The following is a 72,089-nucleotide window of genomic DNA, read 5'->3' as shown; positions in this document are numbered from 1 at the left end:
TATAGGATAGCTAAAATCGTCCAAAGGCTTATCTATGGAAAGGATTTGGATAGCCTTAAGAGAAGATTATCTAATAGGGAGTAATCTGTAATCCTTAAGGAGTCTACAAGTATAAATAGACCCTATGGCTGATGGAATTCGATACTTCACCTAAAGTAGAGAACCTCTGGTCGAATTCCATCCCCTCTCCTCTCTCCCAAATCATCCTCCTTGCTTTGGTGTTTGTAAGCCATTAAAGGAGTGACATTTGTGACTCTAGAAGCTCCAAGACAACAAGGTCAACAAGGAACTCAAAGGTATGGTTCTAGATATGTTTCAATGTTGTTATTTAGCCTAAATAGTTATTAGAAGTCTTGGATTAATAGCATGTTTAATTAGAAAGCCTAGATCCGAGCATTAGGGTTTTGCATGCGCACATAGGAAAGTTCTTATGGCTAAAACCCATCACATACCACATACAACACAAACATACTGTCAGGCATATCTGGGTGCCCAACCTACCATGCCGAGTATATCTGGGTGCTCGACCTACCCTATTGAGCATATATGGGTGCTCGACCTACCCTGTCAGGCATATCTGGGTGCCCGACCTACCCTGCCAGGCATATCTAGGTGCCCAACCTACCCTCCGGTCTATTTCAACCGATTATGGGGTATATTTCACCCCTACCACTACCACATAATAACATACATAGATCACATGATCATCAAGTAATACGGGAGCAATTATAATTATCACACAAACAACCATCATACTATGCAATAAATAAAGGGACGGCCTTGGTACCTTCGACCCGTAACATTCACGATGGGAGACTCACCTCGAATGCAGAAGCTCACTGAAAGAAATCCCTAGCTGCTGCCCTGACGACCTCCCAAACAATCAATGCCAAAATAACACCCAATTAGCAATTAGGTTCCAAACTATGCTCCATAATCCATACTTGGGGTAAAATGACCATTTCACCCCTAGCTAAACTAGACTCACAACTAAGGCCCAAGCCCAAAACCAAACGAGCCCAAAACTACAAGATCTATAAAATCCCACTAATAGCCCAATTTACCAAATTGGACCCAATCCATATGGACCTTATCCTAAAGCCCAATAATTCCTTGTCTAATGATAAATCTCAGATGGCCCAAAGGCCCCAAACAACAAGTCCAATAAAGTGGCCCAAAGGAAAGCAAAGCCCAAAACGCAACAACCCAAAAGCCATTAGACCGACTAACGCAGGGTGTATGCTCAGCTACACTGGTCGTACTCGAGGAGTTCCAGATTGCGACCCAATGAAGTTACACTGGGCGTACCTTTAGTTACGCAGGGCGTAACTGCTATTTGTCCAAAACATATTTCACGACGTAATCCGTTAAGTCCTTCCATTAAAACCTTAGAAGACCTTCCAACTAAGCTCTTAATGCATAAAGTCAGCACCTTTATGCATTTGCATGACTTAATGGGACCCAACAACCAACTTAATCCATTAAGACCCAACATAATCCACCTAGAACATGCATGGATGATTTTTAACCTTAAAGGTGGCAACTTTACGAACTTGTAACCTCAGAAATGCTAAGAGTAGCAACTCAAAGCTCCTGTAATGGTGTCCAACCACTAGATCTCACCCATGAGGTCAAAATAGGACTAAAATTCATATAATCTTAGATCTTAACTTCTAATGAGCAAGGTTAGAATTTTTTTTTACCTTTTATAAGCTGGAAATGAAGCCAAAAGTCTGGATCTAAACGTCCTCCCTTGAACCACAAGCTAGCACTAAGCACCCTTTTCTTGAAAATGAGGAAGAATACACCAAGAACACACTTAGATCTTACAATAACTCAAAATGAGGTTAGGGTTTTCGAAATGAAGCTTAGAAGGCGAATGAGGCTGAGAATGAAAGAGCCTTGAGCTCATAAAGATGTTTAAATAGTGACCAAACCCTAAAAATTAGGGTTTGACACTCTGACCATTATGTTGGGTGTACCCAGGCAGGCACGCGTATCTTTCCTCACCTGCATTCGACTGCTTTGCCAACTATTTTCAATAGGGGCCAATTCTACCAATTTCTTCAAAATACCATAACTTCCTCATCTTAGGTCCGTTTCCAACGAACCTTATATCCACGGAAAGGTGGTGAGAAGTCCTACGCTCTAACAACACACACAATCCTTAAAACCTCCTAAACAAAACCCGAAATCCATAAAAGACCTAAATATCAAATTATGATTATACCCTTGGCCTCCAAAGACACAATCGAACACTTAGATCACTTATACCATAACACCCACACCCAAGATGGGCCAAATTCTTCATTTCTCAAGGCCCTAAGCCTCATGACCACTGAAGATTGGGCCGCATCCCCGAAAAAAGAAGCAAATATGAAACCGAGTGTTACAACTCAGTCTAAAATGTAATACATTTCTCTTTTATTTTATATAAATAATATATGATATTTATATAGTGAAATACTCTTCCGAAATTAATAACTTCCTCATATGAAGTCAGATTTTGTCGTTCTTTATACTCACCGGTTCATATTTTTTGTCTACTATAACTTTCGTATGGATTACTTCAACTAAAAGTAATTATATCTCTACTTTGAGTTTCATAAACAAATGTTTATATTTCATCATATTGTAAAGTGAAAACTGGGTTTTACATAATAATTAGTACATCCAAATAGCCCATTTATAATAACTTTTGAAAATGTCATGCATCAACACTCAGAGTAACCAATTTGATCGCTAATAAAAAAACCCCATTATTGATTGTATGTGTTATTATAATTTGATCAATTATGCAATGAATTCAGCTTTGATTCTTGATTCGGTGATATCACATAATGGGTCATCGTGTAAAACTTGGAGGGTCTCATGTAATGGATATCGTGCAATATGATTTGAGAATTGATGACCTGAATGGATGTCGACCCGCACAAGTAAAAGTGTAAAAACCTGAAATCAAAATGGAGCCTCAAGCGGTATGGACCTTTATTGGAAGTTAGTTTGAGCAAGTGTGCTCGACTTAATATTAGTTAGGGGTTTCTACAATCGTTCCTATGTATATAATTCTATTGATAGTTAGGATTTCAATTCTACTTTCATTGTGTATGTTTGTGTGTGTGTGTTTGTATGTATTTGTGTGTGTGTGTGTGTATATATATATATATATATATATATATATATATATATATATATGAGCTAGGTTCTAATGTTTATAGCAACTATTGTGTTCCTAAATGCACCAATCACAAAATTAGCAAATAATTAAATCAAAAAGGGTATTTCTGGTTTTTGCACTTGCAATTAAGGAAACAAAATAAATATATGTTGACCTAATATCTCTTTTTTATATCCAAAGAGCCGGCTGCTTCATAGTTTCACCCGATCACCAAACACACCAACACACCACCACCAGATTCTTTGTTCTTCAAAGAATCAAAGGGATTTAAGAAATCAAATGGATTCAAGAAATTATACAAGTAATTATAAATTTCGTTATAGATTATTCGTTCTCTCATTTTTTTTCTTCACCCTCCACAAATAAAAATCAAGAACAAAATTGATCTGTCGACACTGAATAGTACACAGGCTCCAGTCGACAACCAAACACGACTTGATTTTCGATTTCACTAGTTAATCTTTCTTCTACTTGATTTCTAACCCTAAACACGACTTTGGGGATGAAGGAAAAAAGAAACTAGATTATGAGAGATAATTTCTAACCCTATAGTCTGGTTGGAACTTTCTTTTTTTTGTTTATGTTTTTAGTTTTCTCTCTAACAAGAAACTTGAAGGCTTTTGCTCCAACAAGAAATTCGAAAAATTAGAAGTATAATTTTTATGTACAGAGAAGTTGTCTTGATTGGATAATTACCACAAATTTTTGATTATGTGTGTATCTGACAGCAATTCTGCCGGAATGGAAAATGAAGTTCTAATGTTGTCAGAATGGAATCTCGATTTTATGGCATGAAATCTCAAATTACTCGTTAGTATTTGAAGGTATACACTATTTTATTGTAAATTTAGTCACATTCATGTATTTATTAATTACATATGTTGTATGTTTCATCAAATGGAGTATAAATATCTGAGCATAAGATTTTGCCCGCCAATTGTTTGCTAAAATGATTGAATCAAATATTTCAGCCAATTTTTTTGTAATCTTTGAAATTTCATATCTCTCTCATACTAGCTTGGAATGATTTGAAAAAAAAAAAATCTACATGTTCTCCCTTGTGTTAGCTACAAGTTAGGTTCTGAAGTCATTTTAATTGGATTCATATTGGTTGAGTTACAGTCCTTCGAACATTGGATGTTACAACTATATTTTAAGCACTTTTACTTTTTAAGGAAAATTTTTGTTATCTTTAAACAATCATATTTCCCACATTCGTGCTTGTAATAATATGACATTTTTCCAATGTATTGTCCTCTGTATTAGCTACAATGTAGGCTCTAAAATCATTCTAATTAAATTAAGTCGATTATTGGATCAAGTGACTCGGGGAATAATTGATCAAGTGACTCAAGTATTACATTTTGTTAGAATAAATTAAAAGTCTTTAATGTCTAACACATTCTATTAGAATTTATAGTTTTGTTCTTTTAGAATATACTAAAAGTTTTAATATTTTAAAGTTGATTATGTTTTCTTTGTGGATATAGATTTTGAAGAGACTGTCATTGATGTGGAAAAAGAAGAAAACATGGAGAACGAGAGTATTCTAACCGAATATATTCTGCCAGAATATATAAAGTGTTTCTTAACAAAAATATTCTTTCAGAATAGATTAGTGTTTTTGTTAGATTTTAATGTTTTTATTTTTATTTTTTTAACCATACTTAGTTTTAATTTTTAAGAATGAATGTAATTCTTAAACCATTATTAATCATTTTTTTCAGAGTGAATGTAATAATTGTTTAATCTTATTCTTTACGAATTAATGTAATTAGTGGTTCTTAAAAAATAAAGTTTGTATTCTTTAGAAAATGTTATTCTTAATAATATGTTGTATAATTCTTTAAGCATGTTAATTATAAAAAATATATTGATGAACCATATTCTGCAAAATAAAATCGAAAATATATTTACTAGTTTATGTTTGACTCTCTCTCATTATGACAGAATAACATCGGTTAGTATTAGAAATTATAATAGAATTAAATTTGAATTAATTTAAAAAATTCAGATTTAAAAAAAAAAAGAAATTAATTATCCCTTAAAATTCGTAAATTTCCTTTTTTATTAGGTTAATTGACCAAAACACCATTTTGCTGAAATTTGTGTGATTATATAGTACATGTTATCTTACTGTAATATCGTAGACACTCAGATCATGACCATTGATTTTATTCATCTATTGGCCTATAATTGTGTCTATAAGCACACAATAGATGTAAGAAACAAAATAACCTACCACACACACACACACACACACACACACATATATATATATATATATATATATATATATATATATATATATATATATATATATATCCAACTTCAAAAATAATATTACCATTAATATATTTTATCATATGGTTCCGTATTATGGTAATAATTTATATCAACCTTTTGATTTGATATAGAAAAATAGTTAAATTACCTCCTACTTTTTATGCCTACAATTATTACTACCCACTAAAATTATGACAAATCATCATTAAATTTAATTTTATTTGATATATTCCTAACATAGCGTTAATGAGTTAGCTAAAAAAATATGGAATAATGATTTGTCATAATTTTATTGGATAAGAACATTTGTAAGCATAAAAAATAGGAAACAATTTAATTTTTCGGAAAGAGAAATTAAATTACCTCCTACTTTTTATGCCTACAATTAGGGGTGAGCGCGGTGCGATTCGGTGCGGTTATTAGCTAAAACCTCACCACTAACCGCAAATGCGGTTAATCCATTTTCAAAACCGCATGGTGCGGTTATTTTTGCGGTGCGGTTAGGCGGTTATTTTTGCGGTGCGGTTTTGTTTTTTTTTTTTTTTGTGTTGCGGTTATTAACCGCATAAATTTGGTGTCATTATTTTGTCTGGTTTTTAACCATAGTTTAGAGCTTAGACGGTTTTAAGAGTTCAAACATATTACTTGTAATAATATAAAAAACCTTAAGGTATAAGAAAATTAACATAAATCACAAACAACTAATAACTTAAAAACATCAAACCAATAGTAAGTAAAAATAAATATCTTAAAATTGTCTAATTTCACCATTTTTTAAAGTTAAACATAAAATACTTTTGTCTTCTAGTATTTATCCATCTTTCATCCATGAAATCTGTCGTCTTTTTAATATTTAATATGTTAATAATTAATAAAAAAATTGTATATAATATACACGGTGCGGTGCGGTTTTTTTTGCGGTTTTTGAAAACCAATAACCGCACCGCACCGCAAGTTTGCGGTTTTTGGAAAAAAGAAAACCTCACCATCGGTTTTTATGGCGGTTGCGGTTTATGCGGTTTTTGCGGTTAATTTTTGTTGTGGTGCGGTTTTTGCTCACCCCTACCTACAATTATTACTACCCACTAAAATTATGACAAATTATCATTAAATTTAATTTTATTTGATATTCCTAATATAGCCTTAATGAGTTAATTAAAAAAATATGGAATGATGACACTTGTCATAATTTTATTAGATAAGAATATTTATAGGCATAAAAAATAAAAAACAATTTAATTTCTCTGATAAAAATGACATAGATATTTTAAGGAAATATATTTGTTATCATTATAACTAGATAATTATATCCACACGAAAAGCATTGGACTCGCCTAGTAATTTGATATCGGAAGGGCTTGATTTCACGGATAAATTCGGTTTTTTACAAAACACAAAATGAAGAAATTTAAAGAATAAATCGGCTCTTTGACGAAGTATATAAACTTATAGAAAATGAGAGAAACGATCCAAAAATAAGAAATAATATTTAATTCCACTCACAAGTAGGCATAGATGATGCCTACAGATAGTTCGCACGCCAGATACAGAAGAATTGAAATATAAATGATTTAATAGGATAAGATATTTTTTTGAAATGTACATATTTAGTTTTTTTTTTTTTTTTTTGTAAAATAAACTCTTATAATTTATTTTCTGTAACAATGCAATCCTTGTGACCGGCTATACCCGGTATACCGGTCATATACGGATTTTCTTTTAGGAAAAATGACTTGACAGGGTAAGATACTTTTTGAATTGTACATATTTAGTTCTTATTCTTTTTTTTTTTGTAAAATAAACCCTTATACTTTATTAATATGTACACATTAGGTCATTTTCACCGGATTCTACAGGTTTTGCTGATGTGGAAGCACAAGTGGCACTAAATAGCAATTAATTAGCTTAGTCACCGAAGGTGGGTGATCCTCCAGCAACAAGAAAAAGGCGGCGACCCTTCTCTTTCTCATCTCTCTTCCTTCCGGTCGAACAACAACAGTCAAACACCCTTTACATATTGTGTTTCTCCGATCTATCTCTCTTTGGCTCCATCTTTGAGATATGTTGCCAGAAAAAGAAGAAAGAATCGACAAAGGGGCTACCAGAGCAACTCCTCGCCGCCAACTACCGTCTCTACTTCCTCCTGCCTCCCCATTCGGCCTTGTTGTTTTTGCCATCATTCCTCCTTACTACTAGTGATGTGTAGGAACACATAAAGGAGTCGTCGGAGATCGGGGTTCTCCCTCTTTTTCATGATGAATAAAAGTTGGAAAAATCTCGTTGTAGATATGTTAATGCCACCTGGGTATTTCATTTCAACAAAATGAAAGAAAGGGAAAATGACTTGATAGGGTAAAATACTTTTTGAAATGTACACATTTAGTCATTATTCTTTTTTTTTGTAAAATAAACCCTTCCACGTCAACAAAACCTGTAGAATCCGGTGAAAATGACCTAATGTATAGATATTAATAAAATATAAAAGTTTATTTTAAAAAAATAATAATAATAAGAACTAAATGTATATATTTCAAAAAATATCTTACCCTATCAAGTCATTATCCTGGAAGTACTAAATTTGTAGGCCAATATGTTTGTTGTCCACAAGCTTGAAAAGAAACATTAAATATGGCTTTATTAGAAGAAATAAATCTATTCGAATCTAAATACTTATTGTCTAACTCACTAGTCCACACATATCGAGTTGTATACTTTTTTTTAAAATCATATTGAGAAAAGATTGTGTTATAGTGTCATATTGTCATATTATATATCCACATTTTTACCAACAAGTCTAACTTAAACCATTCTATGTCTTAATATCAAGTAAATACATTGTACAATACAAAGAGATGATCATAATGGCCTAAATGAGAATGTATATAATATAGGCATAAGGTGCATTAAGCTAATGCACTAATAATTAAGAAAATTACTTAAGAGAGTAACAAAGTTTCAAATTTGTACAAACAAACAAACATCATTCAACTTTCATTAGTACAAAAAATACCAACTCTTACTATGTATGCCCTGTATACCTATAATAAAAACCTACTATCCAATCACAATATTTTTTTTTAAATAACAATATAAATAATTAACCTTACACTACACTCCTTGGGTCAAAAGCCTCATAGCTCCATCTCTTGAAAACTTTCGAGCAAACAAAAAACAAGGGACTAATATTGCATTACTATGACACCACTCTGTTCTATGTTCAGTTTCATAATACACATGGTCAATATCCTGCAATATTAAAATCAGTCAATTTTAGTTATATTTATTTAACTTGGGTCTAAAAAAAAAAAAAAAAAAAAAAAAAAAAGTCACCTTGATAGTTTTTATTTGTTGAGGGTTAGAAGTTGCATAATTATAAGTTACGGGGTGCCAACTTTTTGTTTCCATGTTTGTGGCGGATTGGATCCATAAAGTGTATGTTACTGTTCTTCGTTCAAGCTCACCCTCCAGATCATTCATCTTGAAATTTGACAAAAATGAAAATGTCAAATAAAAATTTATTTCAATTTAAAAAAATAAAATAAAGATTTATAACAAAAATAAAATATGTTTATTTACCGCTAGTAATGTTTGCACGTAATGCTCATCGGGAATGCAATTGTGCTGCTTCTGAAGTTTCTACACAAGAAACAAGAATCTTAAGATTGGTTTTTCTTTTTTTTTACTTAATATAGAAAGAACAGGGTGTAAAGTGTAACTTACAAGATTTTGCTTTCCTTTACTTGAATCTAAGGGGGGACGTCGCTGCAAGTTATTAAATAAATTAGTAAAAATTAAAAATAGATAGAGCAAAATAAAATTTTGGTTTTCTTGGCTTTTATAATTTATATCATACAATAAGAATTAAGATAATAATTAACATTAAAATTAAAAGCATTGTAATATAAAAGATGTATTATTACCTTACATAACTTCTTGAAAACTGGAAATATGACGTCATCATATGCAACAACTTTTGCATGGCTTCGAATTAAAGCAGTCCACTGAAAAATTCATTTTAAAAAACCAATAAAAGTGTAAAAATATGTACATTTGCATACAGTTTTATAATAATATTAAAAATGAAATTATAATTAACCTGTGAGCCTTTTCTCCATTTCCTCATTGGTATAACAGAAGACATCCTAGGATTATAACGACCTTCTTTCATATCAAGAAAGCTTAATTAAACACAAGAACATAAACCCAAGATCAATACACATACCAGAGTAAAATTACTTATATACCCTTTATAGAATGAAAAAAAAAAAAAAAAGAGAGGTTTAGTTTAAATTTTAAAATAAGGGATTATTACAAGAGATGGTTGCCCACTTACCTGTCCACGAAACTTTTAGAAGAGCCCATGAGGTAGTTGTAAATATAGGTAAAATTGTACAAGGGAACACAGCTGCAGGAAAAGGGTAAAATGGTCATTTATTCTGATTTGCTGTATAACAAGTTTAAAACAGTCTTTTAAGGATATAGTTACCTGTCTGATAAGAGAATAAATCTCTGGTTTGCTGGATTTTCAAGAGCTGCTTGAAGAAGCAATCTTTCGGCTTCAATCATGGTTGATTCACCCCAATCTACCTGCAACATCACCACTGAAATCATTTCACAAGATAAGAGACAATTTGAATGCTATTGATTTGATGATTATAAAGATAAAGAATTTATAGAACATTTAGAAAGAAATACAAAGAGGAATCTTTGATTACCTTAATGCTGTTGCTTAACTGTCGATTGTAGAAGAAGCTGGACCTTGTGGTGGTTTCATCGAATATGAAACCAGGCTCTGAATGAACATAAATTGAGTAATTCGCTGCATCAGCATTCTGCACATATGTTATTACTCTATGGATTTATGGACAAAAGAACAAAACCCAGCAATTTAAGATCTGTGTATGATCCATGGAAGTTTTCGAACTTAAATTACTAGTTATCAATGAAGTTTTGGGTGTTCAGATGAAACACATTCTTCAATTTGCTATAATCGCTTTCAAAGAGTGTATCTAAACACCCCTGATTCGTTTACATTTTTAGTAATTAAATGTTGATTAAATCGAGCTATGTATTCATCTGATTAACCATATTTAAATCCAATCAAATGATACAGACACGAAGAATGAGATGGGATGATGATGACAACTGATTAATGGATGATTTAATACTAAAGAAATGTTTTTAGCACTAACCTCGAAGAAGCTTTGCCAGAGGAAATCAAGGGGCAGATCGCGACGGACTAGAAACAAGTAAGCAATTCTAGGGTTTCCTTCAAAACCCTCATCATCGATCATCGGAAGCTGAGATCGCCGATAAACTCGACCCGAAGAAGACTGTGGGGAAGTATCATAATAAAACTGAATCCGCGCAAGTGTCATGACTAAAAAAATGATGCTCAGAAGAATCAAAAGCTTCCAAATAAGCCACAAATTCTGGGATTTTGAAAACAATGAAGATGAAACAGGTGGTGCTCTTTTCATCATAGTTTCTTCTGGTATCTCCACTTCTTAGGGTAAATTCATGGTGATGTGCATATAGACCATAGACGTAGCTTCCTGAAGAATTGGGGAAAACTTAATGGGCACTTCAATGGAGATGGGAAAACTTTATGGGCACTTCAATGGAGATGTGAGAACGTGTGTACTGCGTGAATCTCTAAAAATGATTTCAGGCGTCTTTATGGTGAAATACAAAGTACAAACCGCCCACCAAAGAATCAGCTGATCGATAATCACGCTTGAAACGGGTTTTAAAAGAATTTGAGGTTTTAGATTTGCATAGAATAACTCAAATGTTGTTTGGACTTTGGAATCACACTGTTTAACAAGAACATTTTTAACTACTTTTTAATATTACAATATTAAACTAATTAAAAATAATAGGACATTTACTATAAAATAAAAATACTTACGTTAAATTGATATACAATTTTGTAATTACTTTGAATTATATTATAAAGTAAATATATATTAGAATCATATCATTCAGCAAGATTCATACGCAGTATACATTTAAATAAAACTAAGTAAGATTTTTGATTTAGTATTAAAGTTATGATGGATTAGTTAATAAATTACTTAATTGTAATGTAACTTTTTATATTAATTAATTAAAAACCATTTATTTTGAAAAAATTAAATTATAATAAAAAAATCCTTTTGATATTTTTTTATTTGACTTGTTCTACATTTAGAATATTTAAGCATTTTTTATTATTTTGAAAAATGATATTTAAATATATTTTTTAAGTTTGTTTTATATTTTAGTTTATGCTTTTGGATTTAACATAATATTTGAACTAGAAAATAAATGTATTAAAATAATCATTTTAAAGTATATCAATAGTAAAATAATATTCTGCATTTAATAACATATTTTAAATTAATAAATTGTATATATTAAGTTGGAAATTAAAAAATCATATAGATTTCAATGCATATGATGATAGGAAAAATTATTTTTTATGATATAGTATTATATAATATAATATGATAAAAAAAAACATACAGTATATTGAATTATGTTAAATCACATCGTTATTATATAATGATTCTTAATTAAAGAGAGATTTCTTAAAACTGTATAAGATTTATAGATTGACTTGGTTAAAGAACAAGATCTAGAGATTGATTTGAGTGGGTTAAGATATTCAATTGGTTTAATTAAATTAATCAACCCACCTATATTTTTAATATAATAGATAGGTTTTGGTTGAAATTTTTGACATAATATTAACATGGAGAAATCAAATATACTCCTACTTTTTTAATTATTCATCTTTCTACGATCAAAACAAATGTCAAAATCAAGATAGATGATTAAAAAAAAAAAAGAATTAATAGATTTCACATGTCATGGTTTTATATTAATAAAAAGATAAATATAAACAAAAGGGAAAAAACAAATTAATTTTTCCATTGACATGTCAGTTTGTTAAAGTATTTATATTTATTTTATTTTATTTCATCTTATAACATTAAGAATATAAACAAAACCTTAAAGTCTCAAACCTATTACAATTTTGAGTGCAAAACACAGATATAAACGCAAAATGAAAGTAAAAGTTAGAGATGGCATTGTTGAAAGTGGAATTAAGGTTTTATCACAGGTTAGAAATTTAGAATGTTATTAGGATAATTAAAGAAAAAATATCATAAATGGTCCCTGTGGATTCCTAAAATCTTGAGTTTAGTCCACGTGGTTTAAAAACGTCATAGATGGTCCCTATGGTTTCAAAACTTTTGACGATTGGTTCTTATTGCTAACTCCGTTAACTGAAGGGCATTTTCGTCATTTCACCACAGGGACCATTTATGATGTTTTTTCTTATTTTTATTAAAAAGAAAAATTAAATATGATTATTTAATATATAAAATCTCCCTCTCTCTCTCTCTCTCTCTCTCTCTCTCTCTCTCTCTCTCTCTCTATCGTGCACATAAACACACTCCCTGAAGTTGTCGCGTGTGGGATGATGTGAAGATCACAAAAAATATTAGAAGTTATCAAATCTGTCTCACGAATATTACTCATAGATCTCTAGATCGAGATTGTGCTACTACTCTCGGCTCGTTCTAGAAAAGAAGAACTGTCTCGGATATGGAGCCTTCATCACATCTATTACTGTAATCTGGAAAGTCACTAATAAAGGTGCTAGTTATTGGAGTCAAGTGAGCCTCCTTCTATACAGAGCATCAAATTTGGTTTAAACATTCCTTTGGTTTTTTGATTTACAACATCTCATTGTCTGAGTTTTTTGATTTGCACCAATTACAACATCTCATCTTCTAGGTTTTCGTCCATCTCTACCCTCCTTCTACATAAAGCATCGATTGCAATGGTGTAAGTGTAATTATTTCGATTGATTACAAAATTTTTAATCTCATGGAATACCATTTCACTACCCATGGACTAAAACTGATGTACACGGCAACATCTGATTCAAATGAATCTGAAATCAAATTTGGCATATCTAGCTTCAACCTAAGAGTGGATCGGTTTGAAAAAGGTTTAATATTATAAAAGCCCTAAATTTTTAACGCATAATTGGAAAAAGCCCTGATATTTTTTTTTATTATTGCTGTGGCCACAACTTTCTCACAGAATTATCACTCTAGCCCACTTAACGAGTTTCATGGTTAAGTTGGTTAACTTTTTTGCAAAATTAGTCCTAAAAAAGTTCAAATTTAGTCCCTCAGGTTTGAAAAAAATTACACCACATGGTTTTTTAACTTTATTTTTCATTTTTTGTATACTTTATTTATTTTCGTTTTTTTATAAGTATATGTACATTTTTTATTTTCTTTTTATATATACTTTATTTATTTTCATTTTTTAACTTTATTTTTCAACAATTTTTTTAAACTTTTTTACCTTTTGTTTTCTATTTTTTAGTGTATATATAGAGTATATTAGAGTTTTTTTTAGGTTTCTTCATATTTCTTTTCGTATTATATTTTATTTTTTTCATCTTTTTATTTTTTTATTTTTTTTCTTATTTGTTTTCCAATTATTTGTTTTTTTTTTGTATTTTTATCTTTTTATTGACATTTTTCAAAAAATATAAAATGTATTAATATATTAGAGTATATTACAATTTTGATAATTTATAGTTTTTGTAATTGTTTTTTTATTTTTATTCAAGTAAATAAAGTAGTTATGTTTATATTTGTAATTTCGGTCCAACTTATTTTCTTTTTTTTCTTTAGTGCTATTATATTTATGTTACGAAAAAATGAAAAAAAAAATAGTTTGTTTACTAAGAATTAGTGTTTCAATGTGTTATATAACTGGAAAATTTAATCATATTTCTATATGTGATATCAATAGATTAAATTCAAGATAATATTTTTCAATTTGATAATAGACTAAAAAAACAAAAAAAAAAATAATAATAGTCGTTCTTTATAAAAAAAAACTTGTTATAGTAATTTATATTGAATTGAAGTTCGTTTACTTGAATCAAAGTAAATAAAAACATTAGAAAAATCATAAATAACTAAAATAGGGAAAAAAAAATAGAAAAGATATTAGAAAAACCATAAATAACAAAAAATATAAAAAATAAAAAAGGTGAAAAAAATAAAATATAATACGAAAAGAAATATGAAAAAACCTAAAAAAAACTCTAATATACTCTATATATACATTAAAAAATAGAAAACAAAAGGTAAAAAGGTTAAAAAATTGTTGAAAAATAAAGTTAAAAAATGAAAATAAATAAAGTATATATATAAAAAATAAAATAAAAAATGTACATACATTTATAAAAAAACCAAAAATAAATAAAGTATACAAAAAACGAAAAATAAAGTTAAAAACAATGTGGTGTAATTTTTTTCAAACCTCAAGGACTAAATTTGAAAATTTTTGGACTAATTTTGCAAAAAAGTTATCCAACTTAACCATGAAACTCGTTAAGTGAGCTATAGTGATAATTCTGCGAGAAAGTTGTGGCCATAGTAATAATAAAAAATATATCAGGGTTTTTTCCAATTACGCATTAAAAATTTAGGGATTTTATAATATTAATCCTTTGAAAAAATAGTTCTTGGAAATCTTGAAAAAGAATTGATTTTGTCATATCTATCATGTGGCGTCTGTTTTTCAATTGACAAGACTACAAGCGTCTAGTACAATGAGCAAAGGAACAACAATGGTGAATTGATGGTCGGAGGCTCATGTTTTTCGGACCAGATTCAAGAACTCATAAATAATCTATGGTGTTGCTTTAATTTCGACGATCTGATGGTGATTCTTGATGATGGCTCTCAGATTGTTGTATTGGAGATGAAGGTCTTGACAGTGTACATCGATGGGAAATCGAGAGATGATGAAATCAACATTTAAGGGAAGGAGATAACACACCTGAAACACCAGATCTTGAAATGAGAGATGATGAAATTAATTCCAAGAAATCGACATGTGGGGTGGGGATTGTACATCTACGGGAAATCAAATGAATTTAGGTTTTGTTGGGGTTTGCTGCATCTTCATCTTGTAGAGAGATATGAGTGATTTCATATTTTGAGAGAGAGAGAGAGAGAGAGAAAAAAAAAAAAAAAAAAAGAGGGGTGGGAACCTTTTCATATTAAATTTTATTTTTTTCAAAAAAGAAAATAAGGAAAACCTCATAAATAGTCCATGTGGAAGTGAAATGACGAAAATGCCCTTCAGTTAATGGATAAAAGTTAACGGAGTTAGCAATAAGGACCAATCATCAAAAGTTTTGAAAGCATAGGGACCATCTATGATGTTTTTAAACCACGAGGACTAAACTTCAGATTTGAGGAAACCACAGAGACCATTTATGATGTTTTTTCATAATTAAACTGTATATGCCTTTCTTCTTGTGTTTCGTTTAACTTTCAACAAATGACCATCTTTTAACAAAAGTAAATTATGGTTTATCAATCTACCACTATCTACTAATTTGACCCAAATAGAAAAAGTCGTGTGGCAAGAAATCAAAAGATTGTCGATCATCTCATTTTGGTCATCCCAAATCGGACAACAAATGGAGTCCACGTCTATCCCTTTCGATTTCACTTTTTTAAACAGAAAAGGAGATCTTTATTAAAATTAAAATAAATAAATAAATAACTAAATATCAAGAAGCTAGACTAAAAGCAACTACAAAAAACACTTTATGAAGTCAAAAGAATAATTGAGTCATAGTTTTATCAAAAGATCAACTATTTTCAACTTTCTCTTACCGAACAAAAGGTGATTCCTCAAGAATTGGAGTGGAAAAGAGTTGTTTGGCAGTCTCTTAGGCCATCTGCTATACTCTCCACAACAACGGTCGTGGAGAGCTTCCAGATCGATCACCACCACCCACCACAAAGCCATGGAGTACCCTCCACGACCACGAACAGAAGAACGGAGAGAGAGACAGAGGGAGAAGAAGAAGAGCTGAGAGAAGAAGAATCCATGATTGGGCGTTGTCGTTCGTCTTCCCCACCACGAAAACGCCCGGACACGGTAGGCCGGGGTGGTGTGCAGTCTGTGCACGAACAACGCCCGTGGCCACGTAGACCACGAGCCTCTTCGTCGTTGGTATACCAGAAGGTTTTATGCGACTTTTCGTTAAGATTGATTGCAAATTATTCTAATGGGTGATTTCACTGTTGCCAGAGTTGTTTCGGAGATATTTGGTTATATAGTTAATGATTTAAAGGCTTGGGTATTTAATCAATTTATTTTCGATTCGGTGTTAGTAGATGTTCCTTTTGGTAGTCCTTCATTTACTTCGTCTAACAAATGGGGTACCAACATGAGCAAATTAGATCATTTTCTTATGCTAAAAAGTTCGTATGACTTTTTTCCAAATCTTTATGTGTTGATTTTATCTAAGCGTATTCCTGATCACAACGACATTTTGCTTTTTGAGCAAATTTTGGATTATGGGCCTTCTCATTTTCGATCGTTTCACTAGTGGCAGATCCATCCAGAACAGAAGTTCAAGGTAGCACAACTTTTTATTGCGTAATATATAATATGATTTTTTTTTCGGGTTTGGGTTAAATGGTTTCAGGTTAAACGGGTTAGGGATTTTTGTCTTTTTTATGGATTTAAACTAAGGGGTTGTTTGATTTCCCTCTGACTGGTCCAGTCAGAGCTTTTATCTGACTCGGTCCGAGTCGGCCTGTTTGATAAAAAAATATTTGCTCTTACTCGGTCAGTGGATGGCTGATCGATGGCTTACCGAGTCCGTGAAAAAATAATGGCTGACCGAGACATAACCCTTCTTTCCTTTTATTGCCCTTCTCACTTGCGAACGCTTTCTTCCTTCAACCTCACACCCCATTCCTTCTGGCCTTCCACATCGATCCTCTTTCAACAATTGTTTATTCTGGTTTGACCTAATTTACAGGTTTACGATTCTCATCTCTACAGAATTGATTTTTTAAGTTGTATTGAAATCGATTTTTAAGTTGTGTTAAAATCGATTTTTTATGATTCAATGGCCAGTTCTGACGATCACTCCCGTAAAACTCTGCTCCAGAGATGATATCTTGGATTGAGAAATTACCAGTTCGTAAAACAGAAAGAAGGATTGAGAAAAGATCAGGGTCTCTGTGGGGATTTGATCGTAAGAAGTGAAGAGATTGGAGAAGAGAGGGCCTGATTGTGAAAAAGGAGGCATATTTCTGAATAATTGAGAAAAAAAATATGTGATTCTTCTTGAAGAATTGAAATGGGGTTTGGTGATGATGCTGATGAAATAGGATTGTTGGGGACGGGTTTGATTTTGTAAAGGTGTTTTGGGGGATGAAGGAGCTCTAGAAGGGGTACTTTATGTTTGATATATGTTTTAAATTGTTGATATACCATGAATCTTCTGATTATGATTTATATTTTCACTTCAATGACACATTACATGCATTTATGCTTACAGATTCATTCTGCTGTAACCCTTCTGCTTGTAATCAGATTGGGAGAAAGACAAAAAAGATAGAAACATCATTAGAGGAGATGGGGATTATTGCATCTTCTTAACTGAGAAAGCAAAAAAAAGACTAAACTACCATTATTATTTTCAGATTACTCCAACATCGTCATCATAGAGAACTCCTTGTTATGGATAAATTCAGTTGTCGTGTTATCTTTTTGGTTTTTAAATCCACCCAACAAAAGGTGTTAATGCAGCAGTTTTGGTTTTAAAAAAATAAAGTTTAATTAAATTTAAAAGTAGACTAGACATGGTTGATATGTTTTTGGAGGAAAGTATAACAAAAGAAGTATTAAAATAATAGAGCATTACATTCGTAAAAACTATAAAGGCATGGTGATAGTGGTATAGCTAAGAAATAGGTACATATAAAATGGTTTGTTTGATTATTAAATACAAAACATCACGGTAATTTTAAGTGTTGCACATTTGACAAAAAACAATAGCATTATGTCTTCATAGTTTGTAATTATAATTATACAATGTTTATTGCTTTTTATGTAAAATGTGAAACACTACTCAATGCGTTATGCAAAATGGGGGAAAATGTTGTAAAATGGAAGTTGATGATGTATATTGCAAGACCATTTGTAAATTAAATAGTGAATCATAAAAGAATCATTATAACAAAAGTTGTTTTGAGGGTAATATAGTCATTTTGTATAGTCAGTCAGATATAAAATCAAACAACAAATTTCAGTCAGAAGGTAACCTAGTCAGAACTTCTAACTCAATCAGCTTCTAACCCAGTCAGCTCTAACTCAGTTAGTAACTATCAAACGACCCCTAAGAATGTTCCTTTTAATAGAATAACTTCAACTAGTTAGCATTTATATTGCAATTTAGAGTGACTACCATATTAGCTTTGACCAAGCTACATATATTTAAATTGCAAACACATAAACTAAACTAATTAGCAAATATCCTATATAGCTCAAAAAATCAAACTAGTAGATTTGATAAGCAGAAACAATATGTGATTGAACACCATCAAACGATTGCTCACTACTAACCGCTTATTCAATCACAACAAATAGCCAATTAGCCAAAAGTCTACAAATAATTATATATTGGCATCGTATAAGGGTGGTTGGCTTATAATCTTTTATATACTTAGGATCTTGAATTTTAGGAAGGAGAGAAAACAAAACAACAAATTACACCCTTTACCATTTTTACAACATCCTCTTCAAGAATGTCAAATACTTTTAAAGAATGCAAAAGGGTACCCATCAAGAGCTGACATTTCTCGTTCCCGTAATCCCACATTGTTTATTAGTTTCCAATCTTGTGAACATATCTTTAATAAAATAAATATAATATAGTTTATATCTTTTAAATAATTTAGAATGTTGTGATGGACGAACCCATATATATATATCACATTTTTTTCAGCAAAATAATAAAGAACTCATTTTTTATGCATTTAAGATCAATAGCCTACTATCCATCGATCTCACGAATAGCAACTTGTCTTCTTTTCCAATTAATGACTCCGTGAAAAAAAATTGAGAGTTTTTGTCACCTTCAATTCACTATCAAACCTTAATTGGCCTATAAATCCAAAGATTCAAAGCATTCAGTATAACCCAAATGTTTGATATATTTAATACGGATTGAGACTCAAAACTCATTCTTACTCTTCAAACAAAACATCGTATCGATAAAATCAGCTTGGCCTTGGACTAATTACGATAGTATATAAATCAATTTTTAAACTTGTCATTAATATCAAAGATTTTGATAGATGGATGTTTAGATGTGCACAAGCCCATTTGCCATGTTTGGTACATTTATTCTAAATTTTCTTATTTCTTATGATCAAAATAATCAAAAGATCAAAAACATACATACAAAGAAAAGCATGCAACGAGTTATTTCTCATGGCCAGAATAATCAAATTAGTAAGACTGTTCATCAAAGTGTGACACATAACAAAAGAGTAAATCTAAATTCTAATACCCCAATACTCTATATTTGTTATAGCAAAACACAAATGGCTCCATGAACATTGAAGTATATAATCATGTTCCAACGCATTCTAAAACACTACATGTTAGTTTGTCTGGTGTGTATGCATCAATTCCTCAAAATCAGTAAGAGCTTGCTGCATAGCATGCACGATCATTTTCTTTATCTGCTTCACAGAAAAGATACAATCTTGTTCAATTTACTAGAAAGTATGATAAAAAAGTTAGTGTTGTAATGGGTTAAAAATTATGTCTCACCTCTAGTTTGTCTTCTTTGGCCTTGTGACCTCTTGGAAGCTTACGGAACTCGTGCGTTAATCGGATGCATTCTTGTATGTTTTCTGGAGAAACAAAGTCAACTGCAACTTTTGTACACGACTGCAAGAACATAAATGTAAAGCTAATGTGATTTAAATAAATGTTTATCTTATCATATTGTTCAAAATAGTAGCAATTTTATATCAATTTAGTGTAAAAATTATTATTTCATAGTTGATTTCAATAACGGTAGGGAAATCTACTCTAATAAATAAATATTCATTTTGCCGTATGTCAATCTTTTATTATTTTTGACACTTGTCATTTTGTGATATCTTTGAAATAAATAATATTCACACGTCAATTTCTGGTTTTTTCAATTTTTGAAACTAATAAGTCACATAAAACTTATACTTATATATGTAAAGTATTAAATATAATAATAAATGTGATAGTAAATTGCAATGATTATGTTCCTTACTAGTTGTGAGACTCGTGTATTATATATATATATATATATATATATATATATATATATATATATATATATATATATATATATATATATATATATATATATATATATATAAAGGTCTAAATATTTGAGAACTTTGAATTTATAAGAAAATAAGAAAAATAATGAATTATTATAATAGAAATGTTTTTTATCTTTTAAATGTAAACAAATAATTTAAATAAATAAACTAATGAGCTTAAATTTTGAGAATTTTGAAATTAAAAGGTAAGTTCATTAATGACATTGATAATCATTTATTACTATATTTATTGCAATTATTACATTAAAATATTATATGGAATTTAAAAAAAAAAATAGAAAAAGTTATAAAATGACATGTGGAAAAATCAATTCAAAATAACCATAAAATGACATTTAGCAAACTAAATAAGAATGTGACAAATGGCAGAAAAACATTCATTTATTAGAGAGGATTTTGAAAAGAGAAATTAAATATCCTCCTACTTTTTGTTCCTACTAATCCTTCTACGCATTTAAATGATGACATGTGTCACATTAATATACTAGAATATCATTAAATGAGCATTAAATATTACACATATCACCATTTAATTTGGTAGGATGATTTGTAGGAACAAATAATAGGAGACAATTTAATTTCTCTTTCGAAAAATTTACTTTAAAAAATATGTAATGTTTACCCTTTTGATATTTAGTCTTTTTTTAATCAACCTATGTAATATACGGGTCTCACACCTATTTCAACAAAATAAGTTAAAAAAACTTGAGATAGATGATAAACGAACTTCGGTAAAACACACGAAATAAAACTTATGAAAAACTTGAAACGGAAAACTGTAAAATCGTAGCATAGTATTTAATGTGGTTCAGTGAATCCGACTACGTCCACAGGCGAACAAAAGAAAGAAATGATTTTATTAACTTCCAAAAACAATTACAATTACTTACAAATGTTTCACCTCACTTGAGCTCTAAAAACAAAAGGATATTGATTGCTTACAAACTCCTCAAAAGGATATGCTCTCAACCTTACAATGATTGTTGTTCTTGAATCTATGTACTCACACACATGTATATACGCAAAGCATAATGAAGGAGGTATGTTCTTATATGTGCATATTTATAGGCAAGTATTAGAAACCTTAATTATGGTGGGCAGACCTATCCATAATTAGCCCATGAAAGGGACACCATAATTGTCAATCAATCGTGGGACGTCATGCAACTGCTTTTAGAACCTTCGTTCTTGAAGGATGTACATGGTGACCTCACATTCACATAGGAGCACATCATGCATGCCTCGTCGCTCATCATAGGAGAGCATTCTCCTTGAGCCCTCGACAAATCGAGTATGGTAAAAAGGTAAACTTTCTTCAATCATGAACTTTTCCATCTTCCCATTCTAGGCGAAATTTCATCGACTAACAATACAATTTACATGGTTTTAAAATGTCGTATTTTCACCTTCCTTTAAGAAGAGGCCACATTTCTTCGAAATGCTCAACATTTCACATAAGCCATATTGTTGCCAAATCGACAACCTTCTTTTTGTAGCTAAAACTTTGACAACCGTCAGATTGTTTGTCGAAACTCCAACACCAACGGAAGATTGTGATTGACCACATTCGTATGCCATTGCTAGCAAGAAGTTAATAAAGCAAGTGAGCAATGAGAAAGATTGTGTTTTGAGATATTAGAGAGCGTTTTTGAGTGGTGTAAGAAAGCTAACATCCAATACCTATTTATACTAGAAAATGAGGTGTAAAAGGGTCATTTTTGGAAGAAAAAAAACAACTATAAAATGATTATATGCAGGGGTGATTCTATGTGGGTGTTGGTAGTGGCACCGACAACACCTTTTTTATGTACGTAGTGCAAAAAGTTTTGAATTTTTTTTTCTACTATTATGTCACTACTTTAAAAAAATGTTCAACTACATAAAAGAAAATGTTTCACACCTCGTAGGAGATCCCATGTCGTGTACGCCCCCGGCTATATGACTGTTTGGCACAAAAAAAAAATCTCTATCCCCCAAATCATATTCAAAGCCGGTTCCATATCAGTTTAACGACTATAACCCTCAACCGGTATAAATTCTCAGCTCGGCACTAAAACACTAAACCGGAGCGTATTCCATCAAACCAGTTTCGATTTCCAAATCGAATTTTTTGTACATCTCTAGTTACTTATGGGTTTCAACATCCTGGGTTATATAGGTTCATGTCTAGGCTTGACCAGACCCGAATTTAAGCTACATTGATCAAACCAAAAACCTGGTCCATGCCAAATTACTAACTGTTTTTTTACACATCTACTATGAACATCACGACGTCTTTTATTGCCGAAAAAACTTTGTTTAAACTACATTTAGATACGTCACGACGTATTTTATTGCCGAAAAAACTTTGTTTAAACTACATTTAGATATAAGGGGTGATCGCATCGTGCCTAAATTCTAATAAGACAAAAGAATGGAGTTTAAAAGATTTGAAAAAGAATCCATCATTTAGACATCCGCAAAAAGACCTTTGATGACTTTATTCAAATTACAATTGGAATTTTAGAAATAGAACAAGAAAAATATATATTATTTTTATTAGAATTAGAACAAGAAAAAAAAAAATATATATATATATATATATATATATATATATATATATATATATATATATATATATATATATATATATATATATATATATATTGGTTTTTCAAGAGCTTTTATTAGGTTTAATATTTTTATCTTGTAAATAAAAAATTATTAATTATAAATAAATAATTTATAAAGTAGGTTTATAATATATATTGATTCAATGTATAATATAAACAAATTCATTTCATGTTTTCCATTTCAACCAACATGTCACCGAATTGAATGCTTTCCCCCATTGCGATTATATAGCTCATTCTATTCTATCCAATATTCAATCCAACCGAACACACTCGCTCCAAACTTCTATGCTCAGTATAAAATTATAATTATATTCTTAAAGCGTTACATATTCCATTTGGGAAATATTAATGAAAGGAAAGAAAGCAATTAGGTGCACTTTTTGGCTAGTTATGACCAAAATATTTTATTTTTCCAAGAACTGAGAATCAAGAACAAAAGAATACCCTCGTTTTGATTTTTTTTTTTCAGCTTCATTCTAGTTTTGGTCAAGCGGTTTCAATGTTCGGACCAATTTGTGAAACTTGCAATGTGCACCCGCTACAAGGTTGCTAAAATTCTAACAAGTTTTTTCCCCTTACGGGTATGGAACCTTCAACTAGATATAATCCATTCATCACAAAAATAGGAACTTAACGCATTATTGCATACATTATAAAGTTTGTTTCCTTGTTATGCCACTAAACCTCCCCTCTTATTATTGCATCATTGCAATACATTAGAAACGAGTGTTGCAATGGAAGCATTAATCTTGGAAGTTTGAAAGAGAAAGAAAGGTGTAAAAGTAAAAGGACATCAAGATGTGATTCGATAGGAGTGTGAAAGAAAATTGAACCAGTCAGAGAAAACACAAATGAGGGGAATTTTTGGAAGAAAACTAAAAACACACATTTTTAGAGGATGGCATTATTGGACATAGGGTTTTTTTTGGCATAGAAACTCAAATTTCCCATGCTTATGAGAAGTTACAAGACTTAAACGAATGGCACAAATAAAGCCTATTTTTTATATTATTTATTGTTTTTAAGTAGCAATGGATGTCTATTGGCCAACCATTTAGCATATTATTTACACCATATTCCTTGTTTCCAAATTTCCATAACTAGAATGGATATTAATGTGTTTAACCATTAAATTTTTTTAATTTCGTACTCCTTAAAACTGAAATATGTTTAACCTATGCATGAACTACAATTAGGCATGTGCTAATGAGCGATCAAGAAGGAGCAAATAAAATAAAAAGGGGAAAACAAGAAAATGGAAAAAAAATAATACAAAAGGAAAAAGGAACTTACTTTGAGATTTCGGACTTGGTGTGGACATCCAGCAGGAATAAAAACTGCCTCTCCCACCCGTTGTTCAAAACTCCATGGTTCTACACCTAAACATATAATTTTATATGAATTAAAGTCCTATTAAATGATTAAGGGTAATTTCGTAAATACTAACCATATTCCTCTTTTAGCTTCCTTTTATGCTCCAAGGTCAAGTAAAAAGCTTGATCATGAATAGGATGATAAACCTACATAAACCATTAATTATTAACTAATTACCCCATAACCACAAATTACAGAAGGTCAAGAAATTAAAAAATACCTTATTAACAGGACAACAATATGTGTGTCTAAATTCTTTCGAGTGTTTCAATAAATACTCTTCTAAAATCTTCACATCTTCCCTTCTAAATATGTCCCAAAGAGCACCACCTTTGTCTCCCCAATCCTCTTGTGGATGACAATCATATAATTCACATTGAACAATATTTTTGTTCTTCTCTCTTTCATCTTGAATTTTGTGTCTTCTTTTTAATTTTTGAATTGCTAATTGTTGTTCATCACTAATCGATACTTTCGTGGCGTGTGTCAATATATTCACCTGAATGCAGAAAATAGAAATGTACTTTCATTAATTTTGTGTATTAAAGCATCCTACTTATATTTCTTTCTATCACAATACTGTATTCTGAAAAATCTATCCCATTATATCATTCTACTTCCAATTTTATTATTATTAGACCATTCTATTTTGAAAACTCTACCCATAAAAATCGTTATTTATTTGGATGGTAAATATAACGTGTATTTTTTAAAGTACTATGGGGTGACATAAAGACATGAACAAATGCAAGAAAGAACACCATACTTTCATCTATTTGTGCATTATAGTCCTACTTTCTTTTCTTTCTGTTACAACCTTGTACTTTTGATCTTTTTTTTTTCTTATTAAGTCGATACGCTTTGAAAAATCTATCAAATTAGACCATTATACATCGAATTTGTTCTTACATAGTCAATTATATTTTGAAAAAATCTACCGAGTTATAGCACTAAAAGAAAGAAATGAAAGTAGGATGATATAATAATACCGCATCCGACATATCACAATGAAGCTTGGTGACAGAATCCCCTCTTCCAAGTTCTTGGGCCATTCCATAAGCAATATATGTTTTGGGGCCCAAATCTGGTTTTAAAACATCAGGTGGCAACTTCACAGCAAGATTTAGAAAACCCGTTTTTGGATCAGTGTAGTCTCGAAAAGGCAATGCACTTATGAACTCATCACAATGACGTGGCAAAAGGTCCTCAAATTTATCAGATGGAGGCCAATCCTTTAGCTTCAGCATCTCTGGCCATGAATTTAAATATTGTCTTCCTTCTGTGTAACCTTTGAAAAATTTCTTCGTACTAATTTCAACCTGCATATTATTTGGAAGAAAAAAAAACAGAGCTTTTAAAGGTGATGCACTTTCATTGTTAATCGTTATGTGAAATATTTAAAAAAAAAAATCAAAATGTGATGTTAAAATACACGAAAGCACACACAATTTCACCTTTTAGAAACATCGTTGATTTTGTTACCCTGTATTTGATATCAAGACAACATACATGATAGCACACACAATTTCTTCATTTTATCGATTTAGCCACTGAACTATTACTTTTTCTTGATTTAGCCACTGAACTATTATTTTTTTTTTATCGATTTGGCCCCTAAACTATAATCATAATAAGGGCTAATCACTAAAATCACCAAAAATGGGAAGTTCTTATCACAAAATTACCACCTTTCGAACATTTATCGCAAATAACCACCTATTCCGTGATATTGCTTTATCATTGTTCCCCATTACAAAAATCATTAGAAAATTCACAGGGTTTTTATACTTTTTTCACGAAAACGATGTTATTTCATGAAAAAAAATGATGGCCTTTTTTGCGGAAAACAAAAAGGAATTGTGCAAAATATGTGGTCATTTTGTAATAAATGTTCAAAAGATCCGCATTTTGTGATATGACCCTCTCATTTTTGGTCATTTTCATGATTAGCCCATATAAGTTATAACCACAAGAAAGAATATTTTAGTTACAAAAGCCAAAATTACCTCACAACCAGCCAAGCAATCAATAGTCTTCACCTCCGACGTCTTTAAACGGACATTTTCATCCACATGTTCACCCAATGCACGCCACATCACCATTGGGTCCCAGCTTAAACCACTTGTCTCCTCTAAAACCTCCCTCACAATCAAAGGTTCACCTTTAGCAAAGTGGTCACGAAAGCGGACAATCTCCTCCCTCTTCTTCACATCTTTCGATGAAGGGCAATATAGGTAATTCCCATCCGATCCTTCCCTATTACCTGCCCTAAAGTACATATAACTATCACCACCATTTTCCAATAATCCAACATTTGGTTGATCAACTTTGAAATTATTCAATATATATTCCGCTCTTTTCTCCAAATTTTCAATCCAGTTTTCTTGTAAGATCCGTTTGAGCTCCAATAAAGAATCACCACATCCGCCATTTTCTTTTGGAGCACAAAATATGTTTCCATTATCTTCAGCTACCCATTTTGTGATAGAACTTGATTCTTCAGTTGAAGTATATTCATGACAAGTGTTGGGTAATGGGTAGCCACCATGGATGTAATCAGAACCTCTATGTAAATACCCAAAAGTTACTTTTTCATCAAGAAGATTGTTGTTGCGTATTTCATGGCAGCATGTAAGGCAAAGTTCATATGAACAGTTTGAACAACTTCTGTGAAGATTAACGATTGATGTTGCGCAATGATCACTGTTCCAATAAAAAAAAAAAAAGGGCCAATAGGAAAAAGATAATAAGGTGATTATGGATATATGAAATGTTATTTATGAGAAAATTACCAATAGATGCGTTCATCATTGAAACAGTTTGTTTGCTGGATTCGTATTGAAGATTGTGGTACCCCTACACGGAGAGAAAGTTATTCATCAAAAAAAATTAGCAGGGACTGAGTTTGTGACATTTGGTAAACCATAGGGACTATTTTTGTAATTTTTTCATTATAGTATTATGCTTTTGTTTCTTCATGTTACATTGTTACTAATTATAGCAATGTCATCCAAATACAAAAGCAATTTCACTGCTAAAACCGATAGATATTTTTAAAGGGCTAATTACTAAAATGACAAACTTTTGAATATTTAGCGGAAACACTTTATCAGTGGTCCCCGCTAAAATTCTTTAAAAAAATTAGATTTTTTTTTCATGAAAATGACCATCATTTTTGTGGAAAAAATCGTGATTCTAATTTAAAAGTATAATCTCCAAAAAAGAAAAAAAAAAAATTAATTAAAACTACAAGTGCTAAAATTCGGTTGATATTTGTATAATGTTTTAATAAAAAAAAAAGTTGAAAGTACAATGCTACAACAAAAAGAAATGATAGGATGATGCTATAATACAAAAATAGAGGAAAGTGTGTTGCTAATGCTTACATTTAACCCTAAATTAAATGCCAAAGAAGGTAAGAGGGTGATTTTCTTTTAAACAAACCTTGAGCAATTGCTTCAATGGCTATCTCCTCCATTTGTTCTTCACGAATTTGTTTTATAAACGGAAGGAGAGAGTTGATTAGATAGTGAAGATGCTGCAACTTCACATCATCATCAAATTCTATTTTTGGCATCTGTTTTTCATTAATATCAATAGTAAGTGATTTGATAATTTAATTTTTTTCAATATGTAGAACATCTCACAAACCTTAATCTTCGAGTTTAAGCACAAGTTGCAATTGCAGTTTCCACGACAAAATGGGCATATCTCTACAACGTCTTCTTCTGACAACTGAGGATACCTAAATATTCAAGAAAACATTTTTTTTTAATCAAGAAACGTTTTTTTTTTTTTTAATCATTTCTTGGAAGGGTGATTTCGGGATTTACCATTGCTTGATGCACTGAACACAGTATAGTTTTTCTTCACACTTGGTGCAAGGAATAAACTTTATTCTATCATTTCTCTTACATTGGTGACACTTCAAAGGCTCCTTTCCACTTTTATGATCCAGCTGGAAATCACATTCGTGAATAAAATGAAAAAAAAAAATGCCACGTGGATATATGGACGGGATTGAAGTGCAAATGTCTACCTTCATGGTATTATTAGACCTTCGCGATGAAGATGGAATGTATTCATAATAATCATCATCTTCTTCCTCGCTATCATCCTCATCAGAATCACAGATATCAGGGGCACTGGCGTAATTTGGCATGATGTTCTTTCCATGAAAAGCTTTAGTTTTGATCCATGGAGTGTCTTTCTTGATAGAAGTTCTTGTCCTCTTCGGTGATGAAACTTTGTCACTTCGCTTTTGAGGATCAATGAGGGGTTGAAGCTTTCTCTTTCTTCCATATTGAAGAAAGTTGCAGACTTTTTGCTTCGTATTGATTTCATTAGTAGAATATTTACTCACCTGAGTTTCGTTAGGAATAAGCACCTCCATCTTCACTGTCAAAACATACAATAAAGAGAAACGGTTCTTAAAAGTTCAAAAACTTGAATTAGAATGTCAAATGGTCCATTCTAAAATGCAGATTTCTTAAATTTGTGGAAAGAATTGTTAATTGCATCAACACTTTGGAAGCCGAAGGAGCACGAATGGATCACAGCAGATACCACAATAAGAACTAAATTCGGAATAAACTCAGGTCAAATTCACCGATTCATAAAATCAACAAGCTCACATGTATCTATAATCAGCATAAACAAAAACCCTAATTGCAAAGACATGAAACTTCACAATAAAAACGAAGAACGCTCACCGAATTTTAGCTCCGAAAATCACGAAAAATAAGGAAAAAGAATCATCAATGGTGGCAATGATTCTGGGTTCGTTTAAATCGAATACGATTCGATGCGTTGGTTGGGAAGATTTGGGCACAAATCAGAGATAGAAACGAAACCGTAATGCAAATCTTTAATTATGGGCGAGAGCGTTGTGGGAATGCTGGAAACAGAGGATGAAAAGCGGTGGGCGTTGATATGTTTCTGTGTTCTATTGCCTTTTTATTTTTTTCCACATTTAACCCTACAAAATATTCATATATTCAAAGAGTGTATCCAATCATTTAACTCATTCATAAACACGTGGATTTGGGATATATGTTGATCACGTTTGTTTTTCGGATTTTATGTACGTACATGTACTGGCACTCCGGTATAGCGGTATAGCGGTATAGCGGTGAGTGACTAGTGGTGTGGTGTCCTTTCCAGGCCGGGTCGAATACATGGGTGAGAATTGAGATGGTGATATGGGCTAAAGCCCAGGGGCAACATATTATAAAGGGAATCGATTTAATTCAGTAAGTAATAGTTTATATTTCAGTTGGCCCAAATCAAGAGATGTAGTCAGCATTTGTGATTGTTGATTACTATTAGACACCTAGAAACATGAACTCTATAGAAATCGAGGAGTTCTGTTTTTATGAAAAAATTGGTTTTAAAACGAATTTCTATTCTGATTTTTCTTATTCTCCTATATATGATTCTAGATTTGACGATTTTGTATGAGTTGGAGTTCGAATTAAGTTGTCAATCTCGTATTTCTAATTCTCAATTCTTATTTTTCGTGTATTTTTCGAAGCCTTCAGTTAAGGAGGTATTTATTTGTATTATTATCATATTCTCCTATTTTTTGTTCTCGTTTTGTTCAATATACATATGTTTTGTTCGAAATATGCATCTTTGATTTCACATTTATTATAATACTTCAAAAATCAAAGAAATTTAAAATTTTCAAAATCAATCATCAACCAAAATTGTTTACAAAAGGAGTCATTGTTTCAAAAACATTATTTCAAAATTAGAGTTTTCCCAAGACCTACTGACATAAAACAACAAGATGTACACAATCACACATTTACTTTTTCCAATCATCTAAAGTACCTTAAATCATAATAAACAACTGTAAGCACGAAGCTTAGTGAGTTCCCCCAAAGTACCACCACGTAACATAACAAACAACAACTTGCATAGAGAGCCTTTAGCATTACTGAACCGTCGCACTTGCCTACATACTATATGGACCACTCTCAGAGCCTTCGGTATGACTGGACCGCCGCACAGGGCCTAAAGCATATCAGGGCCACTCTTTGGGCCTTCAACATTACTGGACTGCAGGCAGTCAGTCTATTCGGACCGTCATTGGTATCTTGGCCTTTAGTACCAGCCGGTCCGCCTCAACCCAGTAAACCATAACAACATATCAATATAAACAATATCGGATTTTTTAACTAGCAGCACAAAGCAGTAGTCTCAACCCAACCACACTACGTCGACATATGCAATAGATAAACATATAACCGGTAAACAAATAACAGGCAGATGTACATATCACTACCGCATAGTAACATCCTAATTACCAGGATACAGATCTAACAGATTACTACAAGATAGAAACATCTTATACACCAGGATACATAACCTAATAGGCCGACATTGGTGCCTTCGATCCACAAGTACGGTGAGGAAAACTCACCTGAATCGAAGAACCTTGAAAGACTGCAATATGCTCTCTTTTGCACTGCTTGCTCTCGCGAATCCACTCTAGAAGAAAGATCAAGGTGAACAAGGTCTGGATCTACAAGCTCCAAAGCAACCAATGCTTCTTCAATAAGTTCCTTCTACTCCAAGGTGCACCAAGAACACTCCAAAGCACTTAAATACACCTTCTTTTTGCTTACAAGGCTCAATCTAGGCTTAGGGTTTCAAGAGAGGGTGCTGGAGAGGTGGAGGTTGAGAATGGAATTGGTTTAGGGAAGTTAAGGAGCCTAAATAGGGCTCAAACCATGAAAATAGGGTTTGGGCACTGATCGCGTATACCCTGTTATAACATATATATAATTTAGAATTCACACAATATAAAATTTTCTCTATCTCTCTCTCTCTCTCTCTCTCTCTCTATATATATATATATATATATATATATATATATATATATATATATATATATATATATATATATATATATATATATATATATATAACCAACTCTTACCCCACCCCGTCAATCCTCTCAGCGAGAATATCCATACCCTTGGACCTTAAATTTTAACTCTTACTCCCGGATCTAATCCATATTCTCGAGTCCATGATTGTACCCATTCCATACTCCCGGATAAGGGACAATTGGTCTATGTCAAAATTCATACTCCCTGACTAATGACAGATTCTATGTCATGTCCATACTCCCGGACTAAGGACAACTGACTATGTCTTAATCCATACTCCCGGATTAATGACAACTGACTAAGTCTTAATCTATACTTCCGGATTAATGACAAATAACTAAGTCCAATCCATACTCTCGAACTAGGGATGAATAACTATGTCTAATCCATGTTTACGGATCAATGACATATTTTAAAGTTCTATTCTCCGTATATATCTCGTTCGTACTCATAAAGAGATACTACCCCATAACCATTATAACAAACATTAGGTTTACTCTTTAACCTAAGTTATCATAAACAATCAGGTATGTTCTTTAACACATAATTCCGACATCATCAAATAACTCACATAAATCATATATTTAATACATTCAAAACGGAACCCAACCCACTCTGCTCCCATAACCACCCCTACACGTCCACACTTGCATCCACATCTACACTCACATCCACATTGACACCCACGCTCACAAGTACATGGACATGTACACGCCCACATCAACGCCAACAAGCTCACAACAACCTCACCCACCCCTACAACCATGTCCACACCATATCCGTACATATTCATACATATCCATACAGACTCATCCATACACCCTCACCATGATAGTCATATACCTACGCCCACACCCTACCCTACCCTCATACCCACTCCTACTCCCATCCACCCCACCCCTACCCACCCTAACACGCACAACCATACCTGTATACCATACACCCCACCGCTACCCACCCTAACACGCACAACCATATCCGTACATATTCATACATATCCATACAGACTCATCCATACACCCTCACCATGATAGTCATATACCTACGCCCACACCCTACCCTACCCTCATACCCACTCCTACTCCCATCCACCCCACCCCTACCCACCCTAACACGCACAACCATACATGTATACCATACACACACGTACATGTCAACACCAACATTGATGCCCACTCAACCCCACTCATGTACCCACACCCATACGCATTCATTCACACCCATGCTAACAAGCTTGCATATGTTTGAGTGGGATAGAGTTTAATTAATGAAAGTTCTATATTTTTTAATTAAAATAATAATAAATTACAAAAAAAATCAATAAAAAGGTTTCTTGGTCATATTACACAATATACTTTCTAATACCTTTGACAAATTTGCAAGCCAAACATAAAACAATCCAATTCCGTGTCAACCAAACTAGAGTCCAGTTCTTTGAAACTCCAATTCCTTTGGCGGATTTCGTTCCCTCCAAAAACATTATTTGAACCAAACACCCCTTAAGAATATATTGCGATAAAATTGGGAAACTATGTTGCAATGTTCTTTATTTGTAGTTGATGTCAAAACCAGCTAACTATGAGAAAAAAAAAGAGCATTATCATAAACCTCAACTCGATAAGGATTAGTCCAGATGTGACAAATATACTATTGTCTCGTCTACTTTAAATAAGCTAGAAATTACCAACGTATTTAAAATTATGTCACTATTTTGTCGGTATTACGTCGCTAAATTAAGGTTTTATTTTATTTTTGTCACCGTTCACACTAAGATTATGCGATATGCCTCTAACGCATAGTAGTTTATACATATGTGGCATATGTTACATCACCCCCTTATATGTTATTTAAGCTGGTAACATCGTTTAATGCCTCTCTCTCTCTTTCTCTTTCTCTCTCTCTCTCATAATATTTTTATATTAAAAATTAAGAGTGTTTTGGGTGGTGGAATTGTTGGGTATTTCTTAGGCTATGGGGAGTAGTCATACCCAAGTCACTCAAAAAGTGTTGGCAACTCAACGACACGCCAACTCCACTACAAACTCACCAGCAAACCACTAGACATTGAAAATAGTTACCACTCCATAATATTTATATTTATATTTTTTACTTTTTTAACACTGAATTAAATAAAAAAACATATTTTAAAACATAAATAAAGATTTTACATTAATTAAAACCACATTACATTAATTAAAAAGCATAGAATTTTAAAAACCTAAATTACTAAAAAACATAAAAAACATAGAAAATTAAACCTAAACTATTACAAAAACATAAAAGACATAGAATCTAGTTGTTATATTTTACCCGAACTTGTTGTTGGATTTTTAGAAACGCGGTTAGATTTTTTGGGTCGAGATCTGGTTGTGGTTTTGTGTTTAAAATTTGAAGATCAGTAAGTGTAATTTTTTGATGACAAGCTTCCTCCGTTGATTCAATTATTTTTTAGAAAACTTAGAGTCTTGTCTAGTTTTTCCGCAATCACGTCTTTGCAAACCACTTTTCCGCTTGAAGACCCCATCTTTCTCGATTTGTCCCTTCCTAGTGGTCGACGAAGTTGGACTTCCGGTGGACCCTCCCCCTCGGTACCATTGAACTCATCATTGAGGTCGAGGCCAAAACCCACGTCGGACTCGAAAGTTCTTGGCCTTTTGTTGGATCCGGTGGTTGATCCCAAATGCGCTGTCTCCGAATAAAGAACTCATTTTGGACCATTACGCCAAAATTTTCATGCTTTTTGGTTGTTGAATGGTTTACCATTATTGATAATTTTGTATTGGTAGCATGCGGTCGATAAAATATTAAAAATCGTTGCTACCACTTTTGTGCTTATTTTTAAAATTGTCAAATATGCCATTAAATTTCGTGCAAGGCGCTCGTAGGTCACACCATTTTGCATTGACCGAATCGTATGTCCGCTCCGTTTCCCTTCCTAATAGCGCATGAAAATGGTCTAGAACATGCTTCCGAAAACTTTGACCTGATTGCACATTCCCGGTGTCACAGTCTTGCGATATAAAAATTCAAGCTTTAGCTAAAACTTCCTCTTCGTCTTCGGTCCATTGTGTTAGTTCTTTTTTTTTTTGGTTCTTTTCCTTTTTTTTTTTTTGCCTTCTTCGAGTTGGTTGTTGTGTTTCTTGGACATTTTCATTGTCATGGTCGAGGTTTATAGGTTGGGATTTGAGATGGTTGTGAAGGTTGTGCGTAAAATTGTTGATATTAAAAATATTGGGGTTGAAATTGTAAAGAAGGTTGTTGTAAAGAAGGTTGTCGAAAGGCTTGAAATATCTTGATTGAATTGTGGTGGTCGTTGTTGTTGGTAGTAGGTATGAAAGATTGGTGAATAGATGTTATTGGATAGGAGATGTTATCAATTGCATGTAACTAAGATTTGCATATGGATCATTTGGAGTGTTTAGGGTGTTTGGAGTGGGTGAAGTATTTGATTTGGATCCATATGTTGAATAAAAAAAAGAATATGGGAAGAGATTGTGTGTTTGTTAGTGTAAAATGTGTGTAAAATAAGTGGTATTTATAGTTGTAGTATATGGTTTTTATTTTTTAAATTGAAAAAGAACTTTTTTTTTGGGTCCAAGAGTAAAAAAGAAAAAAGAAACAAAGGAAACCATTGCTGCTGCCCGTCTCTTCATATTGGCTGTCATCGAATGTCTTCCCATCCACCTCACACCCAAGTCACCGGACAGACACTGGGCGGTGTTCATACGTGGCTTGGGGTGCCACCTAGGCACTCGCGCGTCTTCTTGTGTACCATTCCAGACAGCCTTATGGTAAGTGGTTGTGAAGTGGTGCAGTGTTATGATGTTATGGGTACCCGTAGCCTAACAAAGCCTAACAAATACTGATCCCGTTAGATTATGTGTTCCCTTTATATTGCAGTAATACTTAAGTTTCAAAGAATCTGTTGCTTTATGCACTTCTTTTCCTTTTTGTACTTAAAAGTAAAACAATGTTCCCTAAAAGCAGAAAAGCTAACAAAACTTATGTGTGAAACCATTAATTAAAGTGACTTCACAAAGTTTAAATGGCAATCCAAGTTTGTGAAATGTAAAGTAGCCCATAGCCTAGTCATCCTACGTAGGTGTGTGGATTTTCCGTAGCTATCCGCTGTAATGGCTGACAACATGACATCGAAAAATTACAGAAGGATTAATGCTGACCTGTATAAAGCTCTGTCAGAAGGAGATGATGCAAATGTATGTGATATATGTCGAGATTTGCCAGATGGTCCCTTGCACAAGCTAACCATACACGATGACACTGTTCTCCACATTGCGAGTTACTACAAGCGTAATAAGCTCATTCGTCAGCTACTCAGTCTGCTACCTGAAGACCAACCTGACAAACTCACATTAAAAAATGATGTCGGAAACACCATTCTTCATGCAACAGCCACCAACAATAAGACAGTCGAGGCTGCTGCTGAGATGTTGCGCCGAGCTCCTTCATTGCTCACCATGACCGACATGATGGGAGAGACGCCTTTTTTCCGTGCATCCCGTTTTGGAAAGAGCAAGAGTTTCCATTTTCTTGAAGCTGAAGTGCGTAAGAGATTTCCAGAAGATGCAGACGTGAGGGCCTTTCTTGTAAGAGATGATAAAGCAACTATACTTCACGTTGCAATTCATAGTGAGAACTTCAGTAAGTGTCTATTTGTGGTGACACGTAACTTTACTGAAAAAATTCCTTCAATCCAAATATCTAATATATGAATGGACACAGATTTAGCTCATGATATTGCCAAAACATATCCAATGTTGATCGGTGAAAAAGATGGAAATGGGATGACAGGTCTTCAACTTCTTGCCTGCAAGCCGTCAGCATTCAATCATGGATTTGAAGATAATTTCTTCAAGCGGTTCATACGCAAGTGTATGATACTAAGGCCCCTTTATTACAAGACAAGACAAAACAAAGGCCATGTATATTGTGTTGGGCATACATTGATGAGACCAAAATTACAGTTTTTTGTCTCATTTAAAAGGGTAGCCCCTCCTTAGAGTTGGGGCTTTTTTTTGAATGAAAATTTCTGAGTTGTTAAAAGAAAAAAAGGAAAATGATTTACCAGTCCAATGAAGTTTCCAAATCGTTCAAAAAACCTCAATTATGATTTGTCTGTTCATGAAAACCTAACGAACTTAACATTTATCTAAAAAAGCCCAACTAAGTTACGTTTTTGTTCAATTCTATGGAAATCAAAGAAGATAAACAGATGACGTGGCTTATTACCATATCGAGAAAATGACTTGTAAGACCAACGAAGTTTCCAACCGTTCAAAAAACCCCAATCATGTTTTTTCTGTTCAAAAAAATCCAACGAACTTAACCTTTTGAATATACAAAACATGATTGGGGTTTTTTGAACGGTTTGGAAACTACGTTGGGTTTTTTTTAGACAAAATGTTAAGTTCGTTGGTTTTCTTGGACAGACAAAACATAATGGAGTTTTTTGAACGGGTTGGAAACTTCGTGGCTTGTAAGTCATTTTCCCAAAAAAAAACAACTTAACATACTCTTGTCAACATACTTGCAACTTGCAAGTCTGCTAACATAACAACACTAAACTTCTGGACTTTTGTTTCTCAGTTATTGATTTGAATCATAAAGAACAAACTAGCAGAGTGCCTTTCCTGAAAGAACTTCAGAAACAAATTCTCAAGAGTAAATCAGCAAAGACACTTGCCACCCTTTTCATTGAAAGTGATGCCTCATGGGAAGCAACAGCACCCATGTCAAATCAGAACAGAATTAAACTCATCCAAGGGATAATGTCTTCAGGAACACGTATTCTTATTATTGTTAATGATCCTACTCGTGACTCCCCATTGTTTTTAGCTACAAAATCAGGTTGTACAGAGATTGTAAGGGAAATACTGCAAGTGTACCCTCAGGCGGTCGAGCATATTGATGAGAACGGGCGTGACATTTTGCATGTGGCAATTCAATATCGAAGAATGGAAATCTATAAAGTTGTGATCAATATGAAGTATCCTTTGATGAGGCTAAAAGGAGAGATTGACAATCTAGGCAACTCAATACTGCACATGGTAGGCCAAAAAGTTGAAGATCAGAAAGCTGAGGTGGATATCCGAAGCCCTGCTCTCATACTACGAGATGATTTGCTTCTATTCGAGGTAAATGACAGATTGTACTGGATTAGACAAATTTTCTATGACTATTTTTTATCATTCTCATCTTTTGTACAGAGATTGAGTTATCTTGTTAACTTTTTATCCCATTGATATCAGTTTAGATACCAGTACTCCAGTCGAATCCATGTCAATTAATGCACTACCATACTAACCCTTCTGAAGTCTTTTCTTCTTCTATCCAGAGTGTGAAAAATATATGTACCACCGAAGCAATTTCTCAGGTAAACGACGATGGTGTGACAGCTGAACAACTATTCATCAAGAATAATGCACAACTTCACATCGATGCCAAAGAATGGATGAAGAGCACGGCTGGGAACTGCTCCGGGTTTGCTGTGCCCATTGCCACTGTTGCCTTTGCTTCATCTTTCACTTCACCTGGAGGTTCAAAGCCAGATACAGGACGTCCAGTTATGGAGGACAACTATTTTTTTATAGTCTTTTCGCTAGCCAATGGACTTTCCCTCACATTTTCTTTGACATCAATTATCGTATTTCTTTCCATCCTTACATCTTCCTTCCGGTTAAAGGAGTTCCAGAACTCTCTTCATAATAAACTACTCTTAGGCGTCACACTGTTGATACTCTCTGTGTCAATGATGATGATATCTTTCGCAGCCACGCTTATCCTAGGAAATAGTAGTAAAGGGCAAGATTGGACAAAAATTATATTGTACACAGTTACGTTTTTCCCAGTCATTGTATTTGTGCTCTCATATGTGCGTCTCTACAAGTTGCTCATTAAAGTATTTGAGGAAAGTCTAAAGAAGGTTATATATTCAATATTGCCTGCCCGTGATGTTGAATTGCCCCATCCTTCTCAAGCTCCAACTACTATTTTCACCAAAGCAACCACGAGTTCTTTTGTTTGATCTTTTGGATGTTCTTCTTTAAGTAACTCTTGAATAAATGACATTAAACTTGTACCGTGTGCATTTTTGTTTTATTCAGATAATTTGTTTCTGGATTTTTGTCTTGATAAATGCTTAGAAACAAGTCACTACAACAATCAACCCCTATGGCGACGACTTCTTTTAACCCTATGTCGACGACAAGTCGTCGAGACAGCCCCTAAGCATCAATGTTTTAAAAACCAGTTTTTAGTTGAACCAGTCTACCGGCCGGTTTCCGACCGCCGGTTTAACCCGGATGCCATAATTTTTATATATTTTATAGTTTCCTACACATATACATTATAAAAACAAGTATTTTCTTACATTTGACAATGGTGTGCGTCAAGCCTTAAACCTATGTACACTCGTGTTAACCTAATCGATTGAGTTGTTCAACTTTTTTGTTTAGAAATGGATTGTTTTTTAATGGGTTAAGCGAAATCTAAATATCCAAGTCCAATAAATTAGTACAAACGGTTTTTACCGGTTCTATAACACCGATTCAACCCAGTTAATTAACCTAATCGATCGAACAGTTTTTGAACCGCTCCCGTCTTTGGCTTTCGGTATGGCTGGTTCGAACTGATTTTTAAAACATTAATAAGCATTGATATGCCTAATAGAATATGTGTTTAAAATATAATTGGTCATTAATCGTTTGGAAAATTTATAAAGTTACAAAATGGAATCTTTAACCTTCTCCATATAATACATAAATATGGAAACTATCTACTAAAATAAGTATCAAAACCAAACGGCCTTTGGCCTAGCCATATCAAAAGTTGATGGATAAGTGCCCCTCACCCAAAGAGTTGAGGATTCAAATATCGTTGTAAACAAAAGGTATAGATTTAAGAGTAGGGTAATGAATGTGTGTAAACCGTTCTAAAAAAAAGATACATATGGAAACTATCTAATGCCTATCATATTTTCTTAAGCTAGTCTCTATTGTAAAAATGGTATACTCAAACATTAGGTACTTAGGTCAAAGAGGATCATATATAGAATCTCCTCAACAATCTTTCTATCTTTGTTATTGACATTTAACTTTAGTTGATTCATAAAGGACCCTATAAAAAGACCTAGCAGAAGCGATCATGGACAAAAGAGGCCCAAAGAAATTAACATAACGACCATAATTTTTTAATCAATCAGGAGTTTGGAGGCCTATTTCTACATCATCGGAAAGCTCCTAACATCTTCGGAACGGGAAATCTCCAGAAAAGTCCTAAAATTTTACCCTAATTTAAGAAAAAGTCCCAAACTAAAATTTGTTTACGAAAAAACATCAATTACCGGTAAAAATGGCAATTTTACCCCTTTTCCGGTTTACCAGTTTTATTACTTACCTGTTTCACTAAAGTCTCATTATTTTACCCTAATTTGCGAATAAGTTCCAAAATAAAATTTACTGATGATTTGGCCCATTTCTCTATGTAACATACATTTTACCGGTTTCATTACTGAACCGGACGCCTAGTCATTAAATGAGATGATGAGATGGATATGTTGAGTTATATAATGCTATGTTTAGCATAAAACTTGATATCCTAATGTATTGTATATCTTTTTGGAACATAAAATGCATCCAACAAAGACTACAATAATTACATAACCTAACAACAACTGCGTAAGTTTTTACGTTTATAAGAAATATCAAATTGTCTATCTAATCTTATGTAACCCAATATATCCCTCTCATCAGACATCAACTCATTTTCTGCCATTTTTTATTGGAAATACACATTTTATTGGTTTCATTGCTGATATAGATACATAGTCATATATGAGCCGAAGAGATGGGTATCAGATGGGTATCAAATTTTTACAGTAAATGTGACATTATATAACCCATCATTTTCATCTTATCAGCTAATTTAATGACTAGATTTCTAAGTCAGCAATGAAACCGATAAAATGTATGTCACATGAAGAAAAGGGCAAAATAATCAGTAAATTTTATTTTGGGACTTATTCGTAATTTCAGGTAAAATAATGGGACTTTAGTGAAACATGCAAGTAATAAAACTGGTAAACCTGAAAAAATTGGTCAAATCGTCATTTTTACTGGTAATTCATGCTTTTTTGTAAACAAATTTTAGTTTGAGACTTTTTTTCGTAAATTAGGGTAAAATTTTAGGATTTTTTGGAGATTTCCCTCTTCGGAACCCCCTCAGCCGATCCCTAAGTTTCACTATTTAGTTCTCTAAATTTCAATTTTCCAAAATGTACGCATATTTCCCTATTTACTTTTGTTAGTGTTGATTGTAAAATCACGTGATTGATATGGTTGCCTAAAATCACATGATTGATTACCATTTTAATTTCATTAATTTTAAATCATTTTATTTTTTGAAATTTTGGAGGGTTGTTCCAAGTGGAAAGGAAAATGAAACATTGGTTCATTGTCGGATATTTAAATGCTCCCCTAGACTGTGTGAATGAACTACGACAGTCAAACCCAACTTAGTCAACAAAGTCAACATAAAAGGGTTAAAAATAAGAGTCAACAATGGTTATCAACAACTTTCTTAGTTATTAAGTTTTCTTAGTCATGATTCTTAACCATTAAGTTTTATTTATACTTTTATGTTAAGTATTTCCTTAGTTTCGGCTCCTATATAATGACCTATGTTTGTAAAAAAAATGTAAGAGAGATGTATGAGAAAAATGTAGTGATATAAATATAGAGCATTAGCTCTCGTTTAAAATAGTTGAGTTGTTCTTGTGTGAGTAATTTTAGAGTACCACCTTTGTTTCTTTATAACCACCAACAAGTGGTATCACAGTAGAGGTTCTGTTTGACGACGAGAAGATGACGAATATGATTCGACCTCAAATTACAAAAGTGACGACAAAAAATTACGGGAACTCAAGTATTCAGTTCTCAAGATTTTTGGGATATAGTTGAAGACGAGTATATGGAGTCGATAGATGCAGTTGCTGAAACAGCTTTAACAAATGCTCAAAAGACAAGGTTAAAGGAGTCCTGGAAAAGAGATAAGAAAGCTCTATTTTTTATTTTATAAGGTGTTGATGAATTAACCTTTGAGAAAATCTCAAACGCAAAGACATCAAAGATAGCTTGGGAGGTTATGCAGAAAGCGTAAATGATTATGTTGCTCACTTGAAAATGGTGGCGAACGAGATGAAAAGAAATGGTGAAGCTCTTGATGAAGTAAGGATAATGGAAAAATTACTTTGTTGATCAATTAAAATTTTTGATTATGTAGTCATAGTTATTAAATAATCAAAAGATTTGTGCTCAATTTATATGGATGAGCTCATCGGTAGTCTTCAAGCCCATGAACAGATAATGAAACAAAATGATGATACCGGTAATTGTGAACAAGCTTTACAAAGCAAGATGTCAATTAATGAAAACCAAGCTAGCAGTAGCTATATACGAGGCAAAGGAAATCATGGTGGTTATAGAGGTGGCTACATAGTTGGACCTAATAGACGAGGCTAAGATAGATATCAATTCTCTGGTAGTAGTCAAGGATTTCAAAACATAGGAAGAGGAAGAGGTAGGTTTCAACAACAAAGTGAGAAATCTCAGGTCCAAAAGTGGAAGAAAAAAGTCACTTGACAACAACAATGAAGATAAAGATAAAGATGTTTCTCACATGCAAAGGAAATGAAGAAGGTAACAAAAATATTTGGTATTTTGATAATGGTGCAAGTAACCACATATGTGGTTATAAGGATCTATTTATGAAGTTGGACAAGACAGTAGGAGACGTTAGCTTTGGTGATTTATCAACGATTCTTATCAAAGGCAAAGGTACAATTATGATTCTTTCAAAGGATGGTGATAAGAAGTATATACATGATGTTTATTATGCATATGCTTTGAAAACAAATGTAACATCTCAAAAACCATGGTAAAAATTTTGAATTTTTCAATGCCATTTCATAAAAAACATAAGTCAACCATCATTGTTTCCAAAACATAATAATAAAAATTAGAGTATCAAATAATATTTCTTAACAAAACAATCCATATGATGATGTGTACGATCAAGCCTTCGCCTTCCCCTGATCTTCTGAAGTACCTAAAACATTAAAATCCACAACTATAAGCCAAAGCTTTGTGAGTTCCCCCAAAATACCCTACACAACAATACACGTACAATGCATGCATACATGAGCCTACAGTCTGCCTGGACCGCCTCGAAAGGCCTACAAGATGTCTGGACCGTTGTACCGAGCCTACAGTCTACTAGCCTGCCTCGCAAGACCTACAATAGTTCGATCACTCCCTTGGGCCTACAGGCTTACTGAACTACCTCACAAGGGCCTACAATACACTTGACCGCCCGGGTATCTTGGCCTACAGCACAAAGCAGGACCGCCTTAACCCAACCAACCATAATATATAGACATATGCACATAAACAAACAGACAAACAATAACCAGAAATACAAGTAATCATAACAGATCACTACAGCATACCATCATCCTACACGCAAGGATACATATTGTAATATAAAGTATAGTGAGAAAATTCACTTCGCAGTCTAGCAGATAACGGTACAGCTCTCGCAAATCCAAAAACTGGTACTATAGGTCACCTATACAACAATCAGGGACCAATTCTTAAACTATAACCCAAAACCCTCAAATTGACCTAAAGTCAAACTTGCTATGTAGCAATTAGTAAAAACAGGTCAATGTTCGGCACTCAAACCACCGCAGACCACTATGTATTAAAGATCAATTACGTATAATTTTATGTTTATAATGTATACTGAATATATTAAACTCACATTTATTTTAGAACGTTTCAAACTGCTCAACAATTCATCCATCATTATGGATCGAGTCAAAAATCACAAAAAATAATTCTATTTGTGACGTTAAAAATGAATTTTTGCATCAAGTGTATTTGTAACCAATTTATGATCAAATTGGATTGATTATACTTTCGAGACTCCGTGGATATAAAAAACATCAAAAATGGAGGTTGTATGCAGAAGTTACATCCTTTTTAAGAAACTAAATCTGTAAAATACTGATTTTCTTAATAAACGAAAACTAAATTGATTCGTTGAGGTACCTGCACACCCCATATGGAAATTCCAAGAACGATTTTAGACTCAGACATAGATCTAATATTTGATTTCATAATCACAGTATGATCCAATTAATCACGAAACTTTAAACGTATGTTCCAGGAGTTCTACATATCAGATATGTTTTCCTTAGTTTTGGCTCCAGTATAAATACCTAATGTTTGTAATAAAAATGTAAGAGAGTTGTATGAGAAAAGTGAAGTGAGTGATATAAAGATAGAGTAGTAGCTCTTGTTTAAAATACTTGAGTTGTTCTTGTGTGAGTAATTTTAGTCTACCATCTTTGTTTCATTATAACCACTAACATTATAATGATCAAAATATTATGTTTAAAGTGGTAGACATATAAATGAAAGAAACCATAAACTCACTAGCTTACCCAAGTATCTGTGAACATTGGTACGAGTTAGGGTGCCAAATATGGAGAAGGGGGAGAAGGGTTAGGCCACTACCATCGTCATTCATTCGCCTCTCACCGTCATATACTCTTCCACCACATTCCACCATCTCTATTGTTCGGCTTTATCCCCTTCCATCACCACCATTGATCGGACACTCATTTGCCTCTCACCATCTCGTCGTCTTCCACCCCTTACATCATGTTACATAAAACTTATTGAAAATTCACCTCCCATCACCACCATTGGCGATTCACTTGGTTTTGTGCACACTCTGTAACTACTCTAACTACTCATGGTATTTATGGGAGGGATGTCGGAGACGATGGGGGAGGAGATACAGGGATGAGGACTCGTAATTTAGAGAGTGAGGCGGAGGAGTGTCTAGAAAGTTAGGGTTTTTTCTTGTTATTTGTTCATAGAAGAATATAATGAAATAAATATGTAAATTACATAAATGGTTCTTATGGTCTGCAGTATTTTAGAGATTTAGTCCAAGAGTAATAAGTTTTGAACATTTCAAAAAAATAACAAGTTAGGGTTTTTTCTTGTTATTTGCTAATAGAAGAATATAATGAAATAAATATGTAAATTACATAAATGGTTCTTATGGTCTACAGTATTTTAGAGATTTGGTCCAAGAGTAATAAGTTTTGAACATTTCAAAAAAATAACAAGTCAAAATTTAGATAAAAATTAAGGGACCAATTAACCACAACAACTTCCCAGTAAGCAAAATATAAAGTTGGACTAAAGTTGTGTGTTTTTAAAAACTAAAGGATCATTTCTGCAATTTTGTTTGGGAAATATTTTATAACGGATTAATCCCGTTCTTGATAAAAGCCAACTTCAATAAAGTATAAACTCACATTTAGACAGTTGAACATAAACTCCAACATTCATTTAATAATCACATTCTTTTTCCAAACTAAAACGAGGTTCAACCAAACATATAACGGTGCCATAAATCCTACATTGCAAACCCCAACCGAATACGAATCATCGTGTATTAAGGAATTTCCATTGTTCAAGTGCTTGTGATCTTTGTTCTTTGTCCCATTTCAATCTATTCACAGATCATTAAAGATGACTTCAAGGGATGTTGTTGAAGAAGAAAACTGAGGTATATTCAAAACTAGCTTTTGATTGAATCTCGTATGCTCTGTTTCTTGAGATTATTCTTAGGCTAAATCTACTGGTTTCGTAATTGTTTCTCTGTTAATGCTTTTTTTATGGTTAAATTGCTTATAATCAGTATATGATTTCAGGGTTTTTGATCTGTTTTCTTGGATGATTTTGTGTTGATATGTGAAATTTGATGTTCTTTCTCATTCTAAACCATCATAATTTAAATCCTTGATTGTTGTTGGGTTTTCTTAATCGGAAAGTTTGAATGTTAATTTTGTCATCAGATGTAAAAGAGAAGAAGATACTGAGTGAAATCAGCAATCTCACTGCAATCACTCGCCCTAATACAAGAAGTTTACGTGCACAATTAATCACCAATGCAATACCTAAAAACCAAAAGGTGAAAGAAAAAAAAGTTCTCAAATTTATTAATTAATCGCACAAATTAAACATTACACCATTTTTTACCCAACTTTTTTAATGTTTTCTAACTTATGTAGAATTTATTATTTTTTTTACAAAATTGACCCACATCTTTTTATTGATGGTGTTGTACAGAAACCAATGGCAGTAAATGTAAATAAGTTAAACCTACAATAATCAAGACAAAACCACCACCCGTGCCACAAAATGCAACTGTGATCAAGATCAGTCCAAACACCGAAGAATTGAAGAAACCTAAATCTTGGTCTTCACAAAACAAATCTCCTCAATCGTCACTCACTTCAACACTGACTGCCCGGAGCAAGGTTGCCTATTGCCCGAAACAAGAAAATTTTGTAGATATTGATGCTCAAGATGTTGATAATGAACTGGCTGCAGTTGAGTATGTTGAAGACATATACATATTCCACAAACTTGTTGAGGTACATATATAAATAGATATAAAACCCTAGATACAACATGTATATGTATATATATACAATTTCATTGAATTACTTGATGTATTTATGATGCAGAACGAAACCAGGGTTAATGACTACATGCATACACAACCTAAGATGACCGAAAAGAAAAGGGAGAGTCTGATCGACTGGATGATAGAGGCTCGTGATGCATTTATGAATGAGACGTTGTACCTTACAATCAACATTGGTGACATATTTTTGGCATCTAAAACTGCCGCTAATAGAGAATTAAGGTGTGTAGGAGTTGTTGCAATGTTTATTGCATCAAAATATGTAGAAATGCTGACAGATCCAATGGTGTATGATTTTGTGGAAATCTTAAATAATCAGCACGAGAAACAAGATGTTTTGGTGATGGAGAAATGGATTTTGAGTCAATTGGAATGGAGTTTAACAGTTCCCACACCGTATGTGTTTCTCACGAGTTTCCTCAAAGCCGCCGCATCCATAACCCCACTTGAGATTGAAGTACATATTTATTTCGTTTTTTTTCGTTTCGGTATTAAATTTAAAAAAAAATGATTTGGGGTAAAATGGTCATTTTACAATAACTTAACACCTCATATCTAACGGTGTTAGTCATAGGTACCATACACCCAACAAATTGAAACCCGAGGATTGTCCATGTAACGAAGTTCGATAGTCGGACTGAACTTGTAATTTCCACTATAACACAGGGATCATTTTTGTAATTTGATTATGATATTTGGAATATTTGGAATAGGTGGAGTAGATGGTGTATTTCTATGCAGAAGTGGGAATGATGAATTATCATATCATCATAAGATTTTGTCCATCTATCGTCATTGTATCAGCGGTTTATGTTGCATGCAACGCTCATAACAAAAACCATGTGGGGCATAAAACACTTGAAATGTACATAGGGTTTACAGAAACACGAGTGATGGAATGCGTGAAGATGCTAGTGGTGACTCATCTAATATAGATGGTGAAGGATAGTGAAGGATGGTGATGGAAAATGGCAGTGATAATTATGAATATATATTGGGCAAATGTTATATTAACCCATCGAATTTATCGTGTTTGTTCTAAAAGGTCATTAAACTTTTTTTTTTACGTTAAGGAATGAACTCTCGTTTAACCCACTATAAACTTTTTTTTAACCTGTTAAAAAAATCACTTAACCCACTATAACGGGTTTTAATCTCATTGTAGCCAAATCTTTCAATAAAAAAAAAAATCTGAACCAGTACACTTTAAAATAGGAATCTGTGATAGAATCCCACAATTTCAAAACCCCATCATCAAGAGTTTTCCTTAATTATTCTCTCTAAAATGGGATTAGATGTTATTAAACCCTCACCGGTGCCGAACGGAGAAGAAAACACACCAAATCAATCTACTTCACTTCTATCAATCAACACATACATCACCACTATCCCAACAAAACACTCTACCACCACCGTCCTCCTCTTCTCCATCCTCCTCACCACCTGTGTCGCTCTCTCCGCCGCCTTCGCTTTCGCATTCCTCTTCTTCTCCTCCGTTACATCCACCAACCACCACCACAACACCACCGCTCTCCAAATTGCCGGTCCACTCAGTAAATTCACTCACCCAGTCGTCATCCTCGTTTCCTCATATGGGTTCCAATTTGGGTACCAATTTAAAACCCCAGCACCCAACATCCAACGACTAATCAAAAACGGAACCGAAGCTGAAACTGGATTGATTCCAGTTTACCCAACGTTAACTTTCCCAAATCACTACTCAATCGCCACCGGATTATGCCCTGCTTATCATGGAATCATAAACAACAAATTTACTGATCCAATCTGATCCAATCGCAGGTGATACTTTCACAATGGCTAGCCATGAACCCAAATGGTGGCTAGGCGAACCCATATGGGAGACAATCGCAAACCAAGGGCTCAAAGCCGCTACATATTTCTTGCCTGGATCAAATGTAAAAAAGGGTTCTTGGGTTGGCCATTGGAGGAAAGCGTTGCAGGTTTTCTCGGTAATGAGAAAAGATAAAATCTCCCCTAATTTGCTATTCATGAAGTACAGTTAGGATATTTCAATGGAGACGCAGGTTATGGTCAAGCATAGATTTTAAGGTTTATCCGGTCACATAAGGTTATTTTAAAATAGGAAAACAAGAGTTCATTACAACAAAAAAAAGTTGGGTGATCTTTTTAGAACAAACACGATAAGTTTAGTGGGCTAATATGACATTTACCCATATATATGAAATGTTATATTACTTTTACCTTTACCGGTATATTTTACAAAATAGTCACTGCAAAACTTGAAAAGATTATCATATCTTTTAAATTTTTTAATATTTTTATAATTAAAATATAAACTAAATTAATCCCACCCTACTTGTAATTGAAAGATTTCTTCTAGCTTTGTTAAACAATTTCACACTTGTTTCATGAATAATACAAGTTTAAAACATTTTATTTTTCCCGGATGTCGAACCTCGTTTCACTTGGCTTTCTAAAATTCGACGATAAAAATTACGTATTTTCTCAATTCCAATCTTACATCCATTGTTTCTACACAATTTAGAAGACCACATTGCCTTTCACACAATTTAAAAGACCACATTTCCCTTCACACGATATCTATATGGAAAGCTCATTTATGGCTTGTGCTCTTCTAGAATGATCTCCGGGAGCAACGGTCCCAAACCACCGCCCGTTCTGCTAGTGCTAGGTGTATTTCTTCGGGCCCGTCTTTTAGTGGGCATGACCAAACTCCCATCATCATAGTGATCTTCATAATCCTCATCCTTGAAAACAGGATGCAAGTAAGCTTTCTCAAGGTACCCTTTTAGATTCCCTTTCAGATTCGGTTCCCTTACTTGGTCAAGAGTGTCCTTATTCATAGCTTCCTGAAAACCAGACAAAAAGTGCATTATGCTACAAATCAAAACGGTCCATTGACCAAACTTTGACTAAAAGTTAGTTTGGTATGCACCTGTAAAGGGTATCTTGTAAACGCGGGTTCAAACCGGCCTTTACAATAGATATGAAACCCGATAGTGAGAATTGGAAGTGCAAGGAGAACTGGGGTTGAAGCAACGGCGTGTTTTGTACTCAACAAACCCATTAAAAGTATTTGCGATATAATCAAGGCTGTGATCACACGTCCATGGACATCAGGCCAAAAAGCCGCTCGACTTTCGTATTTTGGGTTGTAAACGTTTATTATCTGCATATTAGCGCAAACATCTTAGCTAAATTTTATAGGGCACATTATATATGGAGAACAGAAACCTACTTTGCTCTCATTAGGGCAATGTAGTTTATTTTTTACCCATTATAGCAACCTACTTATATTTCTTTACCAAAATATAAGAACGTACTAACATTTCTTTACCGAAAATAGCAATGTACTTATGTGCTACCCAAATTGCAATGTACTTATATTTCACTACCAATATAGGCAATTTACTTTATTTTTACCCATAATAGCATCATACTTATATATCTTTACCGAGGATAGCAATGTAGTTATTATATAACACATAATAGCTATATACATATAGCTTTTACGTATAATAACAACGTACCTACACATAATAACAAAATACTTATAACTTTTACCCAAATAGCAATTTACTTATATGCGCTACCAATATAGGCATTGTACTTTATGATCTTTATTCTTTTTTTTACCTAAAATAACAATGTAGATTGTTATTTGCTCATAATAGTTAGTTACTTATAGCTTTTTATCCATAATAACATACATTTTTCTATCGATATGAGCAATGTAAATTATTTGTTAGATATTGCTCTTATCGGTAAAAAAAATGTAAGTATGTTGCTCTTATGAGTAGGAAAACGTAAGTCCATTGCTATTATAGGTTACATATCGCTATTATCACTAAAAATAAATATGTTGCCATTATGGGTAAGAAAATGTATTACCTGATGACGGTAGATAACAAATGCTAGGCAGAAGAAAACCAAGATAAACGGAATTAGAAGCGGTGTCACAACAGCATAAACAAGACCAATGAGGAAATAGAATTGTATTTGGGGTTCTCCAGTGTTGAAACCAATACTTCCCGGATTCATAGCCTTCTCTCGATCTCTTTCGGTTTTAACTAAAAAAAGGTTCTTCAAGTGATAGATTATCAACGCCTTCAACCGCAAAATCTCTCCAGCAGTACCACTCCATCCATCAACCATTATATACGTTATAAAGAATGTTGCTTTCATCGGAATCGCGATTCCAATCGTCTCCGGAATCCTAAACACCACCCATGAAAAAAAAATTGTAAAACGAAGAAAATTAAGTAATTCAACTGAAAAGTTGGATCCATGTTAACATACCGATTTGCTGACTGATGTAGAAATGTATTGAGCTGTTCGAATGCAGCCCCGGTGATAATGCTTCCTAGAAAGACGTTTACAATTTTGAAAAGATAATATCTTGATGCGGATCTCCTCTCAAGTCGCGATATACTAAAATATCCTTCAAATTTTGACATCAACATCAAGAGTCTTGGTAGTAGCATGAGGAAGATCTTCAACATGATCCCCGGTAGAAAACCTTGGATTAATGACTTGATTGGTTTGCTGCATAAACATTTTATATTCAGATGGTTCTTTCCATTCGGTCCAAAAAAGGAAACCGGCTTTATGCATGCAAGACTTACTCCATACAAAGTTACAAACATCATGGGGAGAAAAGAAACATGCCTAATTAAGGTGTTGTTTCTTTTTTACTTAATGCACAATGAATGACTTAAAAGAGAAAGTCAGGAAAATAATTAAGAGTTTTAACTTTTTACAAATTTCCATTTACTTATATTTTCCTCCCGTTTCCCCAATTGTGCCTTCATTTTCTCATACATTTGTTAAACTTATTCATCCCGACAACAGTTTCTCAATATAGCAAGAAATGGCAAAATAGAACCACTAACACTTTCTTAAAATAGCATGAAATGGCAAAATAGAAACACAAAGGCAAGCTATATACAAGTTTTTTTTACTAATGAAGAAAATAAGGTTCAATAAAAAAAAAAAAAAAAGCTAGAAAAATGATGTTTTCCCATTAATCCTAACTCCTTACAATTTTCGGTGCAATTATTTCTTGTCATTTCCCCAAATGTGCCATCATTGTCCTAACCTCCTACTTTTGTTTCTATTTATCCTCCTATCCATGTCAAATGGTGACAAGTATCTTAAAATATTTTTAATTTTATTAAAATGTGACACTTGTCACCATTTGACATGTGATTCTTGTCATCATTTGACATAGATAGGAGGAAAAGTAGGCACAATAGGTAGGAGGATATTTAATTTCTTGTCATAAATATTTTTGAAGTATCTTATATCTAGTATTGTCTCCTATAAATCAGTTAAGTAAAAAGGAAACAACATCTTACAATTAAAACAAGTGAACTAGCTAGTGCGTAGAACTTACACATCGATTATAGGTTTAAGGAATGGTACAGCCTTCTCGATGCCTTCAATGTTTGCAAGTGATTGGACAAATGTGATCGGGATCATAAAAAAGAAAGTGAGAAAAAAGAACGCGACACCCATTAAAACCTTCCGGATGGTCAAAGAGACGTAAGGTATCGCGAGGTTTTTCCAGTATACGTCACGGGGCTCGGGAGCCCAATCGGTCAACCACAAAGTCGGGTTTCTAGCTTGTTGTGTTTGAGCACAAACAGCGGCTCCCCAACGAGTTTTAAAGGAGACAAAGGCTGCTGGCATGATTGCTTTTGGGTTATTCACCACATTTTTTCTCTCTTCGGCTATCTAGATATGCAAAAATAGTAACAAAGTGTTCAACTGTTAGTCAAATGTTTAAAATACCCTTCAAGAACGGAAATTACTAGCTAGTATGGTTTTATTTTATTTTTTGTTCTTAGGGTTGAATGCAAGAAATATCAATGTACTTTCATTGATTTGTTTATTATATAATCCTACTTAAATTTCTTTATTTTACGTTGTACAATGAAAATCTACCTGTTTATAGCAATGTCATTCAAATATAAAGCAATTTTCGCCATTATAATTAGGTAAAATTTTCAAAGTCTGATATCCTAATAATAAGTTTTGAGAGTGCTATGCTTACATTGTGTAGATTTAATAAGAAAAAAATTATAAGTATTATGCTTCAATAGAAAGAATTGGAAGTAGGATGCTATAATGCATAAATAAAGAAAAGTAAGTTGTTATTTCTTGCATTTAGCCCTTGATTTTACGAAGGCTTAACGAATACGTCTTGCAAACATATGATCTCATAAGAGAATAAGGATGGACGATTACTTCGTTTGAAAGTTTCTCGATTTCTGCTTCGTGATACTCAATAGCATCAACTTTAGCTCCCCAAAATCCATGAAAACCAGTCTATTAATCAAAAAAGAGCATGTAAAATAACTTTGTTATATATATAAAAGGACTCCCAGACACAAAAAATGAAAATGTCTCGAGAGACATATAAACGAAAGTACCTTCATCGTTGGTCGTTTTAACGGATTCTTTGAGAACTTAATCTGGTAGTAATCGAGCCAGTTTTGTTTCTTTTGTTTCTTCTTAACCAGTTTTGCAAGCTTGTTTGCATTACAAACGACCTGCAAATCATTTATATTTTACTATAATGGGTAAAACCATAAAAATAGGTCAAAACAAAAGGTGCAAATGGTTTAAAGTCGTCCAAAGTATACTCAAGTGTTTCAAACTCTTGAATTGATTTGGTGGAGAAAGATTGATCATTGTTTCAAAACATTTTTTGTAGTCATATTTAATATATAAATTATAAATCAAAATCAAAAAATGTTTGTGCGAAAAGTCTACATGTTTTTGGTGTCAATGCATATATGAAATGAAAATGTATATGTCGGGCTAGGTTCAAATATAAATGATATCTATTATATAAATATGTACCTGATCATGAACCAATCATTTTCAAGGAAAATAACAATATTTTAGACGAGTTAGTCAAAATCCAGAATTTAAGGGATTGATTAATTGAAAAAGTAATTGATTTAATTAGTTAATTTACCATCATGCCCCTAAAATGTTTGATCCACAATGAGTTATGCAGTCATACCATACTTGGTGCTTTACATATAATCCTAACTCTACATGAATATATACAAATAACCGAGCTAAACCTGATGGGTGAGATAGTTATCGTGATGGTTCACTAAAAAAAAGTGTTGCACGGTCTCGCTAAGTGTCTCATCATCATCTCGCGGGACGTTCTTCACAAGAACCTGCAAACGATCATTTTTTTTTCATTAAGTGCTGTCTGGATAACTAATTAATTTCTAAAAATATTTGAAAAAGAAAAAGACGGCATGCTTGGGTAAATGGAAGGAAAAAAAATATTTAAAAAGTTAGGATATAACGGGAAAGCCTTGTGTTCCTGAATTTCTCTATTGAGTCATTCTTACCGGATTGAATTTTGTCTCCATGAGAAAAAAAAAAAAAAAAAAAAAAAAAAAAAAAAAAAGGTAACATCTTACCGTAAATTGATCAGCTCGAGGTTTTTCTGATTGAAGAAAGTAAAACCGCATATTTGCAATTGTCTCATACTCCTTTTTCAACATAAAGCACGTCCAAATCGTAACAACATATGCCATTGCTACATGAGCCCAAAACCTACAAATTGTTACATAAACAAGAAGCATTTAACATTAAAGTTGCATATATATGTTGCAGGAAGCAAGATAGGATAGGACCGGTGGGACTATACAAGTTTTTTATGATTATTTTCAATGATACAGGTATTCATATCTTTTTTCTGAGAGCGAGTCTTCATCCCACCTTTTTTAGTGAGATAAAAAGAATTGCATTTTTTGTCCTACTGACAACGCACATCAAACGCAGTACAACATGTTATATATTACTATGTCATGTCATGTCATCGTAACAAATAATCCACATAATCATAGGTAAGATTTCCATGCCTTGGAGATCCATGCGGGATGTTTGATATAGAAAGCTTATCAATTTGACTAAAATTTTCTTTAGAGCGCTCTAGTGTGTTGTTTGTCCAATTAACCGGTATTAAAATAGCCCACGTTAGCAAGAATATGGGAACAAATATTTTTAACCTGCACACACAACAAGAAAAAAAAATATTATATACCAACTTCAAACACCCAAATGTGAATATAAGATTTTTCAAAAGAAAAAAAAATTATATATCAAAATTATCAGCACGTGGTATACCAAAAATACCCTCATATTGCAACCAATTTAAAGAGTAAAGTAACATACCCTAACAAATAAATCCTCAAATACACAGCCGAATCTAAACCAGCATGATCGATGAGCTCAGATTCGGGCATTGTTAGTGCCTCAGGCACCCAATTAAGAAACTTTATATATGATCGATAATCCAAATTAACAAACTTTTTTACAAATGCCCCTGAGGTTGTACGGCTTGTTCTTAAACCCTTGATATACCATTTTGGAAAGTATACTCTATCATTCACAGGTTGAAGGCGTAGGATAGCAAAAGCTATAAGGAAAACTAATGCACTAATGATATTTATTGCTGCTGCTACCCCAATATCCCCAAATGTAGCCATCTACACTTTCTTGAACCTGTTCAAGTCAACAGATATGAACATCAATTATTGTTGCGACCTCAAGAATCAAAATCAGATAATAAAAATTCAAGAAAAAACTTACTTTGTAATTTAGCAAGTATTCAAGGCTCCAATATTGCAGTATTTCATGCCATTGAAGACAACCCAACAAAATATATGAAGGGAGAGAAAGAGAAAGAGAGAAAACCATACGAGAGAGTGATGACAGAGATTGCTTCAGAGTTGAATCAAAGCTAAGAACATTTCCCATTTCTGTAAGTAGGAAAACTGCAGAAAAGCATGCTTTGTATGCAAACAACATTATTTAATTAGTTAATTAAATTTGTTGTTATTGTTGATTGAAGTTATTGAAGAGTAAGAAGATTGGAGATTGGGAAAACGAAGAGTACATGAAAGTATATGGTTAACGACTTACGTTGGTGGCTTCTTTTTTGTTTTTTATTTAATTATTTTTTGATATAACGACTATCAATTTGAGGTTATAACTTATAATAATTAAGTGAAACTAGTTATTTAAATATTATGAATTAAAATCATGATAAGGAAGCATTTCCATTACGAAAAATCAATATAACAGCATATATATATATATATATATATATATATATATATATATATATATATATATATATATATATATATATATATATAAATGTTTAAAAATTATATCATTACCTATTATTATTATATTATTAAATATTATTACAAACTTACATTTGTTATTATTACTAGAAAAAAAAATTAATGTGTATAAAAATAATTAACTTTGCTTGAAATGCAATATAATAAAATGGAATGGAATGGAAGAAAAGAATCTACAACATATATGGGTTTTGGACTTGTGTGCCCCTTCGTTTTAAGTTTTTATGGTAATTGTATTTTACCTTTTTGTTGTTTCGAAAATTTGTTAATACTTAACAAATGCCATCTAAAATGTATTATTATATGTAAAAACTCATAAATGGTTTGGTTTTATAGAATTGAATTACTGTTGTAATCATATGATTTATGTAGTCAACATATTAAATAATTATAATCTTCAAAAAATATTACCAGGTTACCCCAACATAAATTATATATTTAAATACATCATGCCTAGCAAGTGTAGTAACTTTCATTCAATTTTTATAATTAGTAAATGTGTTTAACAATTTTAGCACTATATATTAATAGTCTTCTCGACTTCTCTTATTTTTTTAGAGAAAAAATGTAAATATCATTTTTATTAGAATAATAGATTAAAATCAGTTATATTTAGGGGTGAGCAAAAACTGCAACGCAACTAAAATTAACCGCATAAACCGCAACCGAAAAACCGCAACTGCAATAAAAACCGATGGTGACATTTTCTGTTTTTCAAAAACCGCAAATTTGCGGTGCAGTGCGGTTATTAGTTTCCAAAAACCGCACCGCACCGCATATATTATATACAATTTTTTTATCAATTATTAGTTTATTAAATATTAAAAATAAGACAAGTTTCATGAATAAAAGACAGATAAAATACTAGAAGACAAAAGTGTTGGTTTTTTCTTATGTTTAACTTTGAAAAATGATGAAATTAAACAATTTTAAGATATTTCTTGTTAATTACTATTGATTTGACGTTTTTAAGATATTAGTTGTTTGTGGTTTAAGTTAAATGGTTAATTGTCTTATACTTTATGGTTTTTTTTATTATTATTACAAGTAATATGTTTGAACTCTTAAAACTATTTGAGCTCTAAATTGTGGTTAAAAACCACACAAAATAATCACACCAAATCCATGCGGTTAATAACCGCAACACAGAAAGAACAAAACCGCACAGCAAAAATAACCGTCTAACCGCACCGTAAAAATAACCGCACCATGCGGTTTTGAAAATGGATTAATCGCATTTGCGGTTAGTGGTGAGGTTTTGACTAATAACAACACCGAACCGCACCGCGCTCACCCCTAATTATATCATCCTTACGTATCGCTTTTATATATCAAATTGTATTCATTGTTTTTCTTATTAACATATTCGTAAAAATATATGTTTAAGTTTATAATTATATATAAAGGATGCTAATCCGTACACAATAATTTTTTTCAATACACAATTATTTATGCTTTAAAATATTGTATTAACTATATAAAATATAAATTGTTTTGTAGTGAAAAAAATTATTCTATACAAATCTATTCCCTACTTAAAATATGAAAATCAACTTGGTAGTAACTATTAACCTTTGTTTAATAAATAGATCTTATATTTAATTATAAACTTATATTATATGTCATTAAACTTACTTTTGGATATTGATTCCTAAAATAAAGAGCTGAAGAGTTGAAGTACATTCAGCAATTTGCTTTAAAAGATAAATTTCAAATAAAAGTGTATTTGAATTGATTCTTTTCCACGTTCCACTAAAAAGCCTAATGATCCTTGTTTGAGGTAAAACCGGGATCTACAGACTCCAATATCTTGGCCCAATACAAACTATCTAAAATTTTGGCCCCATTAGGCCTGGGGATGTTGCCCAACAATATTGCAAATACAGAGGTGGCATAAACCATTCCCGGAAAGAATGTTGTTGCACTCTCTTATGAAACCGCAGTGATACGTAGGCGTTACCTTAACCATTACCATAAAACTGTGGTTTCATACCACAACCAAGGAGTGGTGTCACACTTAGGTATTTTTTTTTATTCTTTTTAATAAATAAAAGTGACCAATCAGAAAGAGATAAGAAAAAGAACCAATCACGTTGTTTGAAGGAATGTTTCTTTGGAAGGCCGCACTGCACTCTTTATCGCACCCAGAGGGTAGTGTTTGTGCTTATGTGGCAAGGGGAGTGCGGTCCAGGCCGCACTCACTCCCTCTAGCCTTATATCTACCACTAATCATTATAGTGATGGTGTCATATTATCACCACTAACTACAACTAAACATATGAGATATCCATCACTAATCACTCCACTCCACATCATTTTTTTATTATTTTTAATTCAAAAATAAAACAATATTATATTTTTTGAAAATAAAAAAAAAAAACATTGAATTTTTTTAATTAGTTTTTCATTAATTATAAAAATAAAAATATAACTTCAAACTACATTACTTAATTAACCTAGAATTCAAAAAAATAATAAAATAAAAAAAACATTACATTACTTAAATAACCTAAATTTAAAAAAACAAACAAACAAACAAACAAAAGTAAAAAAAACTAATATTTGTTAATGTTGAGTTGGTACAAATGTTCCGCGACATCTTCTCAAAAATTGAAACAACGTTTCATTATTATGAATTTCAACAACCCGTGATAAAAATTCATTCGTTCCAGTTACGAACTCTTTAAGCGGGATGACGACATCGTCCGGATTATACGTGAAAATCGGTCGACCTTGATCTTCAATTATCATATTATGCATTATAATGCTTGAACCATTTGTTTAATTTTATCCTTATCCCAAAGTCGTGTAGCGTAATTCACTACATGACATGTCTGCTTGAGGACTCCAAATGCCCTTTCGATATCCTTCCTCACTGATTCCTGCCTCTTTGCGAGCAACTTTGAGGAACTGAGTATGCCTTCATAAGTATAGAATAATATGGGTATATCTCATCACAAAGGTAGTAACCATATTTGTACGAATGTCCGTTCACCGTGAACGTCATATCAGGTGCTTTGTCGGTCCAAAGATCGTTGAAAAGAGGAGACCGGCTAAGAACGTTAATTTCGTTGTTAGACCCTGCAACTCCGAAAAACGAATGTCATATCCATAAATCATGAGATGCAACAACTTCTAGGATTATACTGGGTTCACATATATCTCCTCGAGTGAATTAACCGCTCCATGCAGTTGGACATTTTTCCCAAGCCACATGCGTACAATCTAGACTCCCAGGCATACCCAGAAATCCATGCATCTCTTCATGAGTCGAATATAATCTCTCAATATCACATGGAGTAGGTTTAAGCAAATATTGTTGGTGAAAAACCTCATACACACATGCACAGAACCAATCTACACGATCCCTTGCGATCATTTCGGATACTTTCAAGTATTCGTCGGGTGCCTCAAATGTTATACCGTATCCCAAATACCTAAGCACAGTCGCACACTTTTGTATACGCACAATTTTGTATACTACTAAAACACATTCTTCCTCTAGCATCGGGTTTTGTTTGAAAAAATCATAACGGGTTTCTAAAACAATACTAATACGTAAAAATATAGCCTTATTTACACTGAAACGATGTACGAACGAGTCATCATTGAAAAGACAATTATCGACAAAGTAATCACATACCAATAAGTCATGTGCGGTTTGGCGATCACGATTGATGACCACCCTTGTACAAGCAACATTCAAACTTTATTCATCGTGAAGGTGTTGCACAACGCTGAAGAATGTCGAGATGAATTCTCCGTAATCACCCAAGTCAAAATTCTTAAAGAAATTCATGTGTTTTTTGGTGAAAAATTAGAGTTTTATAGAATAAAGGTGTAAAATTTGATGAAAAATGAGGGTTTTATTTATAAGTATTGAGTTTGGAAAAAATAATAAAAATAATAAAATAAATTAAAATAAAAACTTGAAAAATGACGGTTAAACGGTCAAAAAAAAAACAACGATTGGTCGTTTTAATTCGTCGTCTTCAACACGAAACACCTCAAGCACGAAACATCGGGGTGGTGTGCACGAAAAAATTTCGTAGCCAACTAGACCACGATCGGGTTCGTGGTGGGTATACCACTCGGCCTGAGAATGCCAGTTTGACGACGAACTTTCGATCTCTCACCACTCTTTGACTTGTGGACCAGCCATTGAATGGCTACTTTTCTTTTTCTTTTTTCAATTTCAAAACTCTATAGATACTAAACCTTACGACTATTTTATACCGCACCAACATTTTCTTCTTTCTTCACTCTAAAAATGTCTTTAGCTTCATCTTCATTTTCATCTTTAGGGACTTCTTAACTTGGTGCTACAAATGAGGATGGAGGTTGTTCAAACGATGGAAGACAAGATTGAAGAATCATGCAAGAGATATGTTGAAAATGCAAGATGGAAAAAAAAGAAATTATTCTAGTAATGAAAAATGTTTAAAAAAAATGTTAAATTAATTTATAAAAAAGTGTAGCAAACCACCCTTAAAAGGCAAAAATTTTATGTGGTGTAACGAGAATGACTGACCACTATACAACACTAAAATAATTTTGGCAAAAGTGGCATCATATAACTGTTTATATATTTTTTAATGTATGGTCTTTATATGATAGATATGGTAGAGGTTTACACACCACAAATCGGAGTTATTATAAGATTTAAGTCGGTTTCGAACATACTACATGTTGAATATATATATATATATATATATATATATATATATATATATATATATATATATATATATATATATATATATATATATATATATAGAGAGAGAGAGAGAGAGAGAGTAAATTATTGAAATCGTCCCTATGATTTGGTCAAAATTTCACGTTTGGTCCCTAAATTTTCTTTTGCACTCGGATCGTCTCTGTGGTTTGATTTCGTTGCATTTTTCGTCCTTTACAAACATAAAATTAGGGACCAAACGTGCTATTTTGACCAAACCATAGGGACGATCCGAGTGCAAAAAAAAAAAGTTAAGGACCAAACATGTAATTTTGATCAAACCATAGGGATGATTTTAGTAATATACCACACCAAATGTGGTATATATATATATATATATATATATATATATATATATATATATATATATAGATAGAGAGAGAGAGAGAGAGAGAGAGCTAGGTTCAAATGTGGATTGACTTCTATTATACAAATGTGTGGATAATGTTATTCTATGAGAATAACAAAGAAAATATGTTGTTTGATAATATGAATACGTTTAATCTTACATAACTATTGTCATTAGCACGCATTATCACCAATTAAATCGTCTATAAGGTTATTATAGACTTTTTTATTATTATTCACATTCTGTCAAAATGTTGTCAGGATGTTTATTGAGTCGTATTTCGTAAACATGAAAATGATTGAAAAACGATATGTGAGAACAAAAGTGAATAAAAATTAGTGAGAATTAATGGAATGAAAATAATTGTGTAAGGTTGAACGTATTCACATTACTAAACAACTTATTTTTTTTAGTAATTCTCATAAAATATCACTGTCCACACGTCCGCACAATAGTTGTTCATCCACATTATAACCTAACCTTATATATATATATATATATATATATATATATATATATATATATATATATATATATATATATATATATATATATATATATATGTGTGTGTGTGTGTGTGTGTGTGTGTGTTTCTGTGTCTGTGTGTGTGTGTATATATATATATATACATCTCTCTCTCTCTCTCTCTCTCTCTCTCTCTCTCTCTCTCTCTCTCTCTCTCTCTCTCTCTCTCTCTCTCTCTCTCTCTCTCTCTCTCTCTCTCTCTCAACGACAGAACAAATCATATTCATATATGAATAAGTATATACTTAATCATATACGAATATACTTTAGGAATAAGTATATGAATATATAAGAATAAATGTGTGTATATATATATATATATATATATATATATATATATATATATATATATATATATATATATATATATATATATATATATATAATCAATGTTAGTAATCTTGGGAAGAATATTAGTTGATCAAATAATGTTCTAATAATAGTTTATATATTTGACCATATGATTCATAAATGATTACACAAACAAAATAATGTTAGGTTCCTCTCTTAATATTAATAAAAAGGTAGGTGAATGATGTATATGGTTTGTTTATATAATATATTTGTTTTTTATTTGATGCTGACGTTCAAAAAAAACAACTAGTAGAGACAATTGATACATGTGATCAAATGCATATGTTTGTGGAAAACAAAAAATGGTTTTCAAATTTTATATAGATTAGTTATAATTATAAACTTGGTTCGAATATTTTTGTTTTTTTTAACCGACAAATATATATTATAAAAAAACTCAAACTAGCAAGGAGTTTGACGGGACAAAAACAAATTACAGTTTGAACATTTTCATGGTTAAGAAAAAAATGTTGAATGTCATACTTATGTCAACAGATTTTATCATTAATAATAGAGACCTCGTTCTAAAAAATTGGAAAAGCTTTATCTTTCAAATGTGGATCGTAATTATTGGAACAATAAAAGCATATAACAAAGTTATATATGACTTATGAAGGCACTACATGTACACTCATTTACTTCAACATTCGTGATGAGTAGATACATTTAAAGCTTTTAATATAAAAGTATTTTTTAACATATTAAACTTTATAATTTGAGTCGAGTTTTCAAGAAACTTTTCTGCGTTTTAACACAATGGTTTGCCATAGAAGAACATTTTATTTGAATATATATATATATATATATATATATATATATATATATATATATATATATATATATATAATCTTTGTCATGATATACATGATGATGACAAAGTATATGGTGATGGTGAAAAGTGATATGCATGGACAATGACTAGTAATGGAAAATCACTAAATCTCATATTCTCACCTGCTTCAGTGCCAATGTCAACATCCAGCTCATACCTCACCATCATATAATGGGTTTCATGTGCTCTCCAATCATCATCATCACCCATAAGACCATACATGTAATCATCCAAATAATTAAGACAAATATTCATAAATGATACTTATGGTTTTAAAAATATATTGACTTCACGCACGATAATGTTGCAAAACATTGTATCGATGGTCCATATATAGGGATTAAAAACCTTGAGTTGGTTTGTTTTTAAGTTAATAAACTAGAAAGGTAACGAACTTTGGTTTTTTGTTCACATTAAAGTAACCATGTTTTTTTTACACATTTGATCATTGAACTTGTTTGACATGTTCAAAATAAGGTAATAACGTTACCCTATTATGAACATGTCAAACGAGTTTAATAGTCAAATATGTACCAAAAAAACATGGTTATCTAAATATTGATAAAAACAAATGTTCATTACCCATCTGTGTAATATTGGGTTATTTATGTTAAGTGCAAGTAGTCATAAAATCCATTTGAGAAAATAACGCCTTCCTCCCTTAGGCTTTGGGAGTGGGCTCGTTAGAGATGACAAAAAAAAAAAAAATTCGAGTCGACTAGAGACGGGGACGAGGATGGATATTACCTGAATGCAAAAAGTGGGGATGGGGATGGGATGGTTTACGTGTTGGGTACCCATACTCATATATATATATATATATATATATATATATATATATATATATATATATATATATATATATATATATATATATATATATATATATATATATATATATATATATATATATGTTTTTATTTTTAATCAATTCATAAATCAAAGTGCATAAGCGAAAGTTCAGTAGACAAAGTAAGGGTTTTTAACAATCAAACGTGTAATTTTTGGAATACTTTTATGGTTTTTTTTGTTTTGCAAAAAAAAATGTTTTAATTTGTAAACTTGAATGATATTGGTTGTGTTTGAAGACATTCTGTGATTATAGTGTTTTATATTATTTCTATTAGTTTTTGTTTTCTTGGTTGATATATAATTGAGTTATTTTTTATAAAAGTTCAAAACTTTGTAACCAAGAAAAATCCTCAATTACCTATTAGGGATCCCCATTCCCTATTGGGGATTGGGATGTGGATAGATTTTAAACCCCTGATGGGGATGGGTCGAGTATGGGGATGGAGATGGGGGTTCAGGTAGGGGATGGGGAACACAAAACCCGATATACCCGTACCCGTTGCCACCCCTAAGGCTCTCTAGCACCCTCGCCAAGGCAACGCTAGAGGCGCTGCACACCACCCCCATCAAAGGTGTTAGAGGCGTTGCCAACGAAGACTCGCCATGGGCATAACGAGAGGAGAAAGGAGAGAAAAACTTGGATGGTACGCTTTCACTAGTTGATCCTTTTTTCTTTTCTTTTTTTCTTTTTTCCTAAAATAAAACATATTAAAATAACACACTACAACTTCTTACCTTTTTACAGCTTGGATGCTAATACTCTCCCCAACCTATGTGGCTTCAAAAAAAAATGATGTGACATAAAAAAAATTGATGTGACAACATGCTAAGCATGTTACCACTTCCTTCAGCATTAGAAGCAATAAGTTAGTTGTTAGCAACTTTTTAAACCATCTCCAAGGTGATCGATGCTTAGAACGTATGTGAATTATGATGATATATGTTACATATTGGTAATCGACTCCATTAATGCAACCACAAAGAATAAGTTAAAGGTGAATTTATTTTAAAATAAATTTTTTTTATCTAAAATGAATATATATATATATATATATATATATATATATATATATATATATATATATATATATATATATATAAAGTCTTTTATAACTCAAGGTTCTAAATAACATAAGGTGTGACTTAGTGTCAATGTCAAACATCAAGCTTTTTCGAGCCATAGTGTTTGGTGGTCAAACTAACAAATAATGGGATAAAATAATAACAATAAAATGAAAATAACGGCTATTACTTACACTAAAGATAGTATAGAGTAAGTAGGGTCGGTCCACAGGAATACGGGACTTTTTATTTAGCTATTTTCACACGTCATACAATCAATGTTAAAGTAGGGACTTATGTTTGAATTCAAATTAAACTTTATAAACAAACAAGATTAATAATAAAATTCAATAAAAGAAATACATTTCTGATTCTGATTCTTTTACATGTATTGTGTTGTAAGGTGTAATATGACTGTGATTCATGTTCAATCTAGGTTGGTAATTTAGATATTAATAAACTCTAATATCCAAGTTGACAAAAGTGTTTCATTCAAAACATGTTCTTCAAATAAAACTTCATTTAATGGATTCAATTCAAATAAGTTCTTACATCAAATCATTAAATGATATTAAGTTCTTGCAACAATTACCAACAATGTCCAACTGTGACATCCTCATTTTCACAGTCAGAAAAGACCGATTTTGTTTATGTTTTATAAAAATCAGAGTACTTCTTTTAATAAAAATGTTGCGGAATTTGTTCCCAGTAAAACATGATAAATACGTTATCAAAGCATTTCCGAAGAAATGTATTTTTATTCATTTTAAAACATTTGGGATGTCATTGTTAATACAGAAACATAAGCATAAACAGAACTTACATTCATTTACATTAGTGATCTACACCTCTTTAATCTCTCAGTGTAATGTAACTTCGTATCAGCACCTGTGATTCAAATAAGCTTAAGTGGGTCGGGTTGAGAAACTTGGTGAGTACATAGGGTTTTCAACCCACAATAATATAATTATTATGTTAAACATCAAACAATCAACCCAATTACCCATCCACATTATCTTCTTTACTCTTAAGGATCTACCCTAAGATTCAGTTATTCCTCGTTCCTTCATTCCTAAGGAGTATCCTAAGGAATCGGCACTAAGTCTGCATAGTCGCCAGGGTTTATCTCGTTTATTGACAATATCATTTTCGAGAGTCCACTCCTAATACCTTTCAATGGTTTTTTAGAGTACACCGGGTGATTCGGGCACGTCATCATCCTCGCACCAGGTTTCGCAATTTCTCATTCCGACTTCAAAAATTCATAAATTTCGTATACGGGCTCCGTTTTCGACGTTCTTTATATCCACGCGTAGGTAGGAACATACTCTACAACTTTTGTTTAGACCCGTTGACTAATTTTGACTTTATTTTAAATTTATATTTTTAACAAGCGGGACAGGATTGGTCCGTTAAAAATCCATAACTTCTTCATCCGACGTCTGTTTTCGTCTGTCTTTTTACTGTTACGCTGCTATCGAGATCTTCAATTCTCGTTTAGGTTGTGTCAGCTAGAAACCACTCAACCTAATATTCGAACTCCAAGTTGTACACTGCTAAGCCGAAACTTCAAAAAATCATAATTTCCTCATACGAAGTCAGATTTGGGCGTTCTTTTTATGGACGCTCTCGGTTTAATGTATTCTACGCCTTTCGTTTAGATCGCTAAGGCTAAAAATCGTTCTATCATAAATTCACTATTTACGCTTCCCGGTGTCGTGCCGATTTCGTCATGAATCTTCGACGGGTCATAACTTCTTCGTTATAACTCGGATTTCGGCGTTCTTTATATGTACAGAACCCTTGAGACATATTCTACAACTTGGTTAAGATTATTTATTCTAAATAATCTTTTGTTGAAAAGTCGTTTTCGACCCCTATTATCTCTAAATTGACTAGTCCGGATCTACGGGCGTTACAATTATCTCCCTCTTAGGATGATTACGTCCCGGAATCATCAACGAAACAGGGATCATGATGAATCCATACGTTATCTCTTCGTCCTAATTAATAACCGTGACTTTGATGTTTCTCCGAACAAGTTTCTAACTCTAAGACTTCCTGACTGCAGGCGGTACCCGATCTTGGACCCGCTCTCTATCTCATGTTAGACTTCCAATCATGATCTTCATGTCACAATCTCGATCTTTATTAGAGACTCCTTCTTCTTCGTAATAACCTTAAGATAAGTTATTCGATTTCCACAATAGACCGATGGGTCACGTTCTAATGACCTCTCAACGTATGTTACAATGCTTAGACTCAGGTCTCTTATAGTCAAATTCTGGAATGGAATATACTTTTCTTTATGTTCTAATGTGATGTAATCACATTTCAACATGTAGCATTTCTAGCTACCAACTTCTTTAACTATGAGTGTGATACTGCTTCGGTTATCTCTTACTTCAATCTTCTTGGCTTAAGTCAGATGTGATGGGTTTTGGTCCTAAGAACATCCTATGTGCTCACACAAACCCTAATGCTTGGATCTAGGTTTCTCTATTGTACATGCAAGTTATCCAAGGCTATAAACCCTAATTCTAGCATATGGAAATCGATATTAACATTTAATTAGGTTTAAGATATTACCTTGATTGTTATGTAGTAATAACAATCCCAATTCCTCCTTGAATTGACTTTGGAAGGCTTAGAGTCACAAGTGTCACTCCTCTAATGGCTCACAAACACCATAAGCAAGAGGATGAAGAGGAGAGAGGATGGAGGCTGCCAAAACCGTGTGAAAACCCTAGCAAAATGCTTCCCCACGTTTTTGAGCCTTAAGGGTTCTATTTATAGTGAGGCTATTAGGGTTATCTAACAAGGAAACCCTAATTTGGTTGCTTAAGACCTAAGCAACCCATAGACTCCTTTAATCAAGACCTTGGACGATTTCCTTATGGGCTTCCCATAAGAATTCGTCCACCTCTTGATTTAAGACAATCCATGGCCCAAATTGCAATTATTTTATAATTACAATTCCAGTCCCTTAAGTTTAATTAATCTCTTTTAGTCACAAAACTAATTACCAATTAATTCTTGACTAATATTAATTAAACAATATGATTTCTCCTTTAATATATTATTCTCATAATATATTAATAAATCATATTTAATCCTTTCTCTCCATAATTCATCCTATCAAGTTGCTTTGGTGAAGGCAACCCAAAAGGACCATGCACCATCGGGTCAAGTACATACCAAAATAGTTATGGACTTAGACACTAATCCAACAGTCTCCCACTTGGATAAGTCTAACAACTATTCTGCGTATGACTTCAGATCGTGATCTGCAATCGTAGCTTTCCAAAGCCGCTGTCAACTCTGATCATATCAGATATGCGTGTCCTTAGATAAGGGATCATATATTCCTCCATTCTAGATATCGTATGAGATATGATTTCAAATCATTCTCTTTGTACTATATCTCGATTCCCGATTTATGATGACTGACTAATTGAACAAATCAAATTAGTCCTAGCCCGGCCGAGCATTTACGTTTGTCATCACTAAATCATCGAGGGGCCCAAAGATATCGCTTTTATCCTACTTTGAATAAAAGGAACGGATAAACTTTGACTCAATGCTCGCTTGCACTTACTTACCGAATCACACACAATAATATGTTTTATAACACCAAGTTACTAGTGCGTTTACGTATTATCAATGTGCAACCGATTTGCAAGATACAACTCACACATCTCGGTTTCAAGAATATAAGATGTTATCGTCTCACCAATCACTCGTGATACAATTCATGGAGTGATCCAAGTGAGCGTGGGTTTAATCCAATGCTCAAATCATATTCATAAGCACTCATGAACGTTGCAGCAAACATTTGCTTATGTCTAATACTCTTTTAGACAATCCACACACCAATTCATGACAGTCTTCATTCATATCTACTTCAAACATATGAACGACTGTGGCCCATTCGAATAATTCGATTATTCTTAATAAATTCAATTATTCTGGAAGTCAAAACATGCAAATGTGAAACACAAGAATAATACTAATCCCATATGGCCTCAAACCTTTGAGCATAAATAAAACACCTTTTATTTATCACCATATCGATTACTCATTATTTGTCGTTTCGGGTAATCAACTTCTTACTTGAATTACTACACTTGTTCCATGCTCTTAGCATGCACACAATGTTTACCTATGGTTCTTACTTTTGTGAAATATATCAAATTGAACACATTTCCAATCATTCTCATTTTACAACTCCAAATCCATTTCCATAAGTGAAAGAATATCAAATTCTTGTTACTTATAGATTATGCTATATTCTAACATTTTATGCAATGATCCTTTCGTGACATCAATGCACCAAAGTCACAAAGACTATTGCCAATGATATTACAAAGTCCTTTATCGGAGATTGTTACAAGACAACTCCTTAGATACGACGTCTCTCACTCAAAGTATATTCCTTTGAACATCCTTTTGCATAAAAGTTTCTAATCTAGTCATAGATTTTCAATATTCAATTCCCAATATGGACACGCTTCCATATTTTCCATATGACAACTCATTCTTAATAGAATCTTGTCTATTCATAATAATGTCGATATGGTCCATCCAATATGGAATCATTTCCATAATTTTCCAATACTATACTTCCAACTACTCACAAGCGACCAATCCTCGTCGAACTTTGGATTGTCCTTTGATAGTTGTTTAATTATTTTAGTCACAACCAATTCTAGTCCCTTTTCCCTCTAAATGCGCTCGACATTTGGAAAATTTTAGAATGGTCAAATATCAAAGCATTTGCAATCGATCCTATACCCGAAGCGTATGGGACACGACACATAATGTTTTATTTGCTATGTTCTCAAAATTCGAATTGTGAAGAGGAATGCCGTAATCATAATCGAAAATTTAAGAACACACTATGTACCCTTGACTAAATTTATTAACATTTCTCAACCTAATCCTTTAGATTTGAAATGAAGCATAATATTCTCTCCCTTAATTATAGCAAAACAACTTTACAACCCTTACGACTTTGCAAGGTATAACTCTTGTTTTCTATAATTAATATTGCCAACTTGCAATACTTTCCATAATAATCATACATTCATAACTTTTATGCTCCCACTATCATGATGATTACTATAAAACATAACACTTATGCTCCTACTAGCTTCGACATGTATTCATAAACATCTTAACTTTCAGAAAAACATTACCTATTGAATTTCTTAAGTCCATGTTTCTAATACTTAATGCTTTGATAATCTTTTATCAAGGCTTCTTGAACTTATACACCTTTTCCTTAGATAGCTAATATGTGTTTCTAAACAATTAAGACTAATTGCCAAACCTCACAATTCAAATTATGGAAAGGGATATCGTAACCATAATCGAATTCGAGAATGCAATTGTACAATCACTATCTTCTTAAAATCTTTCTTAGTGAAAGCATTTCCTCATAATCATTTTCTTGAAGGAGGAAATCTTATGACACTTAGATTTAAACGGTGTATGTGCTCCTATCCATGTGAATTTGTTAAAACCAAAGTTTACGACAAATTCAAACTCATATGGATCGAACTTTCTTAATGTCGATTTCTTGCCTTATGGTAGCACAACTGCCCACCATGTCTTCCAAGTAGTTAAGCAGCTCACCTTTTCTTATCAATGTTTTCCATTGATCAAGGTCCTTGCCTTTTATGCATTCAAATGAGAAATCATAGGACTCACATGCATAATTAACTCGATTGGAACGGCATAGAAACAAAATAATGTCAACACGATAGGTTGTAAACCTCAACTCGTGTGCTAGTGATGATTGATAAGGTTTATTTGATTTGTTCTTGAAACCTTTCAAGATCATTAAGACTCCCACTGACTCCTTGACATATAAGATTCTCTTGTTAATAACCATTTCTTAACAAACAAATATTCAAGAGTTAGTGTAGCTCTTATAAAAAACACTTCATAAATTGGTTCTAGTTGGTCTTTGTCTTACTCAAGACATCACCACTTTCCACATTTGATGAATGTTATAAACCTTCTTAATACTTTTCACTCATTGTCACAATCATAACTCTAAGACTTGTCTTGAAACGAAGTATGATTGACTTCTTGATTTAACCATTTCTTCAATTCTTGATTCCTCTTCTTAGACATACAATTGTACTAAGACTCACTTAGAGGATCAATTGAGATATGGTTCTTAATCATTAAGACCTATCATAAAGCATAAAAGCTACTCTCCCTTCTTCTTAGAATGGAGAAACTTTTATCTTTCTGCCTACTTGATTCGTCTTATTCGTTCTACTATTGATTTAAACTTTTTCAATCAATTCATTATTACACTTAATCTTGTAAGTATAATCATATTTACTAAACCTTTAGTAAATCATGACGAATATCATTGTTACTCTTATGGTGGACTTGATCAACACGCAACTTTGTGTGCTCGATCTCCTAGTCCCTCACTTGACACCTTGTCAACGAATTAGTCTAATTTCCAAATATGATATTTCTCATTCATCGTGCAACCAAGTTACGTGATTCCAAGTTTCTGTCCAATTGAAACTTGGGCGATGAGAAACTCTCCCTATTTGGTAAATTCTCGACTTTCCATAAATAACATAATAAGAACCAAATCCATTATAGAAACATTTTAACATCAGTTTTTCATACACGCCATTGTAAGGATAATAAAAATCAAAATTTATTTGATTGCGGAAAAATTTGTCCTTACAATGCAACCCATTGAAAAACTTATGCTAATACATCTTTCTTAGCAATCTAATTTTAACTCTAAGTAGTAGCTCAAGAATCTAATCTTCGAGAAATGCGATCGAAATCCATTCCTTCATGGTTAGATTCTGCTCACTTCTTCCCTTAAGCTTCCTATCTTTTCTTCGATCCTACAAAACATCAATTGTGATCTTATCACATTATGTATTAAGAATCTAGAATAGAAGCTTAAAAGAGTTAGTTAATGGATTTTACCTATATTAGATCCATACGTTTCGACTCTCCCATCTCTTAGATCTCTTAGGTAAATAGGGCAGCTTCGTCTCTAATGCCCTTTCTCTTGGCAATAAAAGCAAATTGACTCTTTTGGAACATGACATGGAACAACTTCAGACATTGCCTTTCTCTTATGATCAAACTTTTCGATCATAGCATGTCTTTCGTTGCCATTGTCTATATCCATAGAGGTCTTGAAGGCAGATTCACCAATCAACTTTGCTTTTCTATTGCGCCAAACCATTGCTGATTCAGCAGCAATAAGCATATAGGTGAGATCTATAAGGGTCACGTCGCGGTTCATCATATAGTACTCTCTTACGAACTCACTATATGAGTTAGGAAGTGACTGAAGAACCCAATCAACAGCCATTTCTTCACAGACAACGGATCCCAACATTCTTAACCTATCAATATGTGACTTCATCCCTAGGACGTGTGCACACACCGGCTTTCCTTCTTTATGTTTACTTGCCAAAAGGGCTTGAGTGATCTTGAACTTCTCAAGCCTTTGAACTTGTGGGTTAGGGAGAATAATTTGAGGAGGAGGAGGAGGAAGTGAAGCATGATCTCTTGTTCCTCGATCGAATCGTGGAATATCATCTTCATGTGGAAGGCTTGTTCCACGGGATTTGGGAAAACCATAGTTGTCGAACTCTGACATCTACAAAATGGGAGAAAACGAATTCAAGTAGTTGATAAATTGAGTCCTTAGTAAATCACCCAAATGAGATACTAAGGCTAGGACCCAACACAATATTCTACAACTCGGGAGAGGGATGTCGTAACCCTAATTGTAGAATATTTGAAGGTAAGTGAATGAAGATTCACTAATTTCCACCATGAAAAACGAAAAAAAGAAATTTAAGTTTTAAATCTATGAAAACTCCTAGATCCTTTGAGATTCATTGAACTTTCAATGACATGTTTAAATCTCGATATGCCCCTCTTGTTTGTGGCTGGGATGCCGAGGATCACAAAGCGGGTGTGAATAACCATGCAAACTTACATGGTGCCCT

The 72,089-nt window shown here is 32.7% G+C and overlaps 5 protein-coding genes and 1 long non-coding RNA gene across 9 annotated transcripts; 3 read left to right on the top strand and 3 right to left on the bottom strand.

Annotated features, from left to right (window-relative positions):
• Positions 1-8,352: 8,352 nt before the first annotated feature.
• On the bottom strand, positions 8,353-11,261 carry LOC111890997 (glycosyltransferase BC10). The gene is made up of 10 exons (XM_023887080.2): positions 10,657-11,261; positions 10,180-10,296; positions 9,951-10,051; positions 9,798-9,869; positions 9,561-9,642; positions 9,385-9,465; positions 9,185-9,226; positions 9,041-9,100; positions 8,795-8,941; positions 8,353-8,710 (listed from the first exon to the last, which is right to left on the bottom strand). The coding sequence occupies exons 1-10, from the start codon at positions 10,945-10,947 to the stop codon at positions 8,573-8,575; spliced, it is 1,131 nt and encodes a 376-aa protein (XP_023742848.1). The 5' UTR covers positions 10,948-11,261; the 3' UTR covers positions 8,353-8,572.
• A 5,933-nt stretch (positions 11,262-17,194) lies between these two features.
• Positions 17,195-18,334, top strand: LOC122194998 (uncharacterized). 2 transcript variants are annotated; one of them, XR_006184907.2, is made up of 3 exons: positions 17,195-17,336; positions 17,435-17,754; positions 17,862-18,334. It is a non-coding gene; the product is annotated as an uncharacterized LOC122194998 (long non-coding RNA). The 2 variants fall into 2 exon arrangements; XR_006184906.2 differs by lacking the exon at positions 17,862-18,334 and having other exon boundaries at positions 17,435-17,858.
• Positions 18,335-19,766: 1,432 nt separating this feature from the next.
• On the bottom strand, positions 19,767-29,633 carry LOC111891028 (lysine-specific demethylase JMJ26). Of its 3 annotated transcripts, none has more exons than XM_023887115.2 (13): positions 29,402-29,633; positions 28,729-29,087; positions 28,523-28,647; positions 28,341-28,434; positions 28,134-28,266; positions 27,482-27,545; positions 26,696-27,392; positions 25,679-26,008; positions 24,910-25,188; positions 24,763-24,835; positions 24,609-24,694; positions 20,144-20,263; positions 19,767-20,052 (listed from the first exon to the last, which is right to left on the bottom strand). In XM_023887115.2, the coding sequence occupies exons 2-13, from the start codon at positions 29,080-29,082 to the stop codon at positions 19,972-19,974; spliced, it is 2,436 nt and encodes an 811-aa protein (XP_023742883.1). In that variant the 5' UTR covers positions 29,083-29,087; positions 29,402-29,633; the 3' UTR covers positions 19,767-19,971. The 3 variants fall into 3 exon arrangements, with proteins under 3 accessions (XP_023742883.1, XP_042752335.1, XP_023742884.1); XM_042896401.1 differs by having other exon boundaries at positions 28,729-29,082; XM_023887116.2 differs by lacking the exons at positions 19,767-20,052; positions 20,144-20,263 and adding an exon at positions 21,537-22,280.
• A 6,013-nt stretch (positions 29,634-35,646) lies between these two features.
• On the top strand, positions 35,647-38,685 carry LOC111890909 (ankyrin repeat-containing protein ITN1). The gene is made up of 4 exons (XM_023886977.3): positions 35,647-36,250; positions 36,332-36,481; positions 37,196-37,743; positions 37,944-38,685. The coding sequence occupies exons 1-4, from the start codon at positions 35,722-35,724 to the stop codon at positions 38,631-38,633; spliced, it is 1,917 nt and encodes a 638-aa protein (XP_023742745.1). The 5' UTR covers positions 35,647-35,721; the 3' UTR covers positions 38,634-38,685.
• A 3,569-nt stretch (positions 38,686-42,254) lies between these two features.
• LOC111891045 (G2/mitotic-specific cyclin-1-like) lies at positions 42,255-46,899 on the top strand. Its single transcript, XM_042896714.1, has 5 exons — positions 42,255-42,441; positions 45,543-45,658; positions 45,864-46,124; positions 46,218-46,634; positions 46,891-46,899. Exons 1-5 carry the CDS (start codon positions 42,255-42,257, stop codon positions 46,897-46,899), a joined length of 990 nt encoding a protein of 329 aa, XP_042752648.1.
• A 1,600-nt stretch (positions 46,900-48,499) lies between these two features.
• LOC111891032 (calcium permeable stress-gated cation channel 1) lies at positions 48,500-55,049 on the bottom strand. The gene is made up of 12 exons (XM_023887119.3): positions 54,806-55,049; positions 54,389-54,718; positions 54,076-54,222; positions 53,632-53,767; positions 53,278-53,379; positions 52,615-52,734; positions 52,430-52,510; positions 51,576-51,916; positions 50,480-50,725; positions 50,072-50,396; positions 49,116-49,349; positions 48,500-49,029 (listed from the first exon to the last, which is right to left on the bottom strand). Exons 2-12 carry the CDS (start codon positions 54,700-54,702, stop codon positions 48,778-48,780), a joined length of 2,298 nt encoding a protein of 765 aa, XP_023742887.1. The 5' UTR covers positions 54,703-54,718; positions 54,806-55,049; the 3' UTR covers positions 48,500-48,777.
• Between the last annotated feature and the right edge of the window lie 17,040 nt (positions 55,050-72,089).

The sequence above is a fragment of the Lactuca sativa genome, chromosome 7 (genome assembly GCF_002870075.4).
Source record: "Lactuca sativa cultivar Salinas chromosome 7, Lsat_Salinas_v11, whole genome shotgun sequence".
NCBI classification, from domain to species: Eukaryota; Viridiplantae; Streptophyta; class Magnoliopsida; order Asterales; family Asteraceae; genus Lactuca; species Lactuca sativa.
The sequence above is the reverse complement of the archived record's forward strand: the minus strand, read 5'-3'. Positions and strand labels throughout refer to the sequence as shown.

Coding starts and splice junctions, on each gene's coding strand:
- LOC111890997 (XM_023887080.2), bottom strand. CDS start 10,947: ATGATGAAAAGAGCACCACCTGTTTCATCTTCATTGTTTTCAAAATCC. Junction 10,297..10,656: donor TCTGGCAAAGCTTCTTCGAG/GTTAGTGCTAAA, acceptor ACATATGTGCAG/AATGCTGATGCAGCGAATTA. Junction 9,227..9,384: donor TTTTCAAGAAGTTATGTAAG/GTAATAATACAT, acceptor AATAACTTGCAG/CGACGTCCCCCCTTAGATTC.
- LOC111891028 (XM_023887115.2), bottom strand. CDS start 29,082: ATGGAGGTGCTTATTCCTAACGAAACTCAGGTGAGTAAATATTCTACT. Junction 28,267..28,340: donor GCTTAAACTCGAAGATTAAG/GTTTGTGAGATG, acceptor AATGAAAAACAG/ATGCCAAAAATAGAATTTGA. Junction 27,393..27,481: donor AATGATGAACGCATCTATTG/GTAATTTTCTCA, acceptor TTATTGGAACAG/TGATCATTGCGCAACATCAA.
- LOC111890909 (XM_023886977.3), top strand. CDS start 35,722: ATGGCTGACAACATGACATCGAAAAATTACAGAAGGATTAATGCTGAC. Junction 36,251..36,331: donor AATTCATAGTGAGAACTTCA/GTAAGTGTCTAT, acceptor GAATGGACACAG/ATTTAGCTCATGATATTGCC. Junction 37,744..37,943: donor ATGATTTGCTTCTATTCGAG/GTAAATGACAGA, acceptor TCTTCTATCCAG/AGTGTGAAAAATATATGTAC.
- LOC111891045 (XM_042896714.1), top strand. CDS start 42,255: ATGAAGATAAAGATAAAGATGTTTCTCACATGCAAAGGAAATGAAGAA. Junction 45,659..45,863: donor CAATACCTAAAAACCAAAAG/GTGAAAGAAAAA, acceptor ACAATAATCAAG/ACAAAACCACCACCCGTGCC. Junction 46,125..46,217: donor TATTCCACAAACTTGTTGAG/GTACATATATAA, acceptor TTTATGATGCAG/AACGAAACCAGGGTTAATGA.
- LOC111891032 (XM_023887119.3), bottom strand. CDS start 54,702: ATGGCTACATTTGGGGATATTGGGGTAGCAGCAGCAATAAATATCATT. Junction 52,735..53,277: donor ATAACTATCTCACCCATCAG/GTTTAGCTCGGT, acceptor AATGATTTGCAG/GTCGTTTGTAATGCAAACAA. Junction 49,030..49,115: donor TTACAAGATACCCTTTACAG/GTGCATACCAAA, acceptor TCTGGTTTTCAG/GAAGCTATGAATAAGGACAC.